At 46.1% G+C, this 53,021-nt stretch overlaps 2 long non-coding RNA genes across 2 annotated transcripts; one reads left to right on the forward strand and one right to left on the reverse strand.

Annotated features, from left to right (window-relative positions):
* Positions 1–998: 998 nt before the first annotated feature.
* LOC122496817 lies at positions 999–2,752 on the forward strand. The gene is made up of 2 exons (XR_006300953.1): positions 999–1,508; positions 2,391–2,752. It is a non-coding gene; the product is annotated as an uncharacterized LOC122496817 (long non-coding RNA).
* Positions 2,753–20,907: 18,155 nt separating this feature from the next.
* LOC122496818 lies at positions 20,908–29,834 on the reverse strand. Its single transcript, XR_006300954.1, has 2 exons — positions 28,393–29,834; positions 20,908–23,136 (listed from the first exon to the last, which is right to left on the reverse strand). It is a non-coding gene; the product is annotated as an uncharacterized LOC122496818 (long non-coding RNA).
* Positions 29,835–53,021: the final 23,187 nt, after the last annotated feature.

Genomic DNA, 53,021 nt, shown 5'->3' on the forward strand with positions numbered 1-53,021 from the left:
TGTGGAGAGTAGAGAGAGCAGGACAACCTCTGAGACTCTGGCCAACTTCAGTATGTATTAAGGGCAACCCAGATGGCTGCTAGCCAACAACCCAGGCCTGTGAAATTTGCACACTGTAGTTTCTCCTTCTGAAGGTCTCTCTCTCCGGTATATGGTGACAGAAGTTTGTTTCATTCCCCTTCTGCACCTGCCCACCTGAGTGAGGCCTCAACTTAAGTCTCTATCTCCACATCGATCCTCATGAGTCTCTTCCTTCCCCAGGGCCAATCTGTAACCCCTCACACAGGCTCCAAGACGATCGTGCTTTCTTGAGCAGGCTGTAGGGGAGGAGGTCTAAGGGAAGATCACATTCCCTTGCCCCACTGTGTTGCAAGTGTGGCTGTAGCTTCTTATTTTGCTAAAGCTGTAAGTTAATAAAACTGCTGAAAGCTGGGGATTGGCAAAAGAGAGTTACAATCACAGAATAAAGACAATTAAGTTGGGGGTGCCTGCATGGCACAGTTGGTTAAGCATCTGATTTTGTCTTGATTTCAGCTCAGGTCATGATCTTGCAGTGGTTTGTGAGATCAAGCCCCACATTGGGCTATGCACTGACAACGTGGAACCTGCTTGAGATTCTGTCTCTTCCTCTCTCTGCCCTCCTCTCTCTCTCTCAATCTCTGTCAAAATAAGTAAATAATCATTAAAAAAAAAAAGTTGGAGGAGGCTGCCTATAAACTCTCCTAGAGCCCACTGACCCATGGCCTGGGTCCCCTGCCTGCCTTCTCCCTCCACAGCCTTCAGGCCTGCCATCTGACTACAGAGCTAACCTAACTCCCAGACAGGGGGGCCCTTGGCCAGACTCCCCTACCTGGAGTCCAGCCCCCACCTCTTTGTTTTTTTCCTAGAGAAGAGGAAAGCTCCTCCACAAAGTGAACCCTAGAAGAACTTCTGCAGTGAGTGTGGTAGCTATGTCTGCCCATTGGAAAGACAGCCTTCTATATTAGTATGCACAGCCATTTATTTCTTCTTGTCTCCATTTGTCCATTCTAGAATCAGCTCTGAGTTTTCCTCTGCATAACCAAAAAGCCCAGTGTTTTTCCCAAAACAAAAAACGATCTTTTCTGGTAGGTAGATTTTCCTCTTCCTTTGCTAAACAGAAAATAGCTGAGGCTTTGGAATTACTGCGTTCCCTGCTTCAAGCCCTCCAAGTTGCAGTGGTATCAGGTCTGATAAAGAGAGCACCCCATCATATAAGTAATGATCAGACATGAATAACCATATTTGGACCAGTCATAGTTGAAGGCAGAAGGTGCCAGGCAGCCTAGCACATGGCTTCATCAGCCAGCAGGACCAAATTATCCCTGTGTTTACTTTTTTTTAAAAAGGCACTGACCTATGAATAAATAGCACTTGACATTGAAAATTGCCACATTAAATACCCTGCTCCTCTCCCCGATTATAGCAGCCTCCGGAGCTCTTCCAAATTGTCACCTAGGATGAATATGACAGCAAACAATGCTTTAAAAGTAAGTAATCTGCTCTATAATTATTTTAGCGGCTGCAACTGCCAACCAGCAGGATCACTTATGAAAAAGGATGCAGTCGTTCCTTATTAAAAATGCATGAATATAGTCTCTTGATTGTGGAAATAATCAGCAGACTATCTAATGTAACAAGACTTAGCCACAGAAGAATTAATTAGGGTGAAATTGATTAAGGAAAAGAGGGTAAAAATCTATCTGTGATGATTCAGGCTCCGATTAAACTCAAGCATTAATTCTCACATTCTTTTCAAATTAAGAGCCTCATCTAAATGCTCTGCATTAATATTCCAGTGTACACCACCCTCCCTTAATACCAAAGAGAAATGCAAGACATTTCTAATGAAAGCTAAAGATGATGTTCTTGTTGACTATAAAGCCTCTGTCTTAAGGATTTCAGGAGATTGGAGTTTTAATTATTATTTTAAATAAAGGGGCAAGGAGTTGGAGTGGGTGTAGTGAAATCCCCAAATTCATTCTGGTTTTGAACACTTAGCACTTCTGTCAGGAGACTTCTCAAAAACTAAAGGAAGCATGCAACACAAAAAATTATGTGGCAGCCTCCTGAATTCTCTTTGTTTTGCAGTGACCTGCTCTGGTACAGATAAGGGGAGCTTGAAGGGGTCATATGTATTCCATCCTTCACCCTGAGGCAGAGCTCTATCAAACCAGAGACCCATCCATAATTATCTACCATCTCCTGAGAGGCCTGCGGGCGCTCCACAACTCCCTTGGTAACACCGGCAGCTAATATATTCCCAGCTCCAGAATATGTCCTTCCCCCGCCCCCTGCAGCCATTAAAGGATGCTAGTGAGAAGAAGCTTCCCGCATCACTGATTTTTCTCTTTTCATTTTTCCTCCCTTAGGAGCCAGCTCTGTGGTTCCCGGCTCTCCCCAGCCAAACTGTGCTTACGTTTCATAGGGTCACTGACCTTTCTTTCCTTGCTGCTCCAACAACTGCTATCTTTGCAACTCTTCTTCCATCTGCTGCCTTGTTTTTTGTTCCATGGCCATTGTGGTTGAGTACATCCTTTGTCTGAGCTGGGACAGACAACTCCTGGCTGAGAAGCATCCCAGAAGGCTCAGAGCCGTCCCTCTGTGCAGTATGCAACCACTCAACACCATCTGGGGGACCCACTAGCCAAGATGCTCTGAGGTGGGGCACTCAGGGTTGCCAGCCTTATCAGTGAAATATGGAAAGACAGAAATAAAGAAGCAATTTCAAGACCTTTGGCCTGAATATGATCTTCTTTTCTCTTTGCCACCCTAGAAGGTAATCATGGTCAGAGTGGGAGATAGAGTTGTTCAAGAGGCCTCCAAGCAGAATCTATTTCCACTTTGGGTAGTCTAGCCAGGTCTCCCTGAGGAGTTTGTCAAGCAGTGTGGCCTGGGAGAGGGCATTCCAGACGGAGGGGACGGTGTAAGGGGATCTGGAAACAGCATGAATATGGCAGGCTTCACTTTCCTGGGCCTACAAGGGAAATCTCATTTATATTTATTATAAAATATCCATGATGTTTTTCTCCCCCACAGACCTGCTTGCTAGTCTCAACTGCTTCAAGCATAGCTGGGCAGATGTCATTGGAGGAATCTGGGGTAGGCCACAAAAGAGCTATAGGGAGCTACCACTGAGAGCCTCAGGGAGAAGTCCACATACTACCTCAGGAACACAGTCATACTCTCCTAGAGCCTGGCTCCACTGCCCATACCTCCAGCCCAACGCTCACTGTACGTGACTTTGAATGACAAACGAGGAATATGGCAAGGTGGCAAGGCCCTGTCTCCCCTCTCAGGATGTTCCTTCCCTTCTATGTAAATTTGTGGTTGCAAATTGTCATGAGGAGGCAGGGACCCCAAAGCAGTCCAGCCCTAAATGCAAATATTAATGGGGGAAGGGAAGGATGGTCATCCTAACAACACCCATCCACAGAGCCAGCATCTCAGACTCAACCAAAAGGTCCTGTGCCCTACACAAAGGCTACCATGGCCATAACCAATCCTCTTCCTCTTCTCTCTCCCCTCTCTTTTACACTATTCTTCTCCCATCTTTCCCTCAATTTGGTTATTAGCAACCTGATTCTAAGGACCTACCCAAGACTTAGACTTTATCCTTGGTACTGAGGAGGATGCAAGAGAAAAAGATGTGAACCCTGCTCTCCAGGATTTCACAGGTGGTCAGGAGAATGACATGAACCCACAGCAAGTGACAAACCATAATAGAGGAGCCACCAATTTAACATTGATGTCAGAAAGGAGCAACCCTTGGAACATGGGCTGGGGTAATCAGGAAGACTCTGGGGAATAGGTGGGACTTGAATTAAGTCTTGACGCTCAGTTGGCATCACATAGATTGAAGGGAGAAAGGAAAGATTCTAAGGAAGGGTGGGACAGCAAAAGCCCAGGCTGGAGAGCAGGTTAGAGGACCCTTCAGTCTGACTGCAAGGGAAGGTAATGCCAGGGGGTAAGGAAGCCAAGCTTTGCAAAGCCTTGAATGCCAGCTATGGAGGTTTGGATTTTAAGCTAAGTTGTTGATTATCAAACTTTAGTGTGCTGCAGCATTCCCTGGGGTACTGGCTAAAATGAAAGATTCCCAGGCCCCAGACTCAGTAGGCATGGCATTTTAAAGTTTATTTATTTATTTTGAAAGGGGGGGGGGGAGTGGGAGGGGCAGAGGGGGAGGGGCAGAGGGAGAGGGAGAGAGAGAATCCCAAGCAGGCTCCACACTGTCAGCAAAGAGCTCAACCCAGGGCTCAATCTCATGAACTGTTGAGATCATGACCTGAGCCAAAACCGAGAGTCGTATGCTTAACCTACTGAGCCACCCAGGAATGGGAGGGCATTTTAAATAAGCACCTCAGGTGACTCTGATGGTGACCCACAGGCATGTTTGCTGAAGGTTCTTTTCTCACCATTTTTGTCCTGTGGGTTTTGTTTGCATCATGGAAACCACAGCACCAAAGAGGGTTCCCAGTTTCTGCAAGGATGTTGAGCCTTGTCTTCTAGGAACCTGGAGGCTGGGGCAAGGAACAATTTTGACTACACTAAAGCCAAAGGGAAAGCAGCTCTATTGAACAACTCACAACTAGAGTCATTCCTGAACAAGAGTGGAGAAGCTGCCTCAGACCCTGGAACTGTGTGGGGCCCCCTCTTGGGTGACCCCAGTGATTAAAAATGGAGCCAATGAAGAAATACCTTTGCTGGAGATATTGTAAAAGTGTTCAGCTCTAGGTTCCTTTAAATAGCTATCTCCCGGGGCACCTGGGTTGCTCAGTCAGTTGAGGGTCCAACTTCGGCTCAGGTCATGATCACACGGGGTTTGAGCCCCGCATCGGGTTCAGTGCTGACAGCTCAGAGCCTGGAGCCTGCTTCAGATTCTGTGTCTCCCTCTCTCTCTGCCCCTCCCTGTTCATGCTCTGTCTCCCTCTCTCTCTCTCTCTCTCTCTCTCTCTCTCAAAAATAAACATTAAAAAAAACCTGTCATTAAAAAAATAATAAGGAAGGAAGGAAGGAAGGAAGGAAGGAAGGAAGGAAGGAAGGAAGGAAAGAAGAAAAAGCTATCTCTCTTTAGCACTGTGACATACATTGAACCCTGGATCCGCCATTTAATACATGCGTTTAATGGCAAGTTACTTGCCCTCTCTATTAAACCTGTTTGCTCAAGTCTCAATGTTTACTGGGAAATTTTCAAACCTAGAGAAAAGTTGAAAGGATCATACAGGAAAACCTATAAATCTTTATCTAGATTTACCAAGTGTTAACATTTTGCCATTTGTTTCCCTTTTTTCACTTTATATAAACATGTTAAGTATACATAGGTTTATATATTATATATACACACTTATTGTCTATCTATCTACTCTTTGTTTTTGCAAAAGAAAAGACTTTTGAAAGTCACAGATATCATTACATTTCACTCCAAATACTTAGGAACCAGGACATTCCTCCTATAATTCCTCCCATAACCACAACATCATTATCACACCTAAGAAAGTTAACATTGATGCAGTAATATTAGCTAATTTATAAAACATACTGAAATTTCTCTGATTCTCCCAAAATATTCTTTATGGCTTAAAAAAAACACAGGATACAATAAGATTCACAAAGTATATTTAATTGTCATGTCTCTTTATTTTCCTTTAACTTAGTATGGGTCTCTCCCTGTCTCTGTTTTGTTTATGACATTGGCATTTTTGAAGAGTCCAGGAAAATTGTCTTGTAAAATGTTCCACAATCTGGATTTGTCTGATTGGATTCCAGCTATTTGGGGGCAAGAATATACTATGAAGGTGATGCTGTGTCCTCCCCGTGGCACCCTGTCATGTCATGTCAGGAGGCATGCCCTGTCCGTTTGTCCCATTCATGATGATGCCACATTGAATTACGTAGTTAAGGTGTACACCATATGTTTTGACACTTGATTAGATTTACCTAAGCACTGTATTGATCAACTCAGTCAGATTGTAAAGTGCTTGAGGGCAAAAACTGAGTCTTTGGAAAATAATACTTTGCAGTTTACAAGATTTTTTCATAGAGCTTATCTTGTTTCTTCCTCAGATACCTCTAAGGGAGATATTTTTATTCCCATTTTACAGGAATGCAAAATTTCAGTGTTTAGGAACCCTGACACTGAATCCCAGTTCTACCCTTTCATAAACGTGTCTTATGGCAAATTACTTTAACCACTCTCTTAAAATTCTGTTTGCTCAACAGTAAAATGGGAATAATAGTATCTTCCTCCCATAGTTGTTATGAGGGCTAAATGGGGGCATTGAAAATAAAATGCTTGACATAGTGTTTAGCACGTAAAGAATGCTCAAAAAATGAAAGTGTTCTATCTGTAGAGCTAAACATATTATGTGCACTCACACATAAACACATACATACATATACATATATACATAGACATATATTCATATATATACATATATACATAGACATATATACGTGTGTGTGTGTGTGTGTATATATATATATATATATATATATATATATATATATATATGAATGCTCAGGAAAGTTAAGTGTCTCGTCTGTGGTCCTCAACAAAACAGCAAGCAGAACCCAATTCAAGCCCCATCTGCCTGACTCCAAACCCAAATCCTATGCCCATTATTCACACACCATCCTGCAGGCATTGGGCCAACCCTTATCACATTATAGGAAACATTTGATCAAAATCATTTGAATAACGTTATAAAAATTAGTCTTCAAATATCTTATTCACACCTAATTTCAAGATGCACAAAGCAGGACCCTACTGCTCTGATCATACAGGTTGGCCATGGGTCCCCATATCAATGCCCTTTCTTCCCAGAATCTGCTAGTACGCTGCCTTCAGCTCACTGCTGTGTTGGCAGTCTCACAACATCCCAAGCTCTCCACATTAAACAGCAGTCACCATGCACCCAGAAGCAACATATTGTAGCCAGAGATCATTCTGTCTTTGACCTTAAATGTTCCCCTGTGCTGCCCTGCAGAATAATTGCTCTGGAGTAGGAACAAGACCAGAGGATGAGCCTTGGTTGAAGTGGGGAAGCTTTAGGAGGCCAGGCGAGGCAGAAGTCCCTGAAAGCTCCCATAGGCTTTCATTAGAAATTCCCATTCCTGCTTTCTACTAAGTACCCCAGCCCCTGCCCCAGTCTATAGAAGAGAATCCACAGAAACAGCAAGCCATCGTTTTGAGTCAAGGGTCTTTATCCCATGTGAACTAGGATGGGTCCACCCAAGAACTAATCCCAGGGGTGCTTGACTGGCTAAGTCAGTGGAGCATTCCACTCTTGATCTCAGGATTGTGAGTTCAAGCCCCACATTGGGTATGGAGATGACTTAAAAAATAAAGTCTAAAAAACCCCAAAAAACCTAATCCCACCTGTCTATGATTTTGAAATGTGGGTTTGCTGTTCAGACACATGTCTGGGATCCACAGCAAGGAAAGACCACTGCTAATGAAGAGTTCACAGAGGTGGTGGGCCTTGGAAAAGGGTGGATGGGAGTTGGATAAGGAGGAGGAGAAAGGGAAGTCCTGATTTTGTGGGCATGGGGGCACAGAGCATTAGTAAAAGCACAGAGGTAGGATAACAAAGGCCCGATTCAGGGATGGAGGGGACAGTATGTGCCCAGGAGGAGCGCAGAGAGGGAAGAACTCCTCCCTTCCAGACACAGAGCAGATTGCGGCTGTGGAGCAGCTGAATATTTTATTGATGGAAAATTGGATGTGGCTATGATGCTTGGGATGTGGATTCTGATTTCATGGCTGGGTGTACTAGATGGCCGATTAGGCCATAGAAGGGAGACTCACACCCCCACCCCCAGGTTTCCCAGGCCAGCAGGACCCAGATAATGACCTTTCTTCCAGGCAGCATCAGTGTGTGTACATGCTCTGGCATGAGCCAGATGAACAACCCATTGCTTCACAGGTTCTCGGTTCCAGTTATTCAGCGGACATACATGTAGCACCTACTGCTGTACCAAGTATCGTGTTAAATACAAATGAGATATAGATGTCTCTGCCCAGGGGACAGCTTGGAGACACAGACCCCCTAACAGGCCTCTAACTGTAGGAAGAACAAAGTTCTATGGCCTGAGGCAGCACAGAAGAGGGGTCCCCCTGTGCTGATGCATTCCCCAGACAAAGAGGAAAGAGAGGGATGCTACCCAGAGTTTACTGAGGACTCTGTTTGGGGTAAAGCATGAGCTGGGAGCTTGTTCTATACTCTAACCCTTAATCTTCATAGTCACTGTAAAAAGTAGGTATCACAGTTCCTAACTACGTAGACAAAAGGCATTCCAGGTGGGCACATGGGAAAGAACCCTGGAATGTGGAGACACTTAGCAGTTTGGAGAAGCTGAAGCATCAGAGGCTTACCAGGGTTGGGGCTGGCAAGAAATGAGCTGAGGAAGATGGATTGGGAAGACAGATGACAAACTTGGACTTTACCCATCTAGCCCATGAAGGGTTGTAAAAAGGATGGTGCCAAATGTCTCTTTCACTCCTTCTACCCTGATGGCCTCTCTGGTCCTGGCCTCCTCTCCACATACTAACCATTCTCATCATATCAACACATAATGATCGCACACCTTTACTGGGAGCCAGACCTTCTCCTGGGCACTGGGGATGTGACAATGAACAAGACAAGGGCCTACTCTCATGAAGTAATGACATTACGAGAGAGTAGTAGAAGGAGACAGACAGTATCTAGGACATAAACACACAAAATAAAGGCAAGATTGTGATAGGTTCTGTGACAAAAATCAAACACATACATGGGACAGAAAGAAATGGGGAGGGGCAGGGGGCTGCTTTAGTTAATTGTTTCTTCTTCTTTCCATGGAACTTTGGTTGCTATGGAGTACAGGGGTCTCAGGACACAGAGTTGGGAAGCTGTTTAGTTCCCCCCATTTCAAATCCTTTTCTTGAAAGTAAGTTAACTTCCTAGAAAAACATATCCCATGCTTCCAACATTCCTGGGCCTCTGATGCTGCTCCTTGCCAAGACTGGGGGAAAGGCCCCTAACTTCAGACACAGCCTAACCTGATTCTTGTGGGGATTAAGCTAGCAAGAGGCATGGCATGAGACATCCTGTGCCCTCCCCACCAGTATCAGGAGCCCAAAGTGCAGAGCCCACTTTGAATCCCAAAGCTGGAAAGGAGAAAATGGTGAGGCCATGCAGGACAGACAGTAGATGTTTGCGGAACATTTTCAGGGATGGGTTCCTTTCCCTTCATCCATGAGCCATTGCAGAATATCATCCTCTTGGCAGCCAACAGTGTCCTTCTTTCTCTGGAATGACCCCTCTGCTTCAGTGCCCTATCTTGGCCTGTGGGCAGGGAGAAGACATATTTAATCCCAGGCCCAACAGTCCTCAGAGACCAAGTCAGCCTGAGTAGGCTTCTTCCAGTTCACACAATCTTGGGCCCTTTGGATGTCTCTCAGTGGCCAGGGTGTTTGTCCTGGGAGTGAGGGGAGCACATGGGATGCTGGCAGGGTGGCTTGTCATACCTCAGTTTCTGGACCATGGAGCTGGATAGGCAAGGAAGGCTGTGGTGTGGAGCTAGAAGCCCAATGAGTGGCCTCCTCAGATATGAGCCAACCTGCTGGAGCTCAGACATAACACACCCAAAGGGAATAGTGAGCAAGTCAAACCAGTGGGGCTAGATCCCAAGCTGTGCCATCCTGGAAGGATTCTTGGAAAACCAGACAGATGCTAAGAAGGGTTGGAGTAAGAACCCAGCTCATGCCTGCACCAACCTGGAAGGAGAGGGGTGGGGGGAATGTGAGGGTGGGCCTGGACCACCTGCAGGCCAGAGGCCACATTGGGATCTGGGCTAATGTCAAGATGTATTCCCAAGTTCAGACAAAGAGGCAATCCATGTTGGACTGCTTATCAGTGCCTTCCATCCCGCAAAGGAACCATGGCTGGGTCTGGTTTTATTACAGCACTTTTGACCTCTTGCTTCCCTCAGGGAGGCATGGAAACAACTGGGGACCCTGGAGAATAATTTGGCAGCCACCTCCCTCACTTAGAGGATTTTTTCCACCTTTCCACCCTCCTATAGGCATTTCCTAAAGCCCAGCCTTCTGAGAGGTGACAAGAAAGAAGCGTGTTAAATTTCACAGAGCAGAGCATTATTATTATTCCCAGCCAAAGCTCAATATGATGCAGAATTTGAGGCCATGCGTGTGAAAAAGTGCAAATCCATCCTCACAATTTTTCCAAGATTCCATCTCAAGCATCCTAAAGCTGAATAATGGGGAATTCAGCACTCTTCTCCTCCATTCTCTCTGCTTCTCTGTCTCTGTCTCTCTCTCCCCGCACCCCCCCCACCCACGCACACAAGCATGCATATATGCACCATCCCCCTTACCCATTTCATAATCTTCTCTTTTCTGCCAGTCTCTGCCTCCTCCTCCCCACCCCCACCTCCCTTCTTAGAAGGAGCACACCAGGACAAGAAAATGTCCCAACCACAGAACTGATTTCTCAGAAAGAGTTGTTAATGCAGATATAGCCCCAGAATCATTGCTTCCCCGAGCCCATTTCTCAGACCCACCATGTCTAATGTAACCCAAGAAATGATGCAATTGCATGTAGTGGCCTTCACCAGACAGTGCCCAGGGTTGCCCCGGAGAGCCATATCTGCTGTTGTTTTAGGAAAAGGCTAGCTCACTTTCTGTGGCAGGAGGCTGCTGATATGGTCCCTTCCCAGGGATTGGCAGCTCTGAGGGGCTTGGGAAGAGCACTTATAAAACACAGATTCACAAATGGGCTGCCACGGGTCTGGGAAGGCCCTGAAACTGAATGCACTAGTGTGAGTATGTGTGTTTTCCTTGGGATGAGAATCTGTTTGTTCTGTCTGATTCTCAAAGGAGTCAGAGACCCCACCCAAATGGTTACTAGTTTGGGGCAATAGGTAAAACAAAAAGATGAAATGTTCCTTCTCTCATTTTTCCCATTGATGAGTGTGTTTTATGCAATTCCTCATGTAAAATAGAAGCCTGAGCCCATAGAAATCAGGGGTTGAACATCCTGAATATGCAGTTCCGTGGATAGTCACCAAGAGAAGATCTGAGCAGGAGACATGATGTCACCTTTGGGGAGGAGACTCTTCAGCTGTCTGGAGTGAAGGGGAGGAGGTAGGAGAAGCATCAGTAGCCTTGGACCCCCAGGGAGAGTCCAGATCACCTTTCTGGGACACAGTCCAGGCTCTGCATTGAACATGCAGCTCTAAAGGAGATGCTGTGCGGATTCCAAGCTGCCAAATCCTGGAGGCCCTAAGGGAGAACCCAGCTCCAATCAGCCCAGATGGTGTCTGGGCATCCTGTGCCATACCTACCAGGATCAGGAGCCCAAAGTACAGAGCCCACTGCAAGTCAGAACTAAGACAGCTCAACACCAAGACCAGCTTTCCTGACCTCCCACAGGAGGGAGAAGAGAGAATGAGGGCCTCCACCCACCAGCCTCTGAGTCTCCTTAGCCCTTGGCATGGTAATTAATGGCCGGGAAGTTATACATCAGCCTCAGCAAGCTAACATGGCAGGAGCTCCTTCCTGACAGCAGAGCTAATAAGAAATTTGCTAATGCAATTTATCACTTTAAAAAGCCATATGTCAGTGAGTATGAGCACTTCTCTGCAGCATCCAGTCTAATTGTCAGAGCAGAGCAGCAAGCAGCTCTCTGAATGAGATGAGGATGATGTCTTCACTGAATCCATGGCGCAATGCAGCAGACGGGGACTGGGAGGAGGGGTGCTGGGCCCCAGGCCCTCAGCCCTTTCTGCTCTCAAAAAGCTGGTCTCTGCAACACTCTTCTAAGGACCTATTAAGAACCAGATGTGCCCTGAGTTCCAGCCCCTGCTGGAAGCTGAACTTACAGCCACTCGGTTTATGCTGCAGCATTAAAATAAAAAAACAGGTCTGTCTGCAGTGACAGCTGATCTAAGTCTCAGCCAGTGAATGTCAACACGCCAGACCCCATTCGGGCTCCTGGCAAATTTGCTTTTTCTCTCTCAGACCTCTGCGATGACTCCGTTCGGGACAAGGACCACTAGTCCTGCGTCAGATGCAGAGAAAGATTAGAAATCCACCTCTGGCTCAACAAGATCTCTGTTCCCAGTTTAGACAAAAAGCAACTTGCTTTGCATGCCCAGTGTTTGGCAAAAACAAACATTGGTTTCCAGAAGGGGGATAAACTGCCGTCATGGGATGTTGTTTCACTCACTCCAAACCATTTGCCCCCAAAGAAAATTCATAGAGAAGCAAGTGAAGCAAGTATCCCTCGTGGGAACAGAGCCCAGGGCTACCAGGAGGGACTGAGTGCCCACATATCTGGATCCCCACTGCTTTCTGGAATAGTCCTCTTAGTTATCACTGGGACTGAAGGGGGATGGGAAGAGTGATGAAGGAAGGCAAGCCACCGACACTCAGAGACACATCACACCCAATTTTAATCAGTTCAACTTTCCTCTACACCAGATGTTGATCCTAATTTTTCCCTGTCCTTTAATTAATTCTTCAAATTTTGGGTGCCAACACTCAAGGAAGACAAAGCACAAGGACCCAGGTAACAGCCAGTGGAAAGAAGCAATGCTATGCCAGAGCTCTGGACAGCTCAGCGTGTGTATACCACCCCTGATAACTGAGAGGAGCCTAGCATGCATCAGCCAGTGCCTAGAACAGTAGGCTGCCTTCTTGTTTAAAACTTCTCTTCAGGTTGGGTGTCCAACTTCGGCTCAGGTCATGATCTCATGGTCCGTGAGTTTGAGCCCCGTGTCGGGCTCTGTGCTGACAGCTCAGAGCCTGGAGCCTGCTTCAGATTCTGTGTCTCCATCTCTCTCTGACTCTTCCCTACTTGCACGCACTCTCTCACATGCGCTCTCAAAATAAATAAACATTAAAAAAAAAAAAAACACTTCTCTTGACCTGATGACCCCCTTACCCTCAGGAGTGACAAATGAGGCCAGGCACCTGGAACTGGTGCAAATTTCTTTATGAGTGTAACCTGCAGGAGAAGGCTTTTGCAGCAAGGCCCCTCAAGGAGTTGAAGCCACCTGTATGTGTGCAACCTGGAGGCAATGGGCAGTGGGCGGGTCTCCTGTTGTGCCTGATAAGCACCTAGGCAGAGCAGTCCAAGTGGCCTGGGATCTGAGGAACACAACCTTCAAGACTTGGCCCGGGGTTCAGCAGTCAGGGCTACAAGAGCAGAGAGGAACATCCACTGGACCTGCTTGAGCAGAAGAGAGTCCCACGGGCCCTTTTATGTGCTCTTGAAAATGTATTTTAATGTCTGAGCTCCTATCCTCCTGTTTTAGTTTTTTAAAAAAATTTCCTGGTTCTCCTCCCATGCTTATTTTTCCAAATCAATCTTAATACCATTTTTCCAAGTTTAAAACAAAGATTATCCTGTTGAGATTTGATTGGGCCAACATTGAATTAACAGATTCATTTAGGGAAAAATTTTCACTTTTACAAAATTGAGTCCTTCTGTTCAAGTTAGAATATATTTTTCCATTTAAATAAAGCCCTACTGTTCAAGTACTTTTAAAAATCTCCATATTGGCTCTGAATTACCTTCTTTGAAGGCTCATTTGCCAAAATGTTGTAAACTCTTACTCACTAAGGGAGTAATGTGTTCCCTCTTTCTTGGTAGTGAAGTGAATTATATTCTAAAGTGGACTTCTTAGGTGCCTTAATTTAAACCAAATGGCACTGGGACTAATAGCCACCTTGAGTTTTCTTAGCCTTGTGACTTCCAACCTAGGCTCCAGGTCCTGAAGCCTCCCTCATTCTGGAACCACACCAACACACAGGAAGGCAGTCTTTACCCCAAGACCAACTAAACTACAACTTTTACCCAGTCAGTGGTGAGCGCCTCTGGGTCCCAGGGAAGAGGTCCCTGACTTCAAGACACACAGTTAGTAGGTTAACTTGAGAGCAGTCGCTAATACAGTCCTGGTTATAGCCCCACTCACACACTTTTCTCAAGTAACCCCTCTGCAGCACCAGCTTCACAGAGGCAATCGGTATAGTCACACACATCCTAGTGCATAGATGGATACTCTGCTTGCTTTAATGCTCTCTTGTCATCATCTTAGAATTCTTAAAACTTTTGAACAAGGGAACCCACTGTTTCCTTGTGCACTGGACCCCACAAGTTACATAGCTGATCCTGTTTCTCTATAACACTCAGAGGCTCAGAGACAGGAGCAGTCCAAGTCACTTTCAGAGTCTACTGACATTCAAGCACAGGCAAATCTGAGTACAACGCTGGACCCTTTGTCAGTCTCTGTGTCCAGCAGCAGGCATGGCCTCACTTCCATCTGCAAATAGGCCTGGCTGATCAGTTTTTAAGGGGACACATCACAGGAGACTCAGTTCTTCCTTCCTCTTCTCTTCCTCTTAGACTGCCTCCTGGGGTCTGGGCTATAAAGTCCACTTAGAGAATCCTCAGCACAACTTGCTGGCTGTCATCTGGGCTACCTCAGGCATAGACCTGCTCGGTGTTTCCCAACTTCTCCAGACTTCTGCCTTTCTCAAGACCTCCTGGGAGTCCAGGCTAACAGGAGAGAGCACTTCCAGACCATTAGCAGGAGCACATCCAGTCTCCCGGGCCAGAGGAAGTCACCAGAGTAGGAGAAGAGAAGGGCCTGAGTTCCTGGGCCTTAATCCATAAGAGTTACTTAGCCACCAAGCAGTATAGTCAGGGAGGAAGGAGTTGTAGGGCTCCAGACTGGAAAGTTCAGGATCACATGTGCCTTGGAACCTTTGGGATCTCCCCTCCTTCAGTCCCCTCAGCCAGGAGGGTGAAGCCAGCTTTGGCAATAAAGGGATCAGGGCATAGCTAGGAAGGTAAAAGCTCAGGAAATTCCCCATGGACACTCGTCTTTTTACGAAGACTTTCCTCCTGAGGCCTGCCTGCAAGGATGCTGGCAACAAGCGAAGGATTCACTCATAATTTCCCAACTGGAAAGGTAGAAGGAAAATATTTATTTATTTAATGCTATCCATCCATTTACACATTCATCCCTTCATTAACTGAGCACTTTTTGAATGCTTATTTAGGGGATCCACTAGGTTAGGGGTGATGAAGACTGCTGAGAAATGTAAGACATAGTCTGGCCTCTAGGAACTTGGAATCTAGATGTAGAGTCAAAATTAGCACATGTGAAACAATTGCTGGAATACAATGCGGTTGAGTGGAATATAATATAATCATTGCTAGACTGTAAGTAAGTGCAGCTCGGTAAATGTTTCCTGAGGGAATGCTGTGTGCCAGGCTTTAGTAAGTTCTCAGGTACAGAAATGGATGAGACATGTTCCCTACACTGGACATGCTTGGTTCTAGTTGGGGACAGACATGTCAGTAGACAACTTCAATATGCACAGAGCACTGTGGAAGCACAGAAGGGACCACTGAATCCAATCCAGGTGATACAATGCCCCAGCTGAGTCAGGGCAATCACCCAAAGGAAGGTTGGAAGAATGCTGTAGGCACAAAGAACAGTATAGAAATATCCAGTGGTCTGGTATGATTGAAAACTACAAGTAGAGAGTTCTCAGAACTTGGGAGAGCCAGAAAATAAGGCTAGAGAGGCAAATAGAAATCAGAAGTCTGAGAAGTCCAAGATCGAAGTACCAAAAGATTCAGTGTCTGGTGAGGACCTGCTAACTGGTTCATAGGTGGCCATCTTCTGTGTCCTCACATGGTAGCAAAAGAGCCCTCCAGGATCCCTTTTATGAGAGCACTAATTCCATTCGAGAGGGCTACACTCCCAAAGGCCCCATCTCCAAATACGTACCACACATTGGGGGTTAGGATTTCAACATATGGATTGGGGTGGGGTGGGGGGAGGACACAAACATTCTGTCCATAATAGACTGTAAGCTCTATAGGGGTAGAGACCATGTCTTGTTCCCTACTGTATCCTCAGCTCTTGCCCAGAGTCTGGCACATAATAGGGGCTTAATAAATATTCTGGAATGAATGGATGACAGATTTGGCTGCTATTTGGAATCTCTATAAAAATTCAGAGAACATCTATGTGGGCTGGAAGAGCTGGTGTAGTCTTCACCGACAAGATATAAACACAGAAAAAGTTAAATAACAACACAAGACAACAACACAAAAGAAGTGATAAGGCAATTGATGTGATACGTGTCAGACAAACAGTACAAATACTGTATGTTAAAGAAGGGAGAATGTATCAGCTATGAGGTTTTTGTCAGCAATAACAAAAAAATGTCAACTCAAATTGGCATTAACTGCAAGGGAGTTTATTATCTCTCATAGCAGAGGCTCAGAGGAAGGCAGGCTCGTGATGCTTGGTACAGCAGCTCAAGAAGTCCTTTTCCTACTTCTCTGCCCCCTTGAGTAGTGGGTGACAGGATGCCCACAGCAATTCCAGGCATGGAAATATCCTACTGAAGAGGGAGAGACTGTCTCTTTCTAAGGAGCTCCCCTGCGATCTCTCCCATCATCTCACCAGCCAGAACTGGGTCACATGCCCCTTCCTAGGCTGACCACTGGTGAGGGAGTAGCATTTCTGTGACTGGCTTAAACCAACTGCAGTTCCCTCCTGGGCTGGAGATGGGTCACTGTCCACTGAGTGAAAAAGGAGTAAATATCCTATAGAAATCAGGATCTGTTAGACAAGAATAAATGGGAAAATGGAGGTTGGCTAAAAATCAATAGTGTCCACTGCAGCCTACCCGTTTGTATACTTAACATCCACTCACATCATTCATCCATACAAAGCAGTCACTCTGGAAAATCTATCTAGAAAAAGCTTGGTGGTGGTAGTAGGATTTAAGTGAGGTCTCTTTTAAGAGGGTAAGACTTACACATGTGGAGAACAGGCAGTGAGAAATGAGAACATGGAGGTAGGAATTAGCCAGGCTTGCTCCCAGAAAATGCCCCTCCAAGAGCTACTGTTTAAGGCCAGGCAATTCTATATAATGGAAGGTGCTAGATTTGAATGGCAAAAAGGCCTCAGTTTACATCTTGACTCTACTACTCAAGTTGTTTAACCTCTTGGAATCTCAGTTTCCTCCTCAGTGAAGTGGGACCGGAGGATCTGCCTTCCTGGTATGTGAGCAGGATCACACCAGACTGTTTGGGACAGAACCTTGCACATAGAAAGTGCCCAACACATGTTTGTCTCCTACCTTTCTTCCTTGGAAAGGAAGCCTGTTCGGGAGAACACTTTGAATTGCCAACACAAACTTCAGTCCTACCGTGAAAGAGAGGCACCAGGCTGTGCTTGGATGCCAAGACTTGAAGCATGAGTGTTCGTTCTCACTTGAGTCGTAGATGAATGTTGGGCCTCTTCTCACCTTCTTTATTTCTAGCCCGTGGCCCCCTTTGACATAAACTTTGACTACAGCAATCCAGGCGAGATACAGAGGGCCTCATCTAGAGCCATAGATGCAGAGATGGGATGAAAGATCCATCTAAATACCTCTGCTACCTAAGGACCTAACTGCCCAGGGAGGTTAGGGCTGGATTTTAAGATTATTGAGGTTCATGGGATTCAGGACCCATGAGACAACAGGAAAATGTTGTAGACATTCTTATCAGAGAAATGCACATATGTACAAAGAGTATTGCATACAATTTCCAGGGGTTCTGCAGCACTCTGAAGCATCTTCTTAGAGAAACCCCAGAATGAGAAGCCCTGAATTAGAGGGTTTCTTTGGGATGGTAAAGGACTGGTTTTTGCAGGCAAGTGGGAAAAGAGCTGGCTTTGCACCAGTATAAAACCACGTAGTGACCTGCAGCTTTAGGATCTGGATGCCTGCTGCTGGCCCCTTTGTTCCCAGCGCCACACTTAGCCCCTGGCCTTGGCACAGTTTCGGGGACAGACTGTTGTGCATGTGCAGATGCTTACAGAGGGCTTTGGGTGATGCTGATGCTGACTTGAGAGAAACCAGTTGAACATGTTTAGGATGACAGGCTCTTTGTCCTGAAAGAGAGGATTACCTCCCTCCCTAAGGGACAGCGACAAAAAGACTGAGATGCAGATGCAAAGAGAAAGATGAGATGGAGATTTAAAACAATCAGGAAAGCTGCTCCAGGAACTTCAGTCAGTGGTGGAGGTGGGGGAGGGGCTGCTAATCTGAGAGGTCGGGAAGGAGCAGGGCAGGGGGGGCGGATTTAAGGCAGCAATCTTGAAAAAGTGTGTAGCACTTACATAAGATTGAGAAAACGTCAATTGTCCAGATCAAAGAATGGGGGAGGAGTGCTTTCCAGAGTTTATGGGAAGGCTGAGGCCGTCCCAGCCTCCTGTCCATTGGCGCTGCCTCTGTGGCCACAGCTCCGAAGCCCAGCAGTCTGCAGAGGCCCAAGGACGTTCACTGCCCTGCCTAGAGTGTTAGCTGATGCGAAGAGGAGGATAGCAGCAGTGGCTCCTTAATGGAGCTCCCCAGGAGCCCAGCTCCATTGGCTGCCTGCATTATTAATGCATTATGTCATCTTCCCTTGCACTTGCTCTCAGCTGCTGAAATTTTATAGAGCAGTATTATTAATTGAAGCAATTAGTGCTGGGGATATCAGCACAGCCACGTCAGGGGGCAGGAGATGTGCAAGGCAAGGATCTCTCCCTCTCTCTCTGTGCCCTGCTTTCCCTCTCTCCCACCCTCTTCCCTGTGTTTCCCCACCCCCACTATTCTCATTGCTATTGTGCCCCCCCACTTCTGTGCCTTTCTCTTCCAGTTCTGTCTCAAAATCCACCTTCCCACCCCCAAAACTCCTGAATACCCACTACCCTTCCCAGGCAGAAATCATTCACCATCTCCAACACTCTCCCAGATGGACACACGAAGTGTCACTGTGGCTGACTCCTACGTGGAGTTGCTGGCCTAAATTAGGACAGAAGACCATCCCTCACAGTTCTTATTCAGAGTCCCTGGCAAGGGCAAAGGGTGGCAGGTAGAAACAGGAGGGGTTCACTGCCTGTCAGACCCATTCATTCATTCATTCATTCATCCTCTGGTGCTGTGGGAAATCAATAGGAGATAACAGCTCAGCCCTCTGGGGCTGGCATTGTAGCCAGAGAGACCACACTGCCCCTGAAACAATTCAAGCAAAATAGGGTACAGCAGAGGGTACTAAAGAAGAGATCCCCCGGGGATTGCCCAGCTCCTCAGAGCAGACCCTGTGGCCCAGGTGGTGGGAAGAAGGGCCTAGGGAAGCCAAAGAGCCCTGAGGGATGAGAGAAGTGAAGTACTAGCAGACTGCAGGAGACTGGGAGGAAAAGCTCCAGCCAGGAGGAAGGAAAGAAGGTACAAGCTGGGCAGGTAGAAAACAGAGGGCCCAGGAGGGACTGGATGGCTCCCCAGCCCATGAGATGGACCTCTCAGCCCAGTCCAGCTGAGGCTGAGACCTAGAAACAACTGGAAAACCTGGCTAGAGGCCAGGACAGCAGGACACTATGGCCCTCACCTCAGATCCTTTCATCAGGAATCAGAACCGACACCTGAGAGGCCGCAGGCTCAGGTTCCCTATAAAATAAACAGATACCAGGATGGAAACATTCACCCTGCCCCTCCCCACACTCTCTGCTCCCCACCCCCCACCCAGTTATACTACCAGCTACAACAGGGCTTCCCAGTAGACATTCTGCAACCATCAGATGTTCTATTCTGTGCTGTCCAACATGGCAGCCATAAGCCACATGCAGTTAGTAAGCACTTGAAATGTGGCTCTATGTGGAAGGCCTTGAGTGCCAGGTAAAGAAGGTAGGACTTTGTCCTATGTGTGGTAGAAAATTATGGGAGGTGTCTGAGCAAAGGGATGTTTGATAAGAGCAGGAAGGCTTTATAGTTTTATTTGCTTATTGGTTTGGTTGCTACCATTGACTGATCACGGCTTTCCGGGTGATGGGCCCTGGTCTAAGCTCATGCACAATCTCATTTAATTCTCATGTACAGCCCTATGAGCTTGATGTTTTACAGATGGAGAAACTAAAGCTCAGTGTTGGTGGGTGTCATGCAGTTAGTGAGTGGCAGAGGAATTTAAACCCATGTCTGTCTTACTCCAAAGCCTTGAAACATGAAATGCTGGCTTTAAGAAAATTCAGCTACTAGGGCACCTGGGTGGCTCCATCGATTAAGCATCTGACTCTTGGTTTTGGTTCAGGTCATGATCTCTGGGTTCATGGGATTGGACTGAAAGCACAGAGCTTGCTTGGGATTCTCTCTCCCCCCGACCCCTCTCTGCCCTTCCCCTGCCTGCACACTCTTGCTCTCTCTCTCTCTCTCTCTTTCTCAAAATAAATAAATACAAACTGTAAAAATTAAAAAAAATAAAATAAAATTTAAAAAAAAAAGAAGGAAAAAATTGAGCTACTAGCAGATGTAAAAAAGGATTGGAATAGGAGAAGAGTTAGTGGAATCTCCTACACTAGTCTCCAGAAACTGTGCTGGCACTCAGAGAGGCTAAGTAAATCCTTGCTCATTTAAATTGAATTGAGTGAAGGTTCTGGAAAGTCCTTAATCCCAACCATGCTGCCAGAAACTAAGTCTGGTATGGGCCTCTAAGAAACCTGTTTTCACCAGGGAGCCTGGGAATCCAAAGCTCTTACAAGCTTGCACAAAGTTTACTGTCCATTAGAGCTACTAACATGCCACGCTGCTTGGCAGGACTATTTCCAGGGGCGATGGCCAGGCATAGGACTGCTGGAAGGGGACAGGTGTGAAGCTTTGCTTTGTGAAGCTGGCATTTCTGCTGGCTCTATACTAGGGCCCTGCCTGTCCCCAAGTTCTCCCCAGGGGTATCTGAGCTAACCTCCCCAGCTGGGAAGAAGGACCTGGACCGGGGGACTGTAGGGCCCAAAGACAAGGTCAAACCCAGAGATACAGAGTTCAAGGAAAGAGGATCAAGAGGCTCTGATTTCTGGAAAACCACTTTAAGTAGAATTTGTCTTCATACCCTGCTGTGCCAGATTTGTCCCACTGTCCTCTCCCAACCTACCCTCAATCAGAACTTTACTTTCTCATACTCCCCACCTTCTCTTAGAAAACTTTCGGAAAAACTCATGGATCCTGAAATATTAGGACTTTAAATTCAATTCCTTATAGTCTTCTGTCCCCCTTCTAGGAAAACTACATTCTATGGTGGAATTCCAGGCCCTCCAGGTCTGAGCTAAGAGCAAACATGCCCGTGGGCAAGGCCATCCTGGCTGATATCAAAGCAATTCGGAGTCCATGAGAGAACAGCTCCAACAAGGCATATCAAGTGAGGTGAGGTAAGTCCTTTGGTTTGCAAGGGTTTCCTGAGCACCTCCTGTGCCCCATCATACACCAGGAGCTGAGAAGCAAACAGAACAGTGAAAGAGGCAGCCTAAGAGTACCAGCAACAGGTGAAGGGACTCTGGACTTGGTGACAGAATACCTACCTGAGTTTGAATTCGAGTTCCACCACTGAACTGTGTGATCTTAGGCAAGTTATTGGTTTCTCTGAGCCTCCCTCCCTTCTAGCTTTCTTTGATTCGGAAACAGAGTTGAGTGGTTAAAAGCGTAAGCTGTGGCAACAGACAGACGTAGGTTTGAATCCTGGTTTTGTCACCCATTTTTGCTGGGCCTTGAAGAAATTCCTCAGTCTCTCTGTGCCTCAGTTTTCTCAGCCAGCAAATGGGGATGGCATGGTGGTTGTAAGAATCCAATATGATAATACATGCGCAGCACTTAGTACACGGCCTCGGACAAAATCTCAATATGTAAATTATTATTATATTAATCACTTTTTTCTCCAGGCTTAGATGTGAGACAAGGAGGGAGAGGAAATGCTGAGGAACTGGAGGATAGGTATCAGAAAGGAAGCCAGATCAGTGGGAGGATGAGGCCAAACAGCGATGGCTGGGCTCAGGAGCCAGGGAACCTATTCAGAGTCATTGTGCAGTTGTGCACAAAAGCTGCACAAAGATGGCCAGTGGGAGCCAAAATCCCACCTAAACCCCACTCCCTGGACAAATTTTACCTGTGTTGGCAGCATCATGCACAGGGCTGGGCACACAACAGGATAAGGCCTATCCTAAGGGGTTAGGGCAGGTCAGCCTCTAAGGCAGAGGTGGAAGAAGGAAGAAATTCCTGCAGCTCAAGGACTCTGGCGGCAGCAGCGGGTGTTCTAGGGACCTTGCCTAGGAAGGCAGGGCAGAACTTAGTCCCCAGAGCAATGCAGGGCTGGTAGGAAGCCAAGGCAGGCACTCAGGTGAGGGGCAGCCCCAGACTCTGTGATCAGCTGGTACAGAACAAAGGGCCCTAATAATGGGACCGGCTGCAAGGTCAGGCTGGGCTCAGGCACAAAGGTGACTCTATCCTGGGTCACAGAGAATGAGCAATCGGGGCCTGAACTCACTGGTGATGAGGATGAAATGGTCAACTACTGATGCTGGAGGGGGCAGGCTATGGGGGCAGGGAGCTGGCAGATCTTTATGAACTTTTTTCCAAATCCTTTGGAAGTCTACATGCTCCACACAAGGCTGTGTAGCAGCATTCACTTCTCCCAGGAAGGGTGGCTCCCAAATGGAATGATGTTAAGAACAAGGAGATGCTCCTCTGCCCAGAAATATTGCCGTCATGGTTCTCTGTGCTCCTATTACTGTGTAATTTCTTTGGATGAAGTCAAAGGTCACAAGCTCAGATGCTACAGGAGCCAGGCAGTGGCATAACTGGAAGGAGGAGGCCAGAGATAATGACAGGGAGCAATAAGGACTGGTAGGGCCTGCAGCAAACCAGCGAACAAAGGTTTCTTTTAAAGAGGGCGATAACACTTAACTCAACCAGTTCTTAGTAGGAATGTGCGGCCAGTACTTTTCAGTTCTTCCATTTTCTAAAATAAGCCAGAAATCTAAATTTTTATGTAAAATCTTCTTTTTTTTTTCTTACAAAACTCTTGAGGTTACCATGATGTTGACCAAAACCAAAAACATCTGCGGGTCACACGTGGCCTCTGGCTTGGGAATTCCTCTCTCCAAGATTCCCTGGAGATGTAGCCCCCTCTGAGAGAGGCCTCACATTCGGTCACCACCACCTCCAGGAGAGAGTGCTACTCCAATACACTCTTTCTTTCTTGTCCCTGGATTCTCCTTCTTCTTTGTCCCACAGGCTCTGGGCATCTGAAGATGGGAAAATGAGAGGGAACAGAGAAAGCAAAGGAGTAATATTGAGGACAAACCTTGCTGACTTCATTATTTTGTCCCCCAGGACATGCTGGGTCTACACCAGTCACAATCCGTAGACATAAGCTCTAAGAGATGGGAAGACGACTCTGAGGTCAAGCAGGTCCATGGCTTTGTTTCATGTGCTGTGGGCTGGTCACAGCCCAGACGGTCCATGGCTTCCCTCTATGAACCACCTCTTTTTTTTCCCCTCCCTTCTAAAACAGTTCTTCTGGCCTCTGTCACTCTGTGGTCATTTTTATAAGACTCATCTTACTGTGTGGGTTTTACTAGCAAGCTACTGCTTCTCACAGCTCAACTCTGAACCTTTCAGTTGTGGTTTCTACCCTGGGCAAGTGGACTCTGTAGAAACAATTAATATATCCCTCCACCCTCCCACACTGGGGGAGCACAATACCTCAGGGCAAGAGGGAGGGGTCTAGGTATAAAGCCTGACTTCAAAATAATAAACAAATCATAAGCAGTATTACCTTGCTGAGAAATTTAAGGCTCAGAGGGCCTGAAGTCCCCTGTCAGAGACCATGGAGGCAGTAAAGGAAGTGGGACTCACACGCAGGGTTTTGGACCCCACCCCGCCATGCCCTGATCTTTCAATTAGGGAAAGGGTTTGAGGTCAGACTGCAGGCCCTGTGCTAGAAGCTCTCTGGAGAATGCTCAAGAAGTGTAAAAGTAAGGCCTTTCCATCTGGCTGTTGAGAAGAGATACACATGGAACACCACAGAAGAGAACAAGAGAGTGTCCGATGTTCCTTCCCTCATTGCACAGGCACTGATTGGGCTCCTATTGGGTGGTCTACACACAAACTGCCTGCAAGGGCCTATAACTCACTGGGGAGAAAAGACTTTGCCTCTACCTTGTTAGAGCTGTAAGAGGTTTTTTGGATCATCTAATTATGGATAATCTGGAGTTTTCAATCCCTCTTTCTCTCTCTGTGCAGCATTTCAGAACCCGGGTCCATTAATCATATCAAAGTGGGTTCTCCGGTTGGAGAGGATAGAAGAAATCCTGAAGTTCCTATCCACTTGGCTCCCCTCCATCCCCTGCTTCTATGTAGCAAAGCAGTCTCTGAGGAACCCTCCTAGGGAAAACAGTTAAAAAAATCTAATCTGGTCTAACTAGTCTGGACCACTAATCTGGTACAACCCCTGAAAAATCCCAGTTTTAGAAATGGAGATTCCACAAGGTTAAAGTACTTGCCCAAGGCCATATAACCTGCACCTCCTGATTGCAGGCAGGTCTCTTTCCTCAGCCATAATCAAACAGTAGTATAAACATGCAGTCAACCAGAGAAAGGGAAAGTAAGCGGTAGGAAAGACCTAGGGGGCAGACAGAGTTCAGTGTGGGGTTGCTCAGGGAGGCAGGAAACTTGAGTGGGAGCCCTGATAGGTGGCTGAGAGAGGCAGAGGCGGTCATTCAGAAACAGGGCATGGGTCAAGCAGGTGTTAAATTCCAGAATCCAGTAGATAAGCAGTGCCGATGGAAAACTGGGATGGGACTAAGATCAGGTTCCATGTAGACAGAAGGCCTAGGGAGCAGTCTTGGGCTGGTGGTAGTTGGAAGGTTGAATTCTTTTCCTTCCAGTTCACCCAGATGCATCTGCTGATAGACCCCAAGTGTGCTCAACTCTGGAAGAACTAAGTTTCCAGGCAGGCAGGCAGTGGAAGTGGTATATTAAGTAAGGCTTAGAACAGCAGCTGGCTTGCATTAAAAATGAATCAAGGTGATGTTTGAATGAAAACAAGAATGGAGTGCTGGGGAAGAAGCATTCTGAAGGCTGTGAGTGCCAGCAGCTAGGGCAGGGCAAGGTTCCTCCACGAGGGCCACGTCAACACCCCAGATGTAAGCCGGGCTTCCAGTGTCTATTCAAATGAGACAAGAAAGGTGGAGCTGGCTTTGGAGAATGGCCCTTCCAGGTGCTTCTGGGAACCTTCGTTCTCTTACCCATAAAATGGGCATAACAGTCTCAACTCTACCTCTATCCTGGGGCTGCTGTAAGGAGCAAATGAAATAAAGTTGAGAATCATTGAAGGCTTTTACTGAGGCTGGGCGCAGCTAAACTCCTTCAGAGGTGGCAAAATGTGTGACTTGGCCCTGGAGTAAAACCAGGAGAAATGGAGGCTGGAGATGCCTGCTTGGCTGAAGACATTTGAATTAAAGATTCCAAAGCCTCATACTGGCCAAATGAAATGCATTGGCCTGACACCCTTATGCCTAGCTTGCACTCCCTGAACTAAAGTTTTGGCAAAGAAATGCTTAAGGTCTGAGCCTCCCAGAGGATGTATATTCCCAAGGAGGCCTCAAGAACCACCCTGACCATTATGATAGCCACTAACCACATGTGGCATTTAACTGTAGATCTAAATTGGGGTGCCTGGGTGGCTCAGTCAGTTAGGCATCCAACTTCAGCTCAGGACATGATCTCATGGTTTGTGAGTTCAGGCCCTGCGTGGGGCTCTGTGCTGACAGCTCAGAGCCTGGAACCTGCTTCAGATTCTGTGTTCCTGTCTCTCTCTGCCCCTCCCCCACTCATGCTCTGTCTCTCTCTGCCTCTCAAAAATAAAGAAAACTAATTTTAAAAAATTTTAATAAATAAATAAAATAAAATAAAATAATTAGTTCTTCAGTTATACTAGCCAAATTTCAAGTGCTCAATAGCCACATGTGCCTAGGGGCTACCAAATTGGACAGCACAAATATAGGAAATTTTCATTGTCATAGCAAGTTCTGTGGGTCAGCACTGATCTAGACCTATAATGATGGAATGATAGGTATTGGGGTGGAGGGTTTCTTCCCTGAGGCTTCTCAGTACAATACACCATGTATGGGTTTCTTTCTTTGCCTGAGTTCAAGGTTAACCCTGGATCTCTTCACCACTTTTGCCACTTCCTTTAACCACCAGGCTTTGATAACTAACTCCTAAGAGTGAAGTCACCATGCTTATTGCCCATCTGCTTAGGACCAAAGGTCTAATGGGAGAGGGCAAAGGGCTCTCCTGAGGTTACCATATCTTCCACTATATTAGTGACTAAGAGCAGGAATTTCTGAACCAAAGGGGAGAGGGCAAGCATGATAGAACTGAGGGAACATTCTGGGGTATTTAGGACCAAATGGTACCTCTCAAACAGCATAGTAGAGTTGGCCACCTGCTTCTATCAGGGAGGCAGCATGGCAAAGTCATGCTTCTCCGGTTGGAATCCCAGCTCTTCCACTTATTAGCTGTATAACCTTGGCTCCACATAATCTCTCTGAGTCTTAGTTTCTACGTAGGTAAGATGGGAATGGTACTTACTCAGAGGGCATTATAAGGATTAGAGGAGTTAACAGATGGAAGGTGCTTAGAACAGTGTCTGGCATGGAATATGTGTTAGCTAGGAGTGGGAGAAGGAGTAGTGGTAGTGATGGTAGTAGTAATCATAGTCATAGTCACAGTATTTGATTATAAGTGTCAAGGCCTTGGTCAAGGTTGTGAATAAGGCAAGTTCACCATACACACCAACCTTACTACATACTGTGCACCTGCTCTTCCCCAACCCTCCCCACACACCGCCAAGATTTTCTCCATCGTGGTGACTGTTGAGCACTTGTTCCTTCAGTTTTAAGAGCCACTGCTAGGCCTTATCACCAAGGTCTTGTCTTGCCTTTGCCGCCCCATAGAGATCCCTCAGTCTTTCCAACACTGCATCTCCAGCATGGTGAATACTGCTCAGGCCAGGCAGTGGGAAGCCCACCAGGCCCCAGAGCTCCCTCGGGCAAGTGACAGGCTCATTCTTATGCTGAGTGCACAAGGATTGGCCCTGAAGCTCCCCCCTGACCCAAGACCACTGCATCCAAAAACTGGCACCCCAAAGGGAGAACATCTGGAGCCAAAGGGAAGTTGAGTCAATCACATTCCCTCTCCAGAATTTGAGTAAGTAAGACCCAAAGAATGGGCAACTGGTTAGCAACAGAGGCTGAAGTTGAAAGGTGAGGGAACCAGAGAAGTCTATGATGGTCAAGTGAGAGCTGAAGAAAAGAGGCAACACAAGTTCAGTGTGTAATGAGAGGGCTGCACTGAGCCAGATGTCCTGGGACTCAGCTGGGAAATGAAGATCTCTGGCTCAGGGAGTAGAGCAGCACCTTTTACCCTGCACTCCACTAGCCCTTCCTTGGAGCTTTTCTGGAAATGCTTCTTCTTCTGTCCTCACTAGAAGCATGGAAGGGACTTGAAGTAAGTATAAACACCTTTATGATGAGCTTGAATCTCAATGTGGGTTGAAAATATTAGCATAAACACAGCACAGAACAATGCTCAGCTGCCCAGCATCTCCTTCTTGATGGGCATATGAGTGTCTAGTCCAGAGCAGACCAGGTGATCTGGCCAGCAGAAGGACGACCCATTTCTCCTCCTTGCTCCACGGTATTACTCCGACAAAGAGAACTGCCTTCCTAGATAATGAGGCCACACTTCCATCAGGAGTCTGCCAATGTGATTTGGTGAACTAATAGAGCAGCTCTCACCAAAATAAACTCTGGACTAAAAACAGGAGAGCCAACCCAAGCGTCAAAGCTAACTCCTTAAGCAAGTCTGTTTACCTCTCTGGGCCTCAGGTAACTTGTCTGAAGAAAAGGAGGCTAGAATTTAGAGTAGATCATCTCTTGGGCTCCTTGCACTTTTCTCCTTGTACTCATTGATCCCAGGAACCCTCCCTTAAGACACATCATCTTTAGCCTGTCAGCCTGTGGCCTTTCTAGCAAGCTAGTCTTCTAGTAAACAAACCACAGAAATCCTTCCCTTTCTTATTTTTCTCCCCTTTCCTTCCTCTGACATAACTAGCATCTGTATTGGGGCGGGGGGCTCCTCTTCTGGGGTGTGGAGTAAGAATAGTTAACTAGCAGAAGCAGTGACAGGGCCCAGTACCATGCAGGGAGGGCTGGCATCAAAGGATTTGCTGTGTTCTTGGTTGTTATTTTTGACACCCACTTATATGGAAGCTGGGTGAGGCAGCCTGGCACATCAAATGTACCTCTGTGAAATCTGAAAAAGGAATATTTAAAACACACACACACACACACACACACACACACACACACACACAAGCACACATACATAACAACCACTTCCTTGTAAGCCAACACCTCTCCTTGTGAAAAGGAGCCTGGCCCTGTTTTAGGGGGTGGAGGTGGGGAAAGGGGAGAGCATTAGGCCCTACCTACCTGGGCCCTGAGGCACTGTGAATGCAGAGGCCATTTTCATCCAGCCTTCAGAAGTTTCCTTTTGTGGCATCACAGTGTTAAAAATATTCCTCCCTGAAGGTGCAACCGCGGCAGAGCAGATGTCCCTGACTGAGCACTTGGGAAGGAGCTATTAAAAGGAACATAATTAGGTTGTCATCCTGGGGCCTCCGAGCCAGCCTTCTGAACGCCATCTTTGTTGAAAGTTTTCCAGACGTCAAATATTTGCAGAACCCGATTTACCAAAAAGGCTGTTAATACCCAGTAGGACCAGGCTGCGTGCAGCAAAGGCAAAATGACACTGTGGGTCAAGGTTGGCATCAGGCCCTAAGACTCCTTTTTCTGTGTCCTTTCCCCATTTGGGTACCTAGCCTAGCTCCCTAACTTCCTCTCCCCTCCTGCATACACCACGTCCCATCACAATTTGCTCTTAGGAAAGACTCTATTAGTCATTTACCCCTTAGCATGAATGTAAGTAAGCCACCAAGTACCTCTCTCCTCTCCAGGAATGTGTGATTCATGCCTGAGCTCTATACACTGTAAGGAACAAAGGCTTTGTCTCCTTTTGTAAAAGGGATATCAGGCACTGGAGTGCAGGTCCAGGAGGGCTGTCTTAGTGACCCTGAAATTGCACCTACTCCTCTAAGTATAGAGCCAGCCCATCCTGCCCTGGAGACATCTGCTGTAATCATTCTGTTCCTGCTGGTTAGATCCTGCAGCCTCATCTGTCCTGCCATCTCTTTGTCATTCATCTATCTATGCATCCAGCATCTGCTGAGAACCTGTGGAAGAATCACGCTGAGTGGGAAAGAGGGTGGAGAGTATCCGTGGCCACCATCTTTGTTGCCATAGAGGGAGACAACATAGATGGAGGACACTCACCATATAATGACAATAAATGTAAACAAAGGAGAAGGAAGTACATGGTGCTGTGAGGATGTATCAGAGAGGAAACGGACCTGCTAGGGAAGTCAAGGCAAGGAAGATGGCCCAGATGAATTGAAGTGATGACTGAGCTGAGATCTGGGGGCAGTGTGTGTGTGTGTGTGTGTGTGTGTGTGTGTGTGTGTGTGTGTATGTAGGGGGATATGTGCTTTGTGATGAGCTCCTTCAGTTGCAACAGCTTGTGCAAAGGCCCTGGCTGAGCCTGAGAGGAAATAACATGATTTTCGTGTGATCTTTCTCCTACTGGACTTTAGGTTACATCAAGGATTAAGGTTACAAAATAAAAAGGTAGGGTGAAGGAAGGAGAATCTGAAACTGATTTCTGAAACCCTCTATAGAAGATGGACTTCTTATAGGTTGTTGAGACGTGCCTCTACAAACAAATAAATCAGGCCAGGCTTTCTTTGGTGTCAAAGAGAGCTGGACCTGGCCTCCTCTTCCTGGAGGATCTCCCTGATATTCTGGCCTGATTTTTACCTTTTAGAAATATATCATGATGGGGCATCTAGGTGGCTCAATCAGTTAAGTGTCTGGCTTTGGCTCAGGTCATGATCTTGTGGCTTGTGGATTCAAGCCCCGAATCAGGTTCTGCACTGACTGTTTGGATCCTGTTTGGGATTCTCTCTCCCTCTCTCTTGCTGTCCCTACCCCAACCCCCCAAAATAAATAAACTTAAAAAAAAGAAATATATCATGGTTATTTACCCAGGTCAGGAAATATATTTTGTAGTAAAATTGTTCATGGCTACCTAACATTCCAGAGTAGAGAAAGCCACAGTTTCACTCAATGAGTCCCCTGTTGTTGGACTTATTGCCAATGTGTTGCAATCCTGAGTAGCTCTTCCATGAATGAAGAAGCTTGTATATCATCTTTGCCCACTCTTTTGACTTTTGCTTAGGCTAAGTTTTGCTGCACATTAATAAATTTGAGAACCAGCTTTACTAAACACAAGTTTTCTTACCTACTTATCCTGTACACCCAATCAACTCATAGTGCTTTTCTTACTCTGCACAGGAATCCTGCTGGATCCTCATGCATCAACTCAGTGAGTTTGGAAGAAGGGATGGGAGGAGTCTCAGCAGAAAAGAACCAAAGTGGGCTAGGTGCTAGGTGGGCTGGGGTGGGGGGAGGGTGCTCCATCACCATTTACCTCTTTCTCCATATGTTCTTCTCTATCATAATGGACCAATCTGTCTGTGCTGGTGGAGGGCTCTGCCCTAATGCCATCATGCTCAGCACTCTATTTCACCCATGTAGATAGAGCCTGAGGGTGGGAGGGGCTAGAACCTCCAACAGTGAGCTCTCTGCAGGTACTTTCTGAGGAAAGCTCACAGCCACCACCACCCGTCTTCCCCCCTCACCAAAGATATAAGTCTGTCTGGAATGCTAAAAGAGAAAATTCCTAAAGGAAAGCATGCTAGGAACAGGAGACCAATCTGTGATTAAGCTTTTGTTACAGATGTATTGTGTAAATCATCTAATTTTTCTAGGCCTCTGTTTCTCCATCCATCCCATGGAATTAATCCTCTTTTATCCCTATTTGACCAAGATGATGCAAAGATGAAGTAAGTAAATATATCTACTTAAAATGAGCTAATCAACATGAAACTGAATGGAAATATACAGGTAGAAAAGAAGAAACCAAAATTCAGTAAGCCATAGCAAGTAAGTGGGCTTTGTGTTTTGTTCACTCTTTTATTGTTAGTGCCTAGAACTGTGCCTGGCACTCAGCAAATATTTATAAAACGAATGAATAAACACCTAAGCACTTACTCTGTCCTAAACACCATGCTAAGTATTTCATAAGTATTATTCCACTTAACCCTCAAAAATAGCTCTTTACCAATAGGGTATAAAACACTACCATTCAGCAGATATGAAAACTGAAGCTCAGACTTCAGTTTTCTGGAAGTTACTTGGAAGTTAAGTAACTTCCAAGCATCATTCAGCTAGCACTGGGCAGGATTTACACTTGAATGTAAGTTCTTCTGATGCCATTCCCCTAGCTCTCCCCACCCCTGTTATATGTTTCAGGGGAAAAGTTACTGTGATGTGTTGCTATGCATTAAATGAGCTACTCTTTATTAAAAGCTACAGCACCTGGCATGCAGTTAGTGTTCTACGAATGTGATCTATTATTACAGTACTCTTATTTATTAGTTCATTTTTTTTATATAACCACGTTGTAAACACCTTAAGGGCAGGGGCCATTCTCTACAAGGCCAGGCAAAGTAGTTGCCTGAAATACCAATTAACTAAATAACATTATTTTATGGTGACCATAAAGTGGAAGCAGAGGTGCTTCCTATAAGGCAGGGCTTGGTGCTTTGGGGACAAAACTAGTCTGACCTTGACTTTAATGGGAAGCAAGAGTAGGCCATGATTCTCCAGTGACTTGGAATCCTGATGGTCAACAGGGAAACGGGTAGAGCCAGACACCAAGGAAAAGACAACAACTAACACAGAGAACTCCTGAAGCCTGGGATCTGACCCACGGCTGACAGCAGGCTACCATTCTAACAGCCTCTGGCCCCGCCCCCAAAGCCTACGATCTGATAGGCTCAGCATAGCAGGAGTGGGCGGAGCCTTGGAGAGAATCTGGCCCAATCCCCTTACTCCACACTTGCGGCCTGGGACTAGTGGAGGCGACTTGACTCAGGAACAGATATCAGAGTTACTGGAAAACTTCCCTCCCCTGCTCCGCCCAAAGGCAATGCAGGAAAAGGATTTAGCATTTAAGTCTCCGGCTTTGCCCTTTACTAGCGCTGAGCCTCAGTTCCTTCATCTATAAAATGGAGTAATTAAACAAAATATGGTTGTAGCAATTAAACAAAAGGTTGTAGCAATTAAACATAGGTTGTAGCAATTAAACAAAATATGACATGGAAAAGTAGGTAACACAGGTACCTAACACATGGCTAGTGCTCCAAAAAATCAGTTACCTCTAAATAGCAATCTGCCTGAGGGCAGGAACTGTATCTGAATCACAGCTTGCCAGGGTGCTCTGGCACATTCAATTGTTAGTATAATACTTGTTGAATGGCTGGAATCCCTCCATTCATGCTTCACCTCTTCTGTTAAGCCTAGCCTGGTTTTAGGCCTCTCTCAAATATTTCTAAAACCAGTAGCACCCTATTTCTTTCCCCCCTCTTCCAGAAAGGCCTGGGGACAACATGAAGGCCTGGGTACCTGGGGAGAAAAACTGGCTGCTTTCATAACGAAAACAAATTCATGGTGTTACCAGTCCCTCCCTGGCTGTTGCACCTTCATTTTGGACCTTCTTGCTCCCCGATACTAGAGCAGCAGGCTTTGGCCCACTGTGAACTACATGAGGGATGTTAAAGATAACATCAGACTGCCAGGATCTTGGAGGTGCTGAGTTGCCCTTAGGGGTGGAATGATGTATTCTGGTTAGAATTAGGGAATGAATAATTTAAAGGAGTGGTTAGAATCGGGGCATTAAGATTAGAGTTTGGAGTTAGGATTCAGTAATTAGTTACCATTAAATTTCTGAGTGAGACCTGGGGAGTTGTTAGTGGCCAGATATAATGGGGGCCACCACTTTGATCTGAAATTTAAAATGTCCTGTTCCAGAGACCTGCCTCCTTCATTGTGGAGAGCCAGAGATTCATATCCTCTGATTGTCTCCTCTGTAGCCCTGGGTGTACCTATAGATGGAGCGTGTTAAGCATCTACACATACCGGGTGTAAAGTGTAGCATATAGGGTCCCAAAGATGTCTAGGTCAAAGCCCCCTACAATAAAGTTGAGGAGACCAGATGTGAACGACCTGCTGTAGGCTCAGCCCTGCTGTAGCTCAGTGACTTTGGGAAAACCTTAACTTTCCTATCCTCAGCTTTTTCATCTGGCAAATGGACCTAACCTCAGAGGGCTCTTTGGAAAACCTTGAATGATCACAGAAGGAAAGGACTTGGAAATGAGCATGGTATGGTAGAGTAAGCTGTTCCAAAGTGAACTATAAGGCAAAGTCTGGGCACCTTACCTTCAGGAAGGGTTGATGGTCTTCCTCCCCTCCATGAAAATCTAGGATTTCCCAAAACCATTTCCAGTGGGGATTTATGCTTCTGAACAGGAACTGACAAAGAAGGAACTCACACCAAATGCTCCCTACCACACACACACACAGAGCCAACCCTTATGGGGTTGCAGTATGACCAATCCTATGAGTCACCTGGATAAAGTAAGGACTCAACAAATATTTATCAAATGAATGAATGAATGAATGAATGAGGGAATGGATGAGTGAGTGACTCCATAAATGGGCAGACACTCCCTTAGAGAATGAGACTGCTTCCTAATCCAGGATGCTGAATGCTACCAAAGAAAGTCATTTGGGACTTTCCTAGCAAGTGCTCCATTTCCAAGCCACACCCTCTACTTTTCCTCAAGCCCCATTTTGTCTTCTTTTATCCCCAACGTCATCATGGAGGACTGTGTCCTAGACTCCTTTGGGAGCATATATGCTAGACTCTATACCGGGTATATAGTAGATGCCCAATAAATGTGTGATAAACTGAAGGAGGAGCTACAAAGATAAATAAGACTTGGACCCTGACTTTCAAATGTTTACAGTGCAGTGGGAGAGAGAACATAGGTAGGTAAGCATACATGATAAAGCATCATAGGTAACTGGTACCAATCAAGTGCCAGGGAGTGTATGCTATAGGAGGTCAGAGCTGAGAAAACCTACTCTGGAGTGAAAAAGTCAGGGAATGCTTCCTGAAGAAAAGGAATGGAATCTGAAGCTGGACCTTGACTGAAGAGAAGGATTTGGAGGCAAGGGAGAAGGTGTTGCTGATAGGGGGAAAAGGAGGTGGGGGCTCCACCAGAGGAAGGCCAATTCAAGTTATATTCAGATTTGTGTAGATTTAGTGTAGCTGAAGAGCAGGTTCAAGCAGAAGAGTGTGCCACGTATGTACGTAGGTTGGGGCAAGACTGTACAGAGATCTGAAAGCTAGGGGAAGGGATTGGGATCAGACAGCTAGGGAAAGCTTTTGAGCAGTGGCAGGAAGCGAAAGGAAAGCTGGGAGGTGGGAAGATGGTGGTGGGGAGAGACAGGCAAGGACAAAGGTGAGTGTGGCAACCTCTACTGGGAGGTATTGTGCCAGCATGGGGCTGGCCAGAGCCAGGTCTCAGACCACTTCCCATTTCTTTCATTCCATTCCATGCATTCATTCAGCCAATCAATATCGATGTCCCCTGTCTGTCACCTGCCAGGCCCTGCAGGAGCGAACATTGTAGATGCCTTCCTTCCTTTCCCGGGGTCCTGCGCTCTAGGCCCTCACGCAAGAGCCAGGGAGCCAAGGGCCAGTGCCTAGGGTGAAATAGCTCTTGACCTCTCACCTGCAGCTTCTTTCTACAAAACCGCTCACGGTCCGGGTCCCAAGCCCGAGTTCTCCCGACCACGCCCCTCCCCGACCACCGCCCTACCCCACCGGCCACACCTGGAAAGGAAGGAACTGCGGGAGGAGAGGGATGGCCTGTGGAGGGTGTGGCGCGTCCGGGACTGCCTGTAGACCAGGGACTAGGTTAACCGGAAAATGGGCTGCGGCCGGATAAGGGGGCAGATGATAGCTGCGGGGTGGCCTGGGAAGGTGCTTCCTGACGGTGCCCACACTCGCTTGGAGGCTGAGCCAGCGATTCGGCGGTGGGGCGCGGAGGCGGCCGGGTGGGAGGAGGGTGCTCCAGGGCCCGGGAGCCTGGGCTCCGGGCAGACGGAGCAGTTCCTCTGCGCCCTCTGCCGTACGCCGACCTCCACTGCTCTGGGCGCCGCGATTCCGCCCGGAGGCGGGCACGCCCTTGAACCCTGCTGCCAGTTTGGGCCTCTCTCTACCTGTCCCGAGTGTCCGCGTTCCTCTCTGGGAGAAGGGAGGTGGGAATAAATGCTTTGTGTGTGTGTGTGTGTGTGTGTGTGTGTGTGTGTGTGTGTGTGTGTGTGATAAAAATAGAGGCGCTGCCAGAAATCCCTTCGCGAGCGCCTTCCCTGATGCCTGAAATTCCACCATTAGAGAGAGAGCATGGAGGGGTAGAGGGGGCACCTCTTCAACCTTCATTGGATATTTTAGCAGTGAGGATATTTCACATGTGCCTGGGAAGGGGCCTGGAAGGAGTAGGTGGTCAAAGTCTCATTCCTTCTCTCAGACAAGCTTTTATTGGAGCTCCTTTGCCGCGGCCTCCTGAAGGTGATTGGGAGCCAACAGTCATACTGCAGGCGTGCTGGAGTTGTGAAAGGCTTTGCCTTTTATTAATTCCTGAATTGGGCCTTCCTCCTCCAAGTCACAAAGTCAGCCGGTACTTGTTGGGTGAGCCTTACAGGCAAGATTAGTATCTCTCAGTTTAGCAGGCCAGGGTCTCTGTTTATTTCTCATGAGTTTTGCCTGGTTTCTCCAAGTTCATTCAGTACCCAGGCACGGAAAAATCCTCATCAATGGGGACACTTGTCTAGGGAAGAAGGGGGAGGAGAACATAGATTAAAGGGAGCAGATGCTCAGACTTACTGTCCAATCAAGGACAAGCCCACATTGTCCTCCAAGGCCACTCTTGCATCTAGTCCCACGTTATCAGTCACCTTCTTGAGCACCCACCCTGAACAGTCTGTACTGCAGAGAGTAGCCAAGAGGTCATGCAAGGTTATGAATGCTCTAAAATATAAGTTCATCTCTCTTCTCCTCAAAGAAGACTTGAGTAGATTTAGTGTAGCTGGAGAGCAGATTGAAGCAGACGAGTGTGCCGTGTATGTATGTACATTGGGACAGGACTGCAATGGCTCCCCATGTCTCCTGGAGTAAAAGCTGAAGTTTCTACATTGGCCTGAAGGCTCTAAGTTCTGGCCCCCTACTTCTTCTTTCTTGGAGCCTCTGTCTTACAGCTTTTCCCATCACTCACTACTCTGGCATCCTCTAGCCCTTGCTGCTGTCCTTGAACACACACACATGCTCCCATCTGAGGACTTTTGCACTTGCTGTTCCCTCTGTCTGGGATTCTATTTCCCAGATACCAACATGACTCACTCCCTCACTTCCTTCAGGTGTCTATTTAAATGCGACCTTTTCAAGAGGGCCTTTCTCTGACCACCCTGGCTAAAATAACACCCTCCATCATTGTCTGTGCCCTTAGCCCCCTTGATTTTCTTCTAGCACTTATTGCTACTTGACATTTATTTGTTTATTTGTATGTTGTCTGCCTCCTGAGCAAGAATGTAAGCTCCATGAGAACAGAGAACTTTATCAGTTTTGTTCACCATCCAGCACCTAGAAAACAGCCTGGCATGTAATCAGTCCTCAATAAATTTGTGAAATGACTGAATGAATGTGCTGGCCTGGTACTGAGCCAAGTACCAGGGCAGCCCATGAATAAGCCTGAGTTCTTGCCCTTGAAGAACAGACTGGCAGACAGGCAAATAATTACAAACCAGAGTGATGAGTGCTGCATCTAAGTACAGATGTATATAAAGTACACATGAAGACTCAAGGGAAGAAATAATTCACTCTGCCTGGAAAGAGGAGGAAAGCATGAGTATGACATCACCAGGCAAAGGAGAAAGGGAAAAGGCATTCCAGGCAGAGAGAACAACAAGAGCAAAGACACAGAGGCATGAAAATATTTGACTTGTTCAGAGAGTGGCAAGGAGACTGGCCTGGCTGGCATGCAGGGTGTGTGGTAGGTGTGGCAGGACATAAGTTTGGAAAGATAGATGAAGGACATATTATGAAGGGGCTTTTCAGAATGATGACAATTGACTCTCCACATTTCTGATCCATGCCAGGCCAGTGGAGGCATTTCAGGGCAAAGAGCCTGCATCTAACCCCAGACAAAGCACTGTGGAAGCAGCTATGGCCTGCTGCCTGGGGAAGGCCTAGAACTGTGTGGTCTCGGTGGGCCAGGCAAGGGTCTGAGCACCCATGGGAGCGACCTGGCGGCTCTGTTTGCCCTCCTGTTGCTGATCTGAGCAGGACTCTCAACAAGGACCCTGGCCAGCTCCACGAGACCTGAGAGTGTCCTGGACCACATTCTCCACATTCTGATCACCAAGAGTCCAAGTTTCAAAATGTCCTTATTTTGCGATCTGACTCAAAAGGGTAGGGAGTGGAAAAATTATAGATGGCAGCCACCAAGGGACCTTTGCTTAATATAACTGGTGACCTGGGAAACAACAGGCAGAAAATAATTTCCCTCTCGGACTGAGAGACTGAGAAGGCCTCTCACAGCTGACTCAAAATAAAGGCTTTTCCTTCCAGAAGACAGAGAGCATTTGTGTGTTTGCAGGATAAGAAGATTCTTTTCTTTTGCTTCTTCCTTGGTTACGTCACTCTTCCCCCCCCCTCCTTCTCCTGCCTAGCTCTGCCCTTGATCCTGTTCCTCTTGGCTTATCCTTTCTTTCCTTTTTCTCTTTTCCCACTCCTCCTTCCACCCTGCCCACTTCCTTGCCCTCCTTTTTTTTCCTTTCCTCTCTCTATTCTTTCAGCTCAAGCACAAAGCGGGTATTTGAAACTGTTAAAGGATAATTTTTTTTAGTTTAGTTATTTTTGAGAGAGACAGAGACAATATGAGTGGGAGAGGGGCAGAGAGAAAGGGAGAGTGAGAATCCCAAGCAGGCTCCACACTGTCAGCACAGAGCCTGATGCGACTCAAACTCACGCAATAGTGAGATCATGACCTGAGCCGAAAGCAAGAGTTGGACGCTTAACCTACGGAGCCACCCAGGTGCCCCAAGGATCATTTTTTTTTTCAAATGTTTATTTTTGAGAGAGAATGTGCCAGCAGGGGAGGGGCAAAGAGAGAGGGACAGAGGATCCAAAGCAGAGTCAGATCCAAAGCTCTGTGCTGACAGCAGAGAGCCCCATGCAGGGCTTGAACCCACAAACTGTGAGATCATGACCTGAGCTGAAGTCAGACACTCAACCAACGAAGCCACCCAGGTGCCCCAAGGATAATTTCTTAAAAGGTAAAATCATGACTCTTATGCAAATGTAAAATGAACACACGTCTTCAACTTCATTTAACTCATTAGTTAATGAGGGAAACAGTAAGATGTTATAGCCAGCTCATGGGAGAATCCAAAATGTAGATATATATATAGCCATCAGGGATGCAGGAGGGGATTTGCTGAGAGGTGCAGAACTGGTGTCTTCCTTTGCATCCCTGGAACAGGAATCCGTGTCTCAGCATCAGCCATGCCTAGGTTAACTTCTATTGCTACAGAGATGCAATGTCATCACCAGTAAAAGGCACAGATCCCTGTAGAATCAGCTAACTTGGGTAGGGTCCTATAGTCCAGGAAACAGTCTAGATGATGCCTGGCATTCTGTTGAAAGGATGCCAGGGATCTTTGCCCATTTCAAAGTCTTTCACAGTTTTTCTTGATAAGACCTTGGAAGAGTAAAGGAAAGAAAGGTGGGAGCCGGGTAATTTTTACCAGTCTCCAAACATTTAAAAATGGAAACTGATTCTGTTTAAAAATGGAAGCTGATTCTGGCCCAGAGGCTCAGTCCAAGGGCAGAAAGGGGAGAAAAAGATTGGTTGTCTGGCTCTGATCAAAGTAGTGACTGGTGGGGCTTGTCCACATTCCATAAACCCTCATTCTCCTCCTCCTGCCATCATCTTCTGGCTTTGGGGACACAGGGACAGTCAGGGAAAAATTGGAGAAATCCACCCACATGTGACCAGACCAACGGAGGCAGTCCTGTGCCTGAAGGTGACCACAGGCCTCTTTAGAGTCAGTCCTGCTAACCTATCCTTGACATTTGGCTCTTTCGTTATGAAAGAGGACAGCTTTCAAGACCACCTCATTGGGTTTCCCAGCTCATCTCCCAGGCTCTGTAGCAAGCACTCATTGCCCACGGCTCAGACCCTACACTGACCTGTTGTCCACTCCCAGGCCCCACCCAGGTTCTTCCCAGCTGTCCCAGATTTGGCCTTCTGGGACCTCCAAAGTTACCAGAGAACAATCAGGCACGTTTCCAAGATGTACCTTCTGGCAAGATATGTAAGCTTGTAAGCGTGAAGCAACCTAATTCTCTGGCAACTACTGAGTGCTGGGCCCTGGGTAACATACATGCTTGGCAGATGCTGGAGGAGAATTGGGGATGGGGCGAGGGAGAGTAGCATTTACAAAGAAGATGTGATCCCTGCTCTCAGAGAATGTCTAATCTAGCAAGGAAGCCAAATACCCAAGAGGCCCCAGGAGCTGGTAGCAGAGAGTAGTGTGTGAGGAGAGAGGGATGTTGGGGGCAGGGAACGAGGGTGAAGGACCTCTGATCTCAGAACTAGCTGTAGAGGAGAACAAGGAGATTATTAACCACCAGTGAAGTTCCTACAAAATCCCTTATCCCCTCAAAGGAAAGAACAGCTACTTTACTTACCTACTTGGAGCAGGTGTCCTGAACTTTACCTCCCTATAGAGAGGGTCTCAGGCTGGATCTTAGCCGCCATCCCACAACCCCTTTTTATTCTCACCCCTGCAGAAGGGAGAACTGTTCAGCCCCAAGGTGGAAACCCCAAATGGATAGTCAAAGAATTAAAAGGGTTTCTAGGATGCAGAGGTAGGGCAGGTGATGAAACCCATTCCACCAAAGGGCCTTGAGGCAGGACTTAGGAGCAGGTGGGGGAGGACAGGTTTGTTTCTTTTAGCTGTTCCAGTAGTTGCGTGGTTCAGACCAAATAAGTTTTCAGTTCATCTGTCAATAAGGGGTTTGGACTCCCTGATTTATTGATTTACTTAAATTTAATATTTTTATTGTGGCAAAATATATATAAAGTAAAATTTGCCATTTTAATCATTTTTAAGTGCACAATTCAGTGGCCTTAAATATTTACATTGTTGTGTAACCATCACCACTATTCATCTCCAGAACTTTTTGATCCTTCTAAGTTGAAACTCTGTAGCCATTTAAACAGTAACTATGTATTACTCCCCTGCCCCACCACCAACCCCCTGGTAGCCACCACTCTCAGCTGTATCAACAAATTTGACTACTCTGGGTGCCGCATCTGAGTGGAATCACACAATACCTGTCCTTCTATGTCTAGCTTATTTCACTTAGCATAATGTCTTCAAGGTTCAACCATGTTGTTGCATGTGTTCAAATGTCATTGCTTTGTAAGGCTAAATAATATTCCATTGTATGGATATGCCAAATATTGTTTATCCATTCATCCATTGATGGAATTTGGGTTGTTTCTACCTTTTGGCTATTGTGAATAATGCTGCTATGAACATGGCTTGTACAAATATGTCTGCCAGTCCTGCTTTCAGTTCTTTTGTATATACAGCCAAAAGTGGAATTATGGAATCAAATGGTATGCTTAATTTTTTGTTTTGTTAATGTCTTTTTGCATGTGGTTATCCAGTTTTCCTGGTACCATATTATTTGCCTTAGTGGCTAATCCATTGCTACATTCCCACCAGTAATGCACAAAAGTTCCATTTTCTCCATATCCATACCAACACTTGTTTTCTGTTTTTCTGAAAGCAGCCATCTTAATGGGTGTGAAGTTATATCTCATTGTGATTTTCATTTTCATTTCCCTTGTGATTAACGATGTTGAACACCTTTCTATGTGCTTATTGGCCATTTGTGTGTCTTCACTGGAGAAATGCCTGTTCAGGTCCTTTGCCCATTTTTGAATTGTGTTGCTTGGTTTTTGCTATTGAGTTTTAGGAGTTCTGTATACTCTTGATGTTAATCCGTAGCAGATAGGTTATTTGCAAATATTTTCTCCCATTCTGTGGGTTGTTTTGTCCTCAGTTGATAGTTGGTAGTTTTTAATTTTGGTGAAGTCTAATTTGTTTACTTTTCTTTTGTTGCCTATACCTATAGTGTCATAGCCCAGTAGGCACTGCCAAGTCCAATGTCATGAAGTCTCCATTTATGTTTTCTTCTAAGACTTTTATAGTTATAGCTCTTATGTTAACATTTGATTCATTTTGATTTAACTTTCATATATGGTGTAGATAAGGGTCCAGTTCGTTCTTTTGCATGTGGATATCTACTTTTCCTGGCTAGGAATTTTGTTCAGCTTCAACAAATAGAAACTGCAATAGCTTAAATACACAAGTTCTTATTGTTTCACATAAAAGAAGTCCATAGGTTGGCTATTCTCAGCTGTTGTGATGGCTCCATGGGGATCCAGGCTCCTTCTGTCTTTCTCTTCTGCCGTGCCTGGCTTCCATTCTAGGTCCACTATGACTGCTGGAACTCCAGCCAATAACACTTGTGAATTCCAAGCAGCAAGAGAAGAATGGGGAGGGATAAAAGAATACTATTCCTGGGGCACGCCTGGGTGGCTTAGTTGGTTAAGCGTCCGACTCTTGATATCAACTCAGGTCATGATCTCATGGTTCATGAGATTGAGCCCTGCATTGGGCTCTGTGCTGACAGTGTGGAGCCTTCTTGGAATCCTCTCTCTCCCTCTCTCTCTGTGCTTCCCCCACTTTTGAGAATGTGCTCTCTCTCTCTCAAAATAAATAAATAAACATTTAAAAAAGAAGAATGCCATTCCTATGAAGGAGCCTAAATCCTGAACACTGCCACTTAAATCTTGTTGGCCAGATCTTAGTCACAGAGCAGTCTGGGAGACGTAAACTTTCCTCTGGGTACATTGCCATCCCAAATGAAATCAGAACATTCTCACCAGGGAGGAAGGCTGAAAGGAATGCTGGCTCAGATAGCTCTGCCTGGGGTGCCTCACACATCTGAAACTCTGTGGCAGTCTGTCTCCTGGAGAAAAAAAAAAAATGAGAAAATGGTTGCAAAATGCTTAGATAAATGTCTTGCTCAGGTTATGTACTGAAAAAATGTTCTCTCTCTCTCTCTCTCTCTCTCTCTCTCTCTCTCTATCTCCCTCTTTTTACTCTCTGGTCTCAGATAAGCCTATTTCTATACCTGGGCAGAACAGCCAGTTCTCTGAATGGTGTGATTTATGGACTTCAGAGGTGAAAACTACCTCCTAAATATCTTCAACACTCATGCCTCAAGTACACCACTAGTGCTCCAAGTCTCGTTTCTCTCTTCAGGCCTCATTTACAACCCAAAGGGAGGAGGGAGGAGGGGAATAGGTAGATTTCAGGAACAACACATTCAGCCACAGTCTGTCGGATGCTCTTTTGCCTGGCTACTGGCTGGGATCCAGACCCTGGGGAATAGGCATCAGGAAGGAAGGGACATACACAGCCCCGAGAGTATAGGCTGAGTGTGCACATCAGTGAAAATGGAAAGTACAGGAAGGGGGTTGGTTGGCTGCCTTTGTGTATTTGTGTGGGGGTGGGGGCATTTAAAGGTGGTGGAGGACACACTTTGTCCCTCTTCGTCCCTCCCTGACCTTTCTGACTGCACTGTCAGGCACAGTTCAGTTAAACAGGGCAGACTGGGAAGGCCTGGGATCTGAACTGGAACCACCTATGGGGCAGAGGCGCTGTAGAAACCAGAGTGTCAGAAATGTAGCAAAGCTCAGGTGGGGGTCTTCAGCATGGTTCCAGAGACCTGGGGTCACTCAGCAGTCAGCTCCAGACCAATCTGTCTGATAGCAGGGTCCCAGGCGGCACGAGGCTGGGCTGCAAAAGTCCTTCCTGGGAAGACTGTCTAGATCCCTGTCCTTGGAGCAAGGTGTCAACAGGCACACACTACCAGGGACAGGAGTGACGCTGGAGCTGGAACCTCATGTCAGAAATCAGGCTTCAGGAGGCCCATTTAATAGCAGAAGAGTGGGCTCAGGGTCAGCTCATGAGGGTATGATATTCAGAATATTGAATCAGTTTGGCCATACTCCCACATCAGGACAGACACGGGACTTAGAACTAAGGCATTGTCCTGGAGACCTCATACTAGGCCAAGGGACAACCTTGTATTTTCTGGATCCTGAGAAGGTCCTGGGAAATGTGGCAGAGGGGCCTGGGGGTCTGGATTGGCAGAGGGTCCTCAAGGGACATGGAGCTACAGCCATTTTCCCACTGGTATGGAGGTACTTCAGTACTTTAACCACTAGTACAACTGAAGCTGTTCATTACTGTCTGAGTGTCAGCCCTAGGCCCAGAGAGACAAGTGTGGCTTGAGGCCCCTGACTCTCCTACAGTCTAAGGGTCGTTGGGATAGACTGGGTCAGAGCTGAGCCTGCCCAGGGAACAGTGGGCTCCTTACACACACAGATACATACTCTCCCCCACTTCAGTGGACCAATGGACCCCAGTGTAAGGGTCCTGAGTGGACCTTTAGGATTTCTGTTTGGGCTGAATCAGTGCTCTGGCTGCAGCATGGTGGTAGAGGGCATGCTTTGCCCCTCTTGCTTGTGTCGTTGGAGCTCTTGCTTGCTGGAAGTCTGTGAGCTAGAAGCAACCAAAGGTCAAAATCAGAGGCAAGGTCAACCTAAAGGGTCAGTTTCTAAGGAAAAGGTAGAAAGCACATACAGGAACTATGGGTCAGGGCCCATACCAAGAGACAGGTGCCAGGGCTAGGGTACTTCCTATGGTGTGTCAGGTGCAAATCCTATGGGCAAGTCTTGGGGGGAAGGAGATGTTTGGGGCTGACCTTTTGTCAGTACAGCCAGACCCCTGGGGAGAGCCAGGATGAGGCTGCAAGAGTCCACGCTGGCCAAATCAAAGGCTCTCCCCAGTTGGAATCGTAAATGACTACCAGATTGGTTCATTGACAGCAGATTCATGATGGACAATTAAGTGACAGTCAAGAGTACAAGGGGACATGGTAAAAAGATAATCTAAATGGGCCATAAGGGCTCCAGTTTCCTCTTTCAGCTCTGCCGTTAAAAGGCTGTGTGACCTCAGATGAATCACTGCCCATCTCTTGGCCACATTTTCTTCACCTGTGAAATGAGTGCTTGAGGCCTGATAAGGATCTCTGGGGGTAGAGATCATGACCATAGGAAGAGCCATCCCTGAGTGAACCAGGGAACAGCCAGGTAGGAGCTGCTAGAGTATTTCACAGTAGAATTTAGCTTCAGCATCTGGAAAGGCTACTGAAGTTTTCAGTCCAGAAAATGCAATGGAGGAAAAGTGGTTGAATCTTGGCCTGCTTCCAAAGATGCTCAGATCTCAGACTTGCATCAAGACCAGAAGCTAGAGGGCAGAATTATCTTGAAGCTAAGGAAGCTTCAGGGTCCCCCACCTGCATGAACCCCTTCCAAAGTCTTGGAGAGCTCAAGCCCTATGTTCACTTTCTTTTCCTTAAGGAGAGTATCCCCAAACTGTATCTGTTCAAACCCCATGAAATCTGGCCCCAGCCCTGCCAGATGGCCTGTGACTTGGAGCCATTACTGTGGCTGGTGGAGGGTACTGACGAGCACCCATTCTGACTGGATGACCAAACTCAGTGACACACAGCAGGCCACTGCACTGTGGTGCCTGTCATGTACCTATTCACTTATACCTGATAAAAGTAATAATCCCATACGTACCTACCCCACTTTCACCTTCATTATCCCAGCCAGTCGTCCCCACAAGCCTGTGAGAAGAGCAGGACAGGTCTTGCCACCTGTGAGGCAAATGATGAAACTGGGGCTCAGAGAAGCTGAGAGGCCTGCTCCAGTTCACCAGGTGGGCTAAGAACAGAAGCAGAGCTAAACCCAGAACTCTCTTATGACTAGCCCACGACTCTGAAGTTCCCTGATTCAGGACCAGACACAGGCATCCCAAAGCATAGCATCAAGAGTTTCACGCTTCTGCGCCTGGAGAGACACCAAGTGGCTGCCAGTAGCACAGGTGCCTCCATCCTGGTCCTGGGAACAGAGAAGGCACAGGTGGATGTAAGTCAGAAAGCATAACTTGGAATCATAGAGATAGAAAAGTCCAAGAACTTTGGAAAGGAGGAGTTGTTTCCATTTTCCCCTTATTTTCTTTGCATTCCTACTCATGACACAAGTCATTTCAATCAGCTGTATTTATACTAAATATAAATACAAATACTCAACCAAAGTATAATTCAGTTGGCAATAATTTCTCTATAATATCCAGACTGGAAACAACAACTGGAGTTTCAGGGGCCTAATACACATACACACAAGCACACACATACATACACAAGCACACACAAATGCCTCCCAGTAATAACTCTGATCTCTCAAAGCCAGAACTATGTAGAAGAGGGAGAGCCAGCCCTCACCTCAAATCTGAGCCAGATTTGTAGAGTTGGTTTGGCCTAGTGAGACAACCTCCCCTCCCCCACCCCGAAACCTCAGGATAAAACCTACCAACCAAAACAGCAAAGAAAGAAAATAGCTGCAGAGTGACCTGCCAAGCTATCTCCAGTTGCTATAGGCTAACAAGGCCACCTGGGACCCCAGCATAAACAGGACCAAGCCTCATGGCCACTTGAGGTATACTGTGTGTGGCACCTCCAGGCAGGGTTTCAAACCTAGGGAGACTACCAAGGAGCAGTTTGGAGGAACTGTGCGGAACTTGTTGACCTCCTCTCAGAAGGTATTGTCTATTTTCTCAATCTGGATCACCCAGGGTACTGAGATTCATTGGAGGGAAGCTTTGACTATTCCTACAACTTTCTGACCTTAAAAAGGAAGCCCTTGGGGCGCCTGGGTGGCTCAGTCGGTTAAGCGTCCGACTTCGGCTCAGGTCATGATCTCACAGTCCGTGAGTTCGAGCCCCGCGTCGGGCTCTGTGCTGACCGCTCAGAGCCTGGAGCCTGTTTCAGATTCTGTGTCTCCCTCTCTCTCTGACCCTCCCCCATTAATGTTCTGTCTCTCTCTGTCTCAAAAATAAATAAACATTAAAAAATAAATTAAAAAAAAAGGAAGCCCTTCTCTAGTCTCCTATAATTTGGAAAAATGGACTTTCTTCCAGCCCCTTTCTGATTTATAGATGCTAATCAAGTCCTTTCTTTTTTTTTTTTTTTAATTTTCTTATTTATTTATTTTTTTTTATTTTTGAGAAAGAGAGAGGGAGACACAGAGTATAAGCAGGGGAGGGGCAGCGAGAGAAACACACACAGAAACTGAAGCAGGCTCCAGGCTCTGAGCTGTCAGCATAGAGGCTGATGTGAGGCTTGAACCCACGAACCAGGAAATCATGACCTGAGCCAAAGTCGGATGCCACCCCAAGTCCTTTCTTTCTTTTTCTGATGGGTGAGTCTAAATCCTTAGACTATCTTCAGTGGCTTTTTCTCCCTCTGTCTAATCCCTACTCAAACCCTGGATCTGCTGCAGAGAAGTGCAGTATGCCTCTTTGGAGGTGTCCCAGCCAGGATTTGGGGATTGTGTTGGGGGACATAGAGAGGAATGCCCTCTAGCTTATATAAGGTTTATGTGGCAGCCAGCCTCTAGAATGACCACACAATGGTTCTGCCTCCTGAGATTCACACCCTTGTATATAGTCCCTTCCCACACCATGAGCTGACCTGTGTGATCAACAGGATATTGTTGAAATGATGGAATGTGACTTCCAAGGCTAAGTTCTAAAAGACATTGCAGCTTCTGCCCTGTGCTCTGTCTTGGATCACTTGCTCTGGTGGAAGCCAGGGGCAATGTTGTAAAGATGCTCGAGGAAGCCTATGGAGAAGTCCTTGTAGTGATGAATAGAGGCTTTCTGCTAACACCCAGCATGAACTTACCACCTGTGTAAGGGAGGCAGCCTGGAAGTCAATCCTCCACCCATCATGCCTTTAGATGACTACAGCCCCAACTGACATCCTGGTTCTGCCACCTTTTACGAGAGAAGCAAAGCCAGACCACCCACCTAAGCTAGAGATAATAAATGTTTACTGTTGTAAGACAATACACTTAGGGATGATTTGTAATACAGCGTTAGATAACTAATCATCAAAGCAAAGGGGGACAGAGCATAGAGAACTGTTCAGAGCCCTGCCAAATTATTCTTTTTTTTTAAAATTTTTTTTATGTTTATTTATTTTTGAGAGGGAGACAGAATGTGAGCAGTGGAGGAACAGAGAGAGAGGGGGACACAGAATCCGAAGCAAGCTCCAGGCTCAGAGCTGTTAGCACAGAGCCCGAGACGGGGCTTGAACTCATGAACCACAAGATCATGACCTGAGCCGAAGTCGGGTGCTTAACCAACTGAGCCAACTTATTATTATTCTAATCCTAGTGGGATACCCAACCATCCAGAGTCCCAGTGATGGGCACATGACCCTTGCTTGGCACAAATGACTCTCCATCTCCTTGACTCCTTTCTAACTGAAGCTTCTGGAAGTCTGAATTAAATTCAGAGAAAGGCAGTAAAAAGTAGAAAGGTGAGGAGAAGAAAGTTCAAGTGCTCTGTACTTCAGCCCAATTAAGAAATATAAAAGCAAAAAGTTCCTGGTAACTGGACTGTGCATTTCCTTATCTGTGTTTGACATGAATTCCTGCGTCCTGCTCTTTTGAAAGGAGATAGAAATAGCATTTGCTTCCATCCCTTTAAAAATAAGTAGATCAAACTCAGTGTAGGATTTTGTGGAGCTGCATTTTTTTTCTCCTATGATTAGGGAGAAGGGGAAGAAGTTTGTCTACATTTTCTACATATGGGACATAGATAGATATGGGGGACACAAGAGAGGGAGGAAACATGGTCTTTCAGTAAATAAATAACTTACAGTGTAAATAAATAAATAAATAAATAAATAAATAAATAAATAAATATCTCTACTGGGAAGAAATAGCACAATTGGCTAGGGGACAGGGGACATACTGTCACAGTTCCTGAGATCATCTGGGTAGACCTTCCAACTTGAGGGTGAGATTAACTCTGCCTGTAAACTTCTACGGAAAGAGCCTGCAAAACCCATATTTGCTGTCAACTTCTTCAATCTGTTGCTATTGTCAAATTCTATAAAGTGCTGGATGTTGAAAGCCACTGTACCATTTAGTTACTTAGTCATCTAGGAAACTCACAGCAATAGTGAATGGCTTTGATTTTTTTTTTTTTTTACGGAATCATTTTTTTTTCCTTTCAAAAAAACTGAGATATAATTTATGTACCATAAAATCCACCATTTAGTGTACAGTTCAGTGGGTTTTACTACAAGGTTGTACAACCATCACCACTATCTAATTCCAGAATATTCTCATCACCCCAAAAAGAAACCCCTGTACCTGTTAGCAGTCACTCCCCACTCCTCCCTTCCCTCAGCCCCTGGCAACCACTAACATATCTTCTGTCTCAACAGATTTTCCTTTTCTCGACGTTTTATATAAATGGAATCATACAATATATGATATTTTGTGACTAATTTCTTTCATACAGCGTAATGTTTTCAAGGTTCATCCATGTTGTAAAGCAGGAATCAGTATTCTATTTCTTCTTATTGCTGGACAAGTTTTCATAATATGGATCTAGTACATTTTTTTTATCCATTCATCATTGACAGATGCTTGGGTTATTTCCAGTGAGAAGTTTGTTTTTTTTTTAATGTTTATTTGTTTATTTGGGAGAGAGAGAGAGAAAGAGAGAGAGAGACAGAGGGCGCATGCACGCTCACGCAAGTTGGGGAAGGACAGAGGGAGAGAGACAGAAAATCTCAAGCAGGCTGCTTGTGACCCAGTGTGGAGCCCGACGCAAGGCTCAGTCCCAGGACCATGAGATCATGATCTGAGCCAAAACCAAGAGTCGGTCACTCAATCGACTGAGCCTCCCAGGTGCCCCTTTAGTGAGAAGTTTTTAAGGAAGGCCAATCTTGTGTTCAATATGATTGTAAGTGATGTTTCCTGTCCCCTCTCTGGTCACCATAGAACTTCCCCCAGAAAGCAGTGTACCCTGCTGTTACAGTGCAGCAAGAAATGAACACTGTGTACTGTAAGGATGAAATCAGCTACATAGCTCTGGATTGACCACAGGAAGTCCCACATCAGGAAATTCCCCCCTGGGTATTTTTCTTGGTATTCGGGCAATGTAGTGATTATCTCAAGCCTACACCAGGGAGCTTGCTAGAATTCCTTTCCCTTTGCAGCCCTCCTGTTTCCAAGGTTAATGACAGCAGATAAGCTTTTACCTAGTCATTTGAGCAAATGACCCCCCTGTCCCAGTCAAGAAATGAAGTAGATGATCATTCTTAACTGGCCGCATATGGAGTGTAGAGAAGAGGCTGAGTTGTGTGTGAGCAGGAGAGCAGAGATGATGACTGGGAAGGAATCTTTTTAAGTAAAAACACATTGTTCATCAGTCAGCCAGTCATTGTAAATTATCAGCCCTTCTTTGGTCCTGACCCTGTACCAGGCACTGTGAGACACACATCACTTCCTCTTAAAGACCTTAGGGCCTAAACAGGGAGGCTATGATATGTCACAGTAGCTGATGACTGAAAAGCCCAGCTTCCATAGTATGAACAGGCAAGTTGCCTTGCACACAGAAAATAATTGAATATTATGCCAGCAAAACCAAAAGCCTGAACCCTTGGAGGGGAAAATAACTGCAAATAAAAGAAGTATAAGGAAATGACACCTGGGGTGCCTGGGTGACTCAGTTGATTAAGCAGCCGACTTTGGCTCAGGCCATGATCTTGCTGTCCATGGGTTCAAGCCCCATGTCAGGCTCTGTGCTGACAGCTCAGAGCGTGGAGCCTGCTTCAGATTCTGTGTCTCCCCTCTCTCTGCCCCTCCCCTACTCATACTCTGTGTCTCTCTCCTTCAAAAAATAAATAAACATTAAAAAAATTTCTTTAATTGATGAAGACTATTTATAAAAAGAAAGAAAGAAATAACAAAACGAAGAAAGGAAGAAAGAACACCTCTGGTTCATTTACTAGAAAATTAATAAGAAAATAGGAAAAACAAAAAGAAAATAGGAAAAGCTAGATGTGCCCGTTATTAAACTATTAAGCTCTCAGCTGCTGGCCAGGACTATACACACTTTTCTCCCTTTCTAGCTGCTCCCCAATATGCTCTACTGTGGAAGCCTGCAAGGCTGGACTAGGGACACAGGGTTTACTTCTTCTCCTGTTTGCTACCTGTTCCTGTCAGCGTCACACCAGCAATGAGTCTGCGCCTGGCAGTGGCAGCTCCTTCCAGGGAGCAGCAGACACCCTCACCGCACCCTACTCAGAGACCCCAGGAGTGTTCAGGCAGCAGCCCCTCCTCAGAGGCTAAGTACCAGCTCCACAGAACCCCTTGTCCAAGTTCTAAGTTTTAGCAATTCCAACTTCTTTCATTTGTTCCCTCAGCCTTAGGGGTGGCAGTTGTTTCTGATAGTTGCTACGTCCGTGATAGGTTAGTATTCTCTTTTTGTCTTGTCAACTACTTGTTACCACTAGCTAACAATCATTGATTTCAAATTGTCTGTTAAAATAAATGGGGTGGTTCCATTTCCCGGCAGTCTCTAAACCTGACTGATAGAGTGGATCCAGACAAACTAAGGCTGCTGTTGCTGTCCAGGGGTGACCATTCCTGAAGGGATATTCTTCTTTGGTTAGGGGATGGCCAGAAGTGAGTGCCAGGAAGTCCACACCCTACAGGAGAGGCCTCCAACCATGCCATGTGAGCCAGAATTAGGAAGATTTTTCATTCAATAGATAAATTCAGTTTCCTAGATATATAGCATAGGAAGGAATAAGGATTGAATGAAACTGGGTGAATATTGCATAGCTCTCCCACAGCATCTTTGCGTATCCATCCTGTTCATGTGTGGATGATACTTCAGATACCCGGAAGTAAAACTAGGAAGACTGTATCCCAGAATCTGACCCTGTAGTATCGACAAGTTGTTAAGAGTACCTATTGAGTCCTTTACTTACCCTTTTAATGTTTCCTTCAAAAGACTCAGAACTTCTGTGGTGCCTAGGTGGCTCAGTTGGTTAAGCACATGACTTTGACACAGGTCATGATCTCTCCATTTGTGAGTTTGAGCCCCGCATTGGGCTCTCTGCTGTCAGCGCTGAGCCCGCTTTGGATCCTCTGTCCCCCTCTCACTCTACAACCTTTGGATCATGACCTGAGCCAAAATCAAGAGCCAGACACTCAGCCAAATGAGCCACCCAGGCACCCCTAAAAGCTTTACTCAATTTCTGACCTATAGCTCATAGCAAGGGTCTTTAGACAAAGTGAAGGGATAGCAGAAACCATCTGCTAATGACAAAACTGAAAGAGTGGTTAATTTATTACAGCAACCAGCCAATAATACTAGAATGAAGAAGAGTAGACTTCTCCACTGAGTAGAATATATAACCATTTCATAATGATTCTGAGGTAAAAATGTATCATAGTTTTTGAGGGCATTGACAAATTTCAAGGTCCTTCTAATCCATCCAGTAAAGTGTGTTACAATTGCTACTGGTTAGCAAGAGTATTTTACAACGTTTATTTATTTTTGGGACAGAGAGAGAGCGTGAACGGGGGAGGGGCAGAGAGAGAGGGACACACAGAATCGGAAACAGGCTCCAGGCTCTGAGCCATCAGCCCAGAGCCTGACGCGGGGCTCGAACTCCCAGACCGTGAGATCGTGACCTGGCTGAAGTCGGACGCTTAACCGACTGCGCCACCCAGGCACCCCATAGCAAGAGTATTTTAAACATAGGAAAACATTCTAGAAATTAGTTTGTTGAGAGTTATTGTATCTGTCTATGTACCTAAAACATCCATCTGCTTCTTTTCAACTTGGAAGATGAACCGTCCCTGAAGCAACACTTTACCTGTTCCTAATTGACTCAGGAGAGTTGATCTCTTTTTTGTTGATGATTCTTCCCATATCATGAGCTTGATAACACAAAAGCTCTCACTATCAGTTGAGTGATAAAAACATGGAGATTACCAAACATACCTAATTATTTTCTAGCATCTTTCCTTTTATAAAGCAAGAAAGTAGACTTTTGGTAGCTACCAAACAGCATCTAAAAAGTGCCAAATAAGCTTCATGTGCAAAAAATACTTTGCTGGCTTTCTTTTGAAGTTGAGGGGAAGAGTTACCAGAAGAAATTGAGCCCTCATTTTGGATGGAAGCATAGGTGCTTGAGAACTTGGCTAGGTGGCTGATAAGGGTAACAATGCAACATTTTAAAATAAACAGGGCATGGACACCTGGGTGGCTCAATTGGTTAAGTGTCTGACTCTTGATTTGGGCTCAGGTCATGATCTCATAGTTTGTGAGCTCGAGCCCCATGTCAGGCTCCACGCTGACAGCGTAGAGCCTGCTTGGCATTCTCTCTCTCTCCTCCTCTCTCTCTGGCCCTCCCCCAATTGCTCTCTCACCACCAGCACAGAGCCTGATGTGGGATTCACACTTATGAACCATGAGCTCCTGACCTGAGCCAAAACCAAGAGTCGGATGTTTAACCAACTGAGCTACCCAGGCACCCCAGAAGTGAGGAACTTTTGATGTTGGTTCAAAAGCACCAAAAATTAATGGGCTTCTGAGGAAGAATACTCAGTTGATGTGAGTCATTTGTGCTATCAAGGCAGGTTACACAGATGGTGAATGATTTTTTACTAGTTTTGGTGAAAAGCAGACTAAAAGTCCCGAGAGCAATTTTGATCCATACCTCTTCTCTTCATCATACATAATTTATTTTGCTTATTCATTTTAATATTCATATGTATGTATATATATACATTTATGTAAAATGTACAGTTATATACAAAAGTTAAATGACAACCTTAGCTTTAAAATATGATTAACCTTACATTACATGACAAAGTATACCATATCAATTTACCTCTTCATTGATGCCTTAAAAAAAAAGATATAAGCTACACTTGGTGATC

The sequence above is a fragment of the Prionailurus bengalensis genome, chromosome A3, assembly GCF_016509475.1.
Source record: "Prionailurus bengalensis isolate Pbe53 chromosome A3, Fcat_Pben_1.1_paternal_pri, whole genome shotgun sequence".
Taxonomy (NCBI): domain Eukaryota; kingdom Metazoa; phylum Chordata; class Mammalia; order Carnivora; family Felidae; genus Prionailurus; species Prionailurus bengalensis.